The sequence below is a fragment of the Macaca mulatta genome, chromosome 3 (assembly GCF_049350105.2).
Source record: "Macaca mulatta isolate MMU2019108-1 chromosome 3, T2T-MMU8v2.0, whole genome shotgun sequence".
Taxonomy (NCBI): domain Eukaryota; kingdom Metazoa; phylum Chordata; class Mammalia; order Primates; family Cercopithecidae; genus Macaca; species Macaca mulatta.
Window position 1 is genome coordinate 129,874,909 of NC_133408.1, and position 72,089 is coordinate 129,946,997.

The 72,089-nt window shown below is 35.6% G+C and overlaps 1 long non-coding RNA gene across 2 annotated transcripts; it reads right to left on the bottom strand.

Moving 5' to 3' along the window:
- Window positions 1-7,787: 7,787 nt before the first annotated feature.
- On the bottom strand, window positions 7,788-56,547 carry LOC144340088 (uncharacterized). Of its 2 annotated transcripts, XR_013415813.1 has the most exons (6): window positions 56,421-56,547; window positions 35,464-35,520; window positions 30,120-30,268; window positions 13,017-13,092; window positions 9,989-10,484; window positions 7,788-8,074 (listed from the first exon to the last, which is right to left on the bottom strand). It is a non-coding gene; the product is annotated as an uncharacterized LOC144340088 (long non-coding RNA). The 2 variants fall into 2 exon arrangements; XR_013415814.1 differs by lacking the exon at window positions 30,120-30,268 and having other exon boundaries at window positions 9,989-10,607.
- Between the last annotated feature and the right edge of the window lie 15,542 nt (window positions 56,548-72,089).

Sequence of the window (72,089 nt, forward strand, 5' to 3'; positions counted from 1 at the left end):
TGTTAGGAAGCCATATTTTGAAATGTGAGGATGTGAGATTTGAGAGGGGTTGGGGTGGAATGATATGGTTTGGCTGTGTCCCTACCCAAATCTCGTGTTGAGTCGTAGCTCCAATAATTCCCATGTGTGTGGGAGAGACCTGGTGGAAGGTAATTGAATCATGGAGATTGGTTTTTCCCATGCTCTTCTCATGATAGTGAATAAGTCTCACAAGATCTGATGGATTTATAAAGGGGAGCTCCCCTGCACTTCTCCTTCTGTACACCATGTAAGACATGACTTTGCTCCTTCTTTGCCTTCTGCCATGATAGTGAGGCCTCCCCAGCCATGTGGAACTATGAGCCAATTAAACCTCTTTTCTTTATAAATAAATTTTAAAAAGAAGAAGATATATTAATAAAAATATTAGAAAAATGGATAAAAATATTTCATAAGAAATATTTGAATTAATTTCTCATTGTTGAAGAAAATAAAAAATCATTAGGTTGTATAGTCCTCCAACGGCCTATAGAAAAAAAAAATGAAGAAAGGTCCATATATTGATAAAGTCTTCTAAACTTTCAGTGGAAAAAGTTTAAAAAAATTCCAAGACATTGTAAAAAGTTTCCAGAGAAAAGTGACCTGTCACTAATAAATGTACAACTATTCAAGTGGCTAGACTTTGATCACTAATGTAGTATGAGTGAGGACAAACAAGCAACATCTTCTAAGTTTTAATAGAAAATAATTGGATACCAGTATTTCCAGCCACTCAGCATTAAAGGTTCACAGCACACAAAATTTATTTTCAGACAAGAACACAGAAATGTTATCTGAGTCATTCTTTCTAAGAAATTTATTTGTGGCTGTACTCCAGCAAACATGATGGGAGAAACTAAGAGGAACACATGCAATAGTGCAGTTGTTCTAGGAATGCCAAGAAAAGTATTCAAGAATGATGGTTCTGGAATGGGCCTAGAATGAGAGAGACACAAATAACAACAACAAATAAAAATAATATATAACACTAATTACAGCATCGTTTGTGGAAGTCACTGATCTAAGTACATTAGAAGTCACTGTTCTAAGTATACTCATGTAAACTGAATCCCTCTCATCAGTCCCAAGAGTAGGATTACTATTATTACCATTGTACAATGGGGAAATCAAGACACACGCATAATTCAGATGACTTTCCCAAGTTGTGGCACTGAATTCAAGCCCAGATAATCTGGTTTCTGTGTCTGTAGGCAGTCAGTGGTTCTGAAAAAAAAGAAAGCCTTTAACGAGATTGAAATAAAATCTATTCAACCCGAAAAATTTTGGCGACGTGATTAAGAAGATGAATGCTGCTTCTTTCACAGAAAAAAGATACTTCTGTCACACAGGGGAAGAAAACAGTCATGGTATTTGAATGAAGGAGAATATAATTTGACATATTGTTGGTATGTTCACAGCCTTCAAAGGAAATTGATTATTGGTTTCTGAGTCGACTTGAGAAATTAACAACAGTTTATCTCAATCCTTTCCTATCTCTTCTGGCTTTCAAAAAACCAAGTTAAGCCTTCTTTGCACAAATGATTTAAAATTGAAACAAGTCTTACTTATTTGGGTGTTTTAGACATAAAGCTAAAAATAAAATGTCCCAAATGTCACATTAAATCTTCATCCTTACTCTCAAGGTAAGAACTTTTCTTGAGGATTTTTATCTCAGCCTGAATGTGTTGGGAAATAAAATTAATAGTCATTCCTCCTGGACCGTAGTTAGTCAGATTCTGGCCACTGTTTTGACTGAGTAGCTTGTTCTTGAGTGAGAAGTTGTAAGGGATAGGGATGGGTCTCCTTGAACCAATTTAATGGGGCAAGCTGTGCCTCCAGAGCCAAGCTTCCTACTTCCCTTTCTTAGAGTGCGCTAAGGTGCCTAATTCCTCAACAAACCACAGTCCTCTCCAATGCTGCAGAAACAAGCCGGTTCCTGATTTCCCTTCTTCCAGTACTACCATACCAGAAAGGGAAGACAAGATCAGAAGCATGGATGAGGCGCTTATAGTTTATGTTTTTTTTCTTTCACTCCCAGAACCCAGTCTGAGGAAGGAGCACACCATTTTTCTTTTTTTCTTTTTCTTTTTTTTTTTTTTGAGACGGAGTCTGGCTCTGTCGCCCAGGCTGGAATGCAGTGGCGCGATCTCGGCTCACTGCAAGCTCCGCCTCCCGGGTTCACGCCATTCTCCTGCCTCAGCCTCCCGAGTAGCTGGGACTACAGGCGCCCACAACTGCGCCCGGCTAATTTTTTTGTATTTTTAGTAGAGACGGGGTTTCACCGTGGTCTCGATCTCCTGACCTTGTGATCCTCCCGCCTCGACCTCCCAAAGTGCTGGGATTACAGGCGTGAGCCACCGCGCCCGGCCCACACCATTTTTCTTAATTGCCTTTTCTGTTTTATGGAGACAAGTGTAGTTGTAGCAAAAGTCAAAACAGTATATCTGGATTTGATTATTTCACGGCAATTTTGTGTAATTTTATATAAAATACATAATATAAATACTAAAGAGAGTACTGAGTCTTGGTTGTAACAGTATTATCATTTTAAAAAATTTATCTGGTTCACGTTGGTGTTTGAATAAAAAATAAATAAAATAAAAAAATTAGTCTTGATAATTTTATTTAACTTCATGGTCTTAATCCCTTTGTCTTTAAAATGGTGATAATACGTGTTCCACCAACTCAAAACATAGTTATAAGGATGACATAATTTGGTTGCAAATGCTTTTTATAATGCTAAGCACTATATAAAAATAAGTTTCAATATTTTGTCAGTATATTGGGGTGTAGTATTTCTTTTGAAATTTTGATCTTTAGATGTGAGGTCTTTTGATGCCACTAAGATAGACTGGGAGCTATGGGACTTTGGAGGGAAAACAAAGTGTTTTGAAATGGTGTTAATTATCTATATTCTGTACTATTAAAAGTTTGATTTTTGTATAACAATTTAAGTGAAAACGGTTAACTTCCATTGTTATCGGCTTACTTTTACATCTGTAGTCCCCAGTCTGTTTGCAATGGATTTGGTAAATTGAGTGAGTAGAGATCTGATTCTTTGTTGAGTACTGGAATAATTCCAGGCCCTAAGATAACTTGAGTGCTCTCTTTTTCTATGAAGTATCTTTCTACATTATTCCGGGGGCAATTTAGAGCACATATTGGATTCAGAAAGTGATCCGGGTTAAGTTGTTCAGTGAATGGTGAACACTGTTCTTTTCCTTGCTTTAAAAGCTTGAAATATCCTAGTTCCTGCATACAGGTAGCAGCCTTCTTTACTTAAGCCTGATGGCCAGTTTCTCTTGTTGTAGTTTCTAGTCTCTAAAGACCCAATAATACTTGTATTGCTTTCATTGAAAATGTTAACCCAGTTCCTCTAAGTATTATCCTAGACACTGCTCTTTTCTCCACATTTTCTATTTTTATTCACTGGAAGGAACAAACACTATCTGTGTTTCAACATACATTCCTATGGCTTTTTGATTATGAGTTGATGAAAGTTTCAGATAGATTCTTTTTTATTCAATATACTACTCTGTCATCAGAACTTAATTTCATTATAGTAGTAGTGAGGGGCAACTGAACATTTTTCCTTGTATATCTACTATACAAATGTAATGCAGAATTCAGTAGAAGACTGAATAGAATAGATAAATAAACTCATATATTTAAGAGTAATCAGAATAAGGTTTTCCTATTATAGATTGTCCACATCTATAAATATATTTGCATATAAATGATTTTCAATAAGACTCTATAATTGCACTATATAATTTCCCCAATTAACTTACACTATTTTTCAATTGTTTCTTATGTTTCAGCATGACTAAGGTGGGGTATGGGTGTGTGTATGTGTATGTAAGCACCCTTTGAAAGTGTTATTATTTAGCCTCTGCCATCAAATACAAGAACAGGACTGTGATATTATTTTCAGCTAAAATAATTGTATGTTAGCGTTACATTATTTTCACAAATGGATAAATGTGTCACATTCAAAAGCCTCCATTATTATACATTCAAGAAAGGAAGCAGTGGTCACAACGGGAAGTTATTGTGCAGCGTTGTCGGCCATTTATTTTATCAGATGTCTGTAAAATGCCTATCGGTTCCATTTGCTTGTCTGCATGCAGAGCTCATGCATATAGTTGTGCCTCTCTGGTGGTCAATTTTGTTTGAAGGTTATACATTTCCTTTGTCAGTCTACTGTCCTTACCTGTTTCCTATTATCTTTGTGTGACTGATAAAGTCTGTTACATTTTTATCCCTAATACCATTAGAAATAAATGATTTAATTCACATTAATGAATTTCTTATTGGAATACATTAGATAAGCAACTCTCTAAAGGAATGTGACTTGTACATTTAATTGAATCTGATAAAGAAGTTGAAAAATACATTTGCCAAGTTAATTTCTTTCTCTATTATTAATTCCCTACTTCCTCACAAATATATCTGTTGCAAGTTAAAACAAAGGACACAAAATCAAAGAGACATTAATACAAGGGTTAAATAATAAGCCAATATCATGTCCTCTTCCTAAGTTGCATAGGTATATTATAGAAAAATAGCTCAGAGAGAATACATTATAACATTAACAACAGTTATTTCTGTCCGGGCGCAGTGGCTCATGCCTGTAATCCCAGTACTTTGGGAGGCCGAGGCAGGCGGATCACAAGGTCAGGAGATGGAGACCATCTTGGCTAACACTGTGAAACCCCTTCTTTGCTAAAAATACAAAAAATTAGCTGGGCACGGTGGCAGGCGCCTGTAGTCCCAGCTACTCCGTAGGCTGTGACAGGAGAATGGCAGGAACCCGGGAGGTGGAGCTTGCAGTGAGCCCAGATCGCGCCACTGCACTCCAGCCTGGGCGATGAGCAAGACTCCATCTCAAAAAAACCAAAAAAAACAAAAACAAAAACAAACAAAAAAAAATGGTTGTTTCTGTACCATAGTTATGTTGACAATTCTAATTTTATTCTCCATAAATTCTACTTTAAAAACACTCAGCAACAAGTACTGATCAAGATAATATTTTTAAAAATTAATACTTTCTTAAATTTAAATTTTTAATAAAAAAGTATTTGAAAATAAAAGCTTACATAAATGCTACAAAAACAAACAAACAAACAAAAACATGGCTGCATAAAATCTCTGGTGTCTCCAACTACATATATCACAGAAATCATAGCATATCTATTTTTAAATTTTGTTTTACTATCATTTCATTTTAAGTTCAGGGGTACAAGTGCAGGTTTGTTACATAGATAAACTGCTGTCATGGTGGTTTGTTGTACAGATTGTTTCATTACCCAGGTATTAAGCCTAGAACCCATCAATTATGTTTCCTGATCCCCTCCCTTCTGCACCCTCCATGCTCAGACAGGTCCCCAGTGTGTGCTGTTTCCCTCTGTGTGTCCATGAGTTCTCATCATTTAGCTCCTATTTATAAGAGAGAACATGCAGTATTTGGTTTTCTGTTCCTTTGTTAGTTTGCTAAGAATAATTTTCTCCAGCTCCATCCATGTCCCTGCTCAGACAATGCAACTACTTTTTCTTTTAACACACGAATAGATGGGTTCCCAAAATGTTAAATTATTTTTTCTGTTGTTTTATTGGTTAAATCTAGGATTTCTAACCTCTCTACAAAATGTTTTAAACACTAAAATCTTCCTCTTTTCAGGAAGAGATACTTTTGGAAATACCACTACACCTTAAATAAAGTTAAGAAAAAAATTTGTAATTTATATCTTAACTGTAATTTCTTTCTTTTCCTTCTTGATTTTCATGCTCAAATAAAAATATGCATATTTGTCTCCACCATAACAGAGAAAAGAGAGAAATCGCACTGAATGAATTACCAATTCTTCGACTATTCTTATCCACTTACCCCTCTAGTTAAACAGCTTTCCAAGTTGTTTCCAGCTGTGTGAAGTAACTGGCAATAATTAAGTAACGCTGGTAATATGGGAGGTAAAACCTATGTTGCTATGAACCTTAGAAAGAAGAGGTTGTTTAACTTTCTCTAATTGCTGGTTGAGCTTTCTTAAAGCTGGAATTGTTAAGTCCCATCTTATTTTCATTTGAAGAGCGCTCGCCAGGGTAAAAAGCCAACCCAGAAGCAAGGTAGCACCGAGAGCCAGAGTTAGAGTTAAACTCCTGATAGTATCATTTAACCACCTGAATCAAAATATGTCCGGAACATGTACACTCCTGAGAGTTTCATTTACTGATCCTACACATTTCACATTTAGAGTTCAGTTCATAAAAGGGATTTTGTTTTGTTTTCATCATTTATTTTTTTAAAAATCTTAACTAATACAGGGATTTTATTATCAGCTTCTGTGTTAGTTTTCTTAGGGTTACTGAAACATTGTGCCACAAACTGGGTGGCATACAACATAAATTTATTGTCTCACAGTTCTGGAGGCTAGAATTAAACAATCAGGGTATCAGCAGGATTAGGTCCTTTGGAGCGTCGTGAGGAAGAATCTGTTCCCTGCCTGTCACCTAGCCTCTGGAGGTTTCCTGGCAATCTTTGTGTTCCTGGGCTAGTAGAAGCATCACTTCAATCTCTGCCTCTCTCTTCACATGCATTGTCTCTTTGGGTGAATCTGTCTCCAAATTTCCCCTTTTTATTGGCTTAAAGTCCACCCCAATGGCCTCATTTTAACTTGCTTATCTCTATAAATACCCTGCCTCTGAATAAGGTCACATTTTGAGATACTGGGAGTTAGGACTTCAACATGTGAATTTCGGAGGGGTGCGATTCAACCCATAATAGCTCCAATCTGAGATCCAACTGAGCTATTGATATTTGTAACCTTCAAAGAAGTACGGTCCAGAGCCTAGAAATGGAATTTCAGTATCCAGATATAAGAGGTATAACCTTCTACTCTGTCACATATTCAAGAGTGACTGATTCTGTTACCCTGAAGGTTCCTCTCTTGTTTTCTTTTTGTTTATAACTCTTTTTCATTTCCATGTTGGCTCCTCTCTGTTCACTGTCCCTTGCCATGGAAATGTGGTTCTCCTGGCATCATGGGATGCAGGTAGGCATAGTGTCTATGTGAGTTTTGGGCCACATTGCTTGGTGAACTTTAGCCACTTGCCCACCTGAGGCAGCTACTCTGCCTTGGGGCCCACAAACTGTCTTTGTATCGCATGAGTATGTACTTTCTTAGAAATCAGTCCTGTCTACCAAAAGTACTATTTCCAACTCTAATTCTTCCTCTAATGTCATCACCTTTTGGTAATTAGAGTAAGTTTGATGATCTCTTTCTTCTCTGAACTTTCATCAAGGGTGACTTTGTGCTTCCCATGTGAACCATCCCTCATTCTGGCCCCCCAAGCAAATGAGTCTGCCATTTAGCAGTCAGACTTAGCAATTGCACTGCTTGCTTGCCACACCAGCAACTTCTCAGCCATCTGTCGGATGGCAAAATAGGTCCACTGGACTTCACTGTCACTCACAATCTGATTACAGGAACTAATATTTATTTTATTAGTGGAACATACACTTTCCTCCCTTCACTGTTCCGCTTTGAATTTCTCGTCTTTCCAAAGCTCATACAAACTAACCTTGTGTACATACAATCAATTAAAACCTTGAGTAAGAGTAATAGTGTAGTTTTGTCAGAGACTGCAAAACACTTTAAAGACACTGCCTTTTAGTCCACAAGAAGTACTCATGAAGGATATACTATTGTGTGTATGTTTTGGATGGAGAAATAAGTAACTTTTTTTAGTAATTACTATAAACTAGGCACAGCTTCATGTATTAAATATGCATTGATTTATTTAAACCTTACAAATAGCTTATGAGGTAGGTATTATCTCATTCAGTTAGGATCTTTGCAGGAAAAGAATGGCTCAAAATAAGATAATACAGAGACTATGACAAAGAAACAATGCTGAGGCACCTAGGTCAGCAATTTTGTTAAGCTATTTCACCCTGAGAGCCGAAGGGACTAAGAGAGAAGATATGTGATGAAGCCAGCGTTGGAGCCATGATGTGGGGTCAGTTGGCAGGTGCTGTAGTCCAGAAAGGTTGAAGATGCTATCAAAAACAAGAAAGAGAAAAGAAAGATAAATTATCTCTCTGAAAAACTGATTCTTAACGTTACGCACATCATTTCTACTTACATCCCATTGACTGGAACTTAGCCTTGGTCCCATGCCTAGATGCGAGAGCTCCTGGGGAATTTAAATTCCATTGTTAATTATCAGTAGTCACGTACCTAAATAAAATATGGGGAAAAATTATATTGGAGGACCAAGGGGAGTTGTTAACATACTACTCATTCAAGGAAACTGAAAATAGGATGTGGTAGAATCTGGCACTAATTAGCTTTATCAATTTGGGAATCTATTAAATCTCTCGCTTTTAAAGTTTATTATTTAAAACAAAACAATTTTAATTCATTTACGATGATGCTTGATACAAACTATTTGCTGATTTAATATGCTTTGAGAAAAGTGAGTAGAGTTTAGTATTGAAATCTAATTTCTATATACCAAAATGAGCTACTTAAGTGTCTGTCCTTAAGGATTAGAGGCAAATGTCTTTTATAAAAATGCCTTTAGGATTCCTGTCTGTCATGGTACATGAATAATTTAGTTTGATGTGATTTGGATTCAGCATCAATCAATATCTACTGAATGAACATCACAAAACGTATGTTTTGTAACTCTAAATGTGTTGATTAAAGTCTCAGAACTCAGACAATTGCTAACACCATTAGGAGAGCAGTAGTTTTCAAAGTGTGGTCGTCTGACCAGAAGCATAAGCAAATTATTGGGCTGAATTAGATCATCTGGTGTTGAAATCAGGGAATCTTTTAATAACTTTTTAAGGTGTTTCATAAGCATGTTAAAAATAGAACTACTGGCCTAGATCAAGTGACTTGACCTTATAGAGCCTCAGTTCCATCCTCTCTCAGAAACAATAACTGTAACTATATTGTAGAGTTATTTGGAGAGTTAAACAGTGTAACACAGGTAAAGCCTTTAATAAAGCCTGGCAAAGAGTAAAGGCACAATAAATATTAGCAGCTTGCTTTTTTTTTTTTTTTAACAATTAGAAGTCTTTGATCTATTATTTTTTATAGGAAATATGCAAATAAAAATATTGGGTAAAATATTTATGAATAATGATTTAGAATTCAGAAACTATGCCTTCTAAGTATACTCCTGTATAATTTTTTTTAACTCTTACTTTAGGTTTTGGGTACATGTGCAGGTTTGTTATATAGGTCAATTTTTGTCATGAGGTTTTGTTGTACAGATTATTTCCTCACCCAGGTACTAAGCTGATATGCTTTGATTCCTCACTTAAATTTCATGTTGAATTGTAATCCTCAGTGTTGGGGGAGGGACCTGGTGGGAGGTGATTGGATCATGGAAACAGTTTCCCCTTGTTGTTCTTATGAATTATCATGAGATCTGGTTGTTTGAAATTATGTAGCACTTGCCCCCCACACACACTTTTTTTTTCTCTCTCTCTCTCTCTTTCTTCTACTGTCACGTGAAGACTTGCTTGCTTCCCCTAGCCCTTCTGCCATGATGTAAGATTCCTGAGGGCTACCCAGCCATGCCTCCTGTACATGTACAGCCTGCAGAAGTGTGAGTCGATTAAACCTCTTTTCTCCATAAATTACCCAGTCTCAGGCATGTCTTTATAGCAGTATGACAAGGGACTCACACATAAGCCAAGTACCCAACAGTTATTTTTTCTAATCCTATCCCTCCTCCTACCTTCTACCCTCAAGTAGGTCCAGTGTCTGTTGTTACTTTGTGTTCATAAATCCTCATCATTTACTTCCCACTTATAAGTGAAAACATGCACTATTTGGTTTTGTGTTCCTTCGTTAGTTTGCTAAGGATAATGGTCTCCAGCTCCATCCATGTTCCCACAGAATATATGATCTCATTCTTTTTTATGGCTGCACAGTATTGCATGGTGTATACGTACCACATTTTCTTTATCCAGTCTGTCATTGATGAGAATTTAGGCTGATTCCATGTTTTTGCTATTGTAAATAGTGCTACAATGAAAATCTGTGTGCATGTGTGTTTATAGTAGAATGATTTATATTCCTCTGAGTATATCCCCAGTAATGGGATTGCTGGGTCCAATGGTAGTTCCTTTTTAGCTCTTTGAGGAGTTCACATATTACTTTACACCATGGTTGAACTAATTTACACTCCCACCAACAGTGTATAAGTGTTCCCTTTTCTCTGCAACCTCAACAGCATCTATTATTTTTTGACTTTTTAATAATAGCCAATCTGACTAGTGTGAGATGGCATCTCGTTGTGGTTTTTATTTGCATTTCTTTTGATCAGTGATATAGAGCTTTTTTTCATATGCTTGTTGGTCATGTGTATATCTTCTTTGGAAAAGTGTCTGTTCATGTCCAGGTCCAGACCTCCAAGGTCTATTCTTATTAAATAAGAAAAGGAAGCATCTGTTTAGGAGACAATAAAATGTAGTTGTTAAAGCCCCAAAAGTAACATTGCCTTGACTCAAACCTCAGCTCAACTCAGATCTGGGAAAGTTGCTAATCCTCTTCCTTTCTCTGTTTCTGCATCTGCATAGTAAGCATAATAAACAAAGTTCCTTCTATCATAGAGCTGTCGTTAGCACAGATAGTTAAGATAGTTGCTTCCACAAAAAAATTTTAATTTAAATGTTATCCTTCACAAAATAAAATTTGAATTTAAATGTTATCTACTATTATTCCCAGGCAATTATGCTTGAAGAAAAAGTGTTTGTTGCATTTATTCCAGTACATTATTGCTCATACAGTGAATTCATTTCTTTCTTCTAATATTTATTTCAGTAATTCTATTTTGTTCTTTCCCTTAAGAAAAACTCTCCCTGCCCCCCAACTTCATAAAAAATTCTTCAAAACATACATTTTTTGTAATTGTTTACTTTCATTTAGCTCCTAATCACCTCTCCTGGGTGAATTAAAGTTGAGGAACAATAAAATAGAGATACTTTAAATAATTATAAATAAAAATGTATGTCTAGTCATGTTAAGGGCTCAGAATAATCCTTAAATATTTCTTTAAAGTCTACTTAATTTTTTTCCCACAGGTAACATGTCCTTTTCTATAAATATAAGCTTTCTGTGCTGAAGAAAATCAGGGTGTATACCTACATAAAATACTTTTCTGAACCCTAAAGCCAATTTAACATTTCATGTCACTTTTAAAGTTTTTCTCACTTCAAGTGGAGTCACTCATGTTGTCTGGGATGTTTGGTAATTGAGTTTCTCAAGGAATATGTGACACATTGTGATGTACTGTAAAAGGATTTCAGAGTTATCCATTCCCAGACCCTTCATAATCCACTAAAAATACATTTCAGTGTCCCCTGACTGTGCCTCAGGAGGCCCTACCAACCTCATATTTCTTAATCTGATCTTATTTTCTGGTCATCAATTTGATTTCTCAGCAACTGGCAGCACTAGGTCTTCTTTGAATAGCCTCATGTCTATAAATCTTTATCTCTATTTTTTCAGTTTTCCTCCCAGTCTATGTTGATCTTAACCCCTAAATTTTTATCACTTGTAGCCTGAATTACAGGTGACCTTTTCAATGCTATCGGTCAAGTTTCCACTTAATAAGCCTGGAATGGCCCTTGTCATTTAAAAAAAGAAAAATGAACAGTTCTGAACGAAAAGTGTGGGATAGAAGGAACAGAAATCCACAGAGGGAAGGAGAGGGAGAGAAAAAGAGGACAGACCGAAACAGTGCTGAAAAAGTTGAGGGCCTCACTGCTTGTATATTTTCCCTTCATGTTTAATCTATTCTGCTCCCTGTTTTAAATGAAAGATTGTTCACCATTTCTGGAAAAATAGGCAATTAGAATCTCATAATAAGCCACTGTGAATAAATTATATATTTTATATGGTGAATTAACCATTAGGAGAAAGAAACTCAACAATTTTACTACTGGCCTAAGTGTATCTTTTTATAATAATAAAAAATGAATCACATAATTTTGTATTTTCTCTGTAATTTTTAAAAATACTTTTGGAAAGAATTTATGTTTAATAGTGCTTCAAAGACGGTGGATATTTCCTTTTACAAAACATTTTCTGTCTAGTCCCCAACCCTAATTGAACAGAACAAATGTAACTGTGATGCTGGAGAGCACCTGATCAACATCCATCTTATACAAACTAGGCTTTTCTTTTTAAGTGATCACCTTCTCTCCTCCTGATTCTCTGATGAATATGTCAGTTATGAAGTTCATTGTCCAACATGCATGTATATAGCAGGCATTTCAGTGAGTCTTTGGCAACAATTAAAAGAATAAACCACAGATTTCACTGTCTAAAATTGGGGTCCAAAAGAAATAGACACATGGCTAAAAGGGATGTTCAGGCTGGGCAGAGTGATACTTCGACTTGTTTCTTAAACTGTTTGTTATTGTATAAACCTCCTATATAATTCAGAATATTCCAATAACTTGAAACAAAATGCTAGATTAAAATAATGACAACAAATACAATTTGGAAAGAAAACAGATTGTTGTCTGTGTGAATCAAATAGAACAAGCAATCGGATCACATATGCATCTAAAGAATTCAATTTGAATTCTTGGTCATTTTAGATAGGAAGGTTGATTTTGAACAGACTTAATGGAGTGATAAATATAGAAAAGTGATACATAGTATGATGTTCGTGTAAGAGCCCTAGCAATGATTCTATCCTGCCCCACCCCCACCAGTCATTACTAGATTGACTCTTTTGTGCAGTTTGGAAATGAAGTTAGTTTATGATTCTATTTATTGAGCAACTACTGTATAATCTAGGTGTAGTTAAGCCTTCTAGATTAATACAAATATATTATAAAATAGCTTTCTAACTTAAGTGCCAATTTGTAGCAGTTGTAGAGGAAAATGACATACATTCGTAAAACAATTAAATAATATGATATCTTTTCCTTTGTTAAATAGTGCAGTGTATAAAATATTAAAAAATACATTAGAGCTTCATGACGTGAAAGAAGTTAGAGCAATATTATTCAAACCATGTTCCAAGATATCTCAGTAAGATAATCTGCAAGAAAAAATGTTCATGGTGAAATATGGATCATGGAAAATGCTGAGTACTATAATGTCATCTGGGAAATTCTGCATGTGCATTCACATAGTAAAGGCTTTGAGAATTGCTCCAGATAGTTAATCTTTTTATATTTGTTACTTAAACTCCTGGTAGCTACCTGCTTTATATGAACTGCAAAGCAATTTTTCAATTCCAAACAAAAGTATCAATTGCTTTCTGTGATGCCTGGAATAATTAATCAAGACTACATAAGCACAAGATAGGACATATATACATACACATACACACATCAAAGAAAATGCCTATTATTAAGAACTATGAATAAAAAATACACTGCCAATTCAACCACGGTCATGCTTGCTTATCACAGGTATTTTACTTTATACTTACTGAAAGATACATTTTCAGGGAATTGTATCACATATTACTTCTGTGCTGTTATTTTATTTTATGTTATTTTTTTGAGATGGAGTCCCGCTCTGTCGCCCAGGCTGGAGTGCAGTGGCGCCATCTCGGCTCACTGCAAGCTCCGCCTCCCGGGTTCACGCCATTCTCCTGCCTCAGCCTCCCGAGTTGCTGGGACTACAGGCACCGCCACCATGCCTGGCTAGTTTTTTTTTTTTTTTTTTTTTTTTTTTTTTTGTATTTTCAGTAAAGATGGGGTTTCACCATGTTAGCCATGATGGTCTCGATTTGACCTCGTGATCCGCCCACCTCAGCCTCCCAAAGCTGTGCATTTATAAAACTACAAACTATACATGAAATAAATTGGTTAAGATATTCCTGAATAATTATTTATATTTTGGGTTTGAACATTGATACCCCTTTTTACCAGGTTCACAGGGGGAAAACTGGAGAATGGAAGCTACATGTGAAGGAAGGCTAGGCAGAAAGCTTGAAGGAAATTGAATTTTGATAGTTCCTTGAGACCAATCATGGTTTGCCAACTTATGTACAAGAATAAAATAAACTGATTAGTAATTTAGGCCACCATTTGCCAGGTTGTCTGTTACTTGTAGAAAAATACAATCCTAGTGAATATACTTGCCATTCTATGTTTCATGCCCTTGCAGGAGTGTGACTTGTTCAGTGTTTCTTTCAGCTATCAAATTAAGGCAGTAAGTTAGATTTGAATGTGATGCAGGTATTCAGATACGCAAGGAAACAGTAAGCACAAGCTTTCTAGTGTGACCACCATTTTTCACACATGGATGAATATGGAGTGCAGTTAAATCAAAAGTGAGATGAGACCCTGAATCTTGAGGCCATTTTAGAAGAGTGATATGGTGCACGTAAACTTGACATTCCAAAAGAAACAATTCCATGATAACTTAGGCTCTATCTCTTGATGTCAGAGAGAGACTTAACCATCTGTCATCTCAACAAACCAGAGTGTTCAGAGAGGTAGACTTTGTATGGCCTATTTCTCTGTGCTTCTTAGCCGCCCGTTGACAGCAGCATAAGAGTGAAGGATCTTAGGGTTTCTTAAAGTTAAAATATGAAGCATCATTGCGGGAGTGTCCATCAGATTAGAGACGCCTTAAAAAATAAAGGAAAGTGTAACTTATTTTATTGTGAGTTTAAAATGTTGAAATATTTTATATTCTCCTTCAGATGATTGCAGTCATAAAATAGCCATAATTCCTTAGAAAATTCTTATTTTTTTAGGAAATATCCTTAGAAAATGAAGAGTAATGACATACTACTTCATATTTGCACTTTTCTTTCGTAAAGGAATCTTTGGGTCCCTCATTTTTTAGGTACTACTGGGTTCAGTAACTCACATTCTGTAATGTCATGTGCCCGTTTTTCTTATGGTATTTATCATATTCTAAACTCATCAGGTATATTTCTATACTTGTTTAATGTTTGTTTCTGACAACTAGAATGCTCATTTTATAAGAGCAGAAAATTCATCTAACTTGTTCATCACTGATTTCCCAAATCTTAACGTGTAGTAGGTTGAGAATGTGTTTGTTGAATAAATGAAGGTATGAATTATTAAGGAAAAATAAAAGTCAGGATTATAGTAATTTCAAGACTAAATGTACAGCTTTAAAAGTATTGTGAAATGACTTGAAACATTACCTGATATCCTGACCTGCCTGGTATTTTAAAAGCTCATAGAATCATACTGGCAAAATCAATGAAATTTTCCTGCTGAGTGACCACTGAAATCTTTGAATATGCTTTTTTTTAAAGATGTTGTAAATGTTTTAATAATACTTTCAATTCTTCTATGTAGTTTCAAGAAACTTATTAAGTTACCTGGGTTTAGTGAAGAAAAGAATATTGTTACAATGGCCAAATATATCTCAGCTGCAATGCTACATGCACAAAGAAACTTAAAGAACTACAAATGACAGTATAGCAGAAAATACTGGTTAACTGATTTTTTTTTTCCAAAAATGATCTGAAACCATGGACCTGTCCTTTGTAGAAGAGTCTTCAAATTCATCATACAACTTTTTAATAAAATAGTCGTATTTGAAAACCCATGCTTTTCTGACAGGTTCCAAAGTTAACGCATCTATTCAAGCTAGAATTGCAAAAATAAATGTAATTTTACTGTCTACATATAGCCCCAGATACAGAAACATTAACCAAGAAAGAATTGCTCCTTTGTTAGAAAGAAAATTGCAATTATTCATTGAAGTTAGTTAACAGAAAGTTATTTTTGTGTTCCTCTATCTAACTGAGACTTGTGACTTATATATTGATTTCTATGTGGATATTTTAGGGAAGATAATTTCTCCACTCATGCAACTTGGACTTTACATGTCCACATTAGACAATCATTTTGCAAAACAATGAGACTTTTTAAAAATGGGAATCCAAATAATTTAGCAAACTCTAATATCTGATCACTACATACTTTCTGTTATTTTTAAAGTTTCCCAACTACCACAATCATCAGCTGACAATGCTTGGAAAGATTAATATCAATTATTATTCTTTTATGAATTGCTTTTTTTGAACTTCAGTGAGTGTTAGACTTTTATATAGTGATTATAGTAAATATAAACTGTTTTTTCATGAGGTACATTTCATTGGCATCTCCTGTTTAATTATCCAATTTGCTGGATGCTGAATGGCTTAAAAATGTATTACTAACAACGGTTCTACCAATGAACCTGAAACTGTCACCATTAAAATACACCTTTGACATTGAGTTATAGTGTTTCCCTGAGTCATGTGTTAAAATCCCAGCATACAGCTTTGGGAAGCATAACCTTTTAAACTAATGTTCAGAAAATTATGGCCCACAAGCCAAACATAACCCATTGACTATTTTTGTACATAAAGCTTTAATGGAACACAGTCATGCTTATTTACTTACATATTGCTTATGGCTGCTTTAGTGTCACAAGGCAGAATTGAGTAGGTGCAAGAGAAACTGTAAGACCTAAGAGCTGAAAATACTTACTATCTGGCCCCTTACAGGAAAAAAGTTGCTGACCCTATATCCCTGCATTAAACCATTATTGCACACTATTCACAAACTTATCTCTGCTTATTAGATTCACTGTATACAATTTTGAGGAAAACAAACAGAATAGAAAAAGACAATACCTGCTTACTGTGGCACTGGATGCCACAACTGGGTATCTTGGAGAGGCACATGAGGCACTAGCTGTCTCAAAGGTAAAAGTGAGGAAGAAGAGTTGAAATCAGTAAGAGTAGACCAAAAATTAACTTCAACTACTAAATCATTTTGCCATTCACAGCCAAAAACAGAGGGGTAAAATTTGAAAAAAAAAAAAAAAAAAGTGAATTTTTAAATGAGTTTCTATGTGAGTCACTATAAATTTCCATGGCTGTTTAATGATTCCCTAGTTAAGCACACACTGTCTTCAAATTCAAAAACAACAGCAACAAAATATCAAACAAATTACATAATCTGGTTCTCTGCTGAATAAAATAAGATACAAAGAAACCAAAACAATTTTAAAAGAGAAATTAAACTACAGTTGTTTTACATTTAAGCCATCGTACACTTTATTAGTGTGCCCATATTTATAAATATTTTAAGTTAAAGAACAGCTTTACTCCTACAGCATCTTAATAAGCAGTCCAAAGCATTTTAATGAGCTTATCATAAAATTCAACAATATGCAAGAGTAGCATTTTCTGATGTCATTAATATTTCTGGTATCATTTTCATGTGTAAAAACACAAGAAAAGCAAGTTCATATATGGGGTCTCATTGCAAACTCCCAAACTGAAATCCAGATATGTTAGGAATTACGTCTTTATCAGTTAATTTTTTAATTAAGAAGTTTTTTTTTAAATCAAATATGTAAAGGGAAAAAACAATTTCTTGTCTACCTCCTAGAAAAAGAAAGAAAACACTAAAACACACACACACACAACAAACCAATTATGTACGGTTTAAACATCTTTCAGATTATAGGCAAAATTTCTTGGAATTGAGTCAGACATCACACCAGATGTGTACCACTAGGACAAGTGCAGCTCCATGTGCTATGACCCAGCAGGAAGATGAAATGGCCCCGTGGTTAGCCAACAAAAGCTTCCATACAACATTTGCTTTCAGCTGAGATGGATGATTAATACAAATCAGTTTAACCTTCTACTTTAAACAACTAAAAAGCAGTTAAATATTTAACACAATGACTTTAAGGTAGTAGACAACAAGCATTGCAGAACAGTTATTCCTGAAGGGAAGAGAGGACCAATGAGATAAGCCTGTAACTGCCTTAGCTTGCTGCATTGAATGAATTTCCTTCACATAAAGCTGGCATCCTCAAAGATCTCTTTAGTGTGGCTGAGATAGCCAGGTCATAGGATTACACATATTTTGAGCTTTAGTTGATCCTGCAAAAACAGTCTTGCAAAGAACAAATTCACACTGCAAACAGCAGTATGTGAGAGTGTTTTTCATCTTTTTCATTTTAACATTTTTAGGGTATAATAGGTATGCTACCATGGTTTTGATTTGCATTTCCCTAATGACTAATATCTTCTAGGACCATTTTCAATGTGCATTGATTATTTGGATATCATTTTGGGGTGGGGGGTGTAAAAGATCATTTATATTTTTTTATTTGGTTTGACTTTTGTTTCTGATTGATTTGCAAGAATATTTGTGTGTTTTGTTTTTTCTTTGTCCTGCAAATATCTTCTCTCACTCAGAGTTGCCTTTTCACTCTTTTAATGGTGTCTTTTGATTGACAGAAGTTTGTAATTTTAATTACATTTCATTTGTTCCATGTTTATGCTGGATACTTTTTACATTCTTTTCAAGAAATATTTACTCCATAGTGATGGAGTTTTAAATAATCAACTAGACTGAAGTTAATAAGGATATATAAGATTTCAAAAACAAGTAGTAAGTTAATCTGACTCAGTGATATAGAACCCTATACCAAATGAAGAGATAACACATACTTTTTAAAAGCAGATATTCTTTGGGTCTCTTTCATAATAGCTAGGTAAGCACAGTCAATACAGATCAATATGTGCCAATATTGTTTGTACTTTCAAATACTTCTTGTAGTGCTACAAGTTTATTAGATACATATTTAAGCAAGTTATAGCACATAACATCTTCATTAAGTGTTTTGCTCATATGCAACATGGACTGTCACCTTTCTCACTGCTAGGCCTCTAATATCACCCCACATCCACCACATTAACATTGGCTGATAATCCTGCAGTTATAAAAACACCCAAACTCTCGCTGGGTTAGTGAAAATATATTTCAAGCTACTGCTACATGCCAATGCAATTAAGCATTGAGTCACAGTCATTATGAGACAGGGGATACAGGCAATATAAGCTTCATCACAACTGAGAAGATCTAGAAACACTTGTTAAATAGCATTGCTGACTACTGTGTACGTGTGACGCTTGGAAAACTTTACCAAGTAATAGGTTACGTGACATATCATAAGAAATATTCAAGAAACTGGATCACATAGAATTATATGCCTAGGGGTAGTTTTTTTGGGGTTGCATCTGTTTGGTGATCTCTGACCTGCCTGTACCTGGATATGTATATCATTCTCTAGGTTTAGAAAGATTTTTGTTATTATTTCCTTGAATAAGCTTTCTAACCCTTGTTCTTTCTCAACTCCCTCTTGAAAGACAATGGCTCAGATTTGTTCTACTGGGATTATTTTCTTTTTTTTTTTTAATTTTTATTTATTTATTTTTTATTATACTTTAAGTTCTAGGGTACATGTGCATAACGTGCAGGTTTGTTACATATGTATACTTGTGCCATGTTGGTGTGCTGCACCCATCAACTCGTCAGCACCCATCAACTCGTCATTTACATCAGGTATAACTCCCAATGCAATCCCTCCCCCCTCCCTGCCCCCCATCCCCATGATAGGCCCTGGTGTGTGATGTTCCCCTTCCTGAGTCCAAGTGATCTCATTGTTCAGTTCCCACCTATGAGTGAGAACATGTGGTGTTTGGTTTTCTGTTCTTGTGATAGTTTGCTAAGAATGATGGTTTCCAGCTGCATCCATGTCCCTACAAAGGACACAAACTCATCCTTTTTTATGGTGGCATAGTATTCCATGGGATATATTTTCTAGGTCTCAGAGGCATTCTTCATTCCTTTTCATTCTTTTTTTTTTTTCTCCTCTGTGTGTTTTCAAATAGTCTGTCTTCAAACTCACTGTTTATGTTTGATCAATTCTGCTGTTGAGACCTTCTGATGAGTTTTTCATTTCAGCTAATGTTTTCCTCATTTCCAAGATTCCGTTTGTTTGTTTGTTTTAATTATTTCAACCCCTTTGTTAAATCTTTCTGATAAATTGCTTTTGTGCTTTATCTTGGAATTTTCTGAGTTTCCTCAAAACTGTTATTTTGAATTATTGATCTAAGAGTTCTTATATTGCTGTCTCATTGGGTTGGTCACTGGCTCCTGCCTTTGTCCATTTGGGAGGGTTATAATTCCTTGTATACTGTTGTTTCTAATGGACACCTGTTGATGTCTTTGCACTGAAGGATTAGTTGTTTATTCCTGTTTTTCCAGTCTGGGTTAGTTTGGCCTTTCTAGTGTATGTATGTTTAGAGTATCTATGCAGTTTGACTATTGATTTCCCTTATTCCTAAGTTGCTGCCTCCTTGTTGGCACTACATGGTGCCCTAATTTCAAGTTTGCCTCAGCTTTTACCAAAGTTTGATGTGCCATTTGTGCTGAATTGGGGTTAGGGGGAGGAACCCAAAGGGGATTCCCTGGCTGTGTAGAGAGGCTGGTTAGGGGTTCATGCTGAGTGCTGCATTACCTCTTTGATTTGTCATCTCCTTTGTGTGAGCTGGAGAGCAGTGCCCATGTTTTGTGCACTGGGACTGCTAACCCCACCTCCACTGTCTATTTCCAGCAACCCTTTAGGGGTTCCTCTCCCTAAAGGCACTCAAGTTGTTTTCAGTGGGTTGAAGGAAAAACAGCTTTTCTGTGTAGGAACCCAAGATGATGGGGAAACCAGCTGTCTGCTGCAATATCACATTTCCCAGAGACAGTAACTCCAGGGGAACTTTTCTGTGAAGTGCCTGACAGTTTGTAGGAAGCATGTAACACATGGAAAAGTCCATTTCTTCTACCCTCCCCATGCAGTTTACTTCTCTGTGGCTCAGGGATTATCACAGCCTCAGTTTTGAGTTCTGGAGTACTGGTGGTGATAATTTTGACACTGGACAGGATTTCGTTTTGTTTTGTTTTCTGCGGGGAGGGTGAACCCAGATTGCTTCTATTCCACCATTTTGTTGTTTTGTTGCTGTCATTCTTGGTTTGAGACACAGTCTCGCTCTATCACTCTGGCTGGAGTGCAGTGGTGCGGCCTTAGCTCACTGCAACCTCTGCCTCCCATGATCAAGTGATTCTTGTCCCTCAGCTTCCCAAGTAGATGGGATTACAGGCATGCACCACCATGGGCAAGCTAACTTTTTTTCTTTCTGTATTTTTAGTAGAGACAGGGTTTTACCATGTTGGCCAGGCTGGTCTCGAACTCCTGGCCTCAAGTGATCTGCTGGCCTCAGTCTCTCAAAGTGCTGGCATTACAGGTGTGAGCCACCACACCGGACCCAACTCCACCATTTTGGTGACATCACTCTCTTGAGTCACATAGAAGTAATCAAAGTTTAGAAATTAATAGAAATTGAACACACACTTCCCAATACATTTGGGTTAAAATATAATCAGGTACAATCTTCCAAAAAATTCACAGACCAAATAAGGAGTTATATTGATAATAGAGATTAAAATACATTTTGAACTAATAACAGTGAAAATACAATGTGTCCAAACTTGTTAAATGTGTATAAAGCAATAGTTTCAAAAAACTGGCATGAAATGCTTACATTAGAAAAAAGTAAATATTGAAGATTTTTTGAAGTTTTCCAACTCAAGAAATTAGAAGAAAATAGAGAAGGTAAAGAAGGTAAACAAATAACATTAAAGAGCAAGAGGTAATTAAATAGAAACTTTAAAATAGAGATTAAAAACACCAAAATATTTTATTTTAAAATAACTCAAAATGTTGGCAAAATTGAGCAAGTAACAAGGTTAATTAGTAACTGAATAATTATAAGTAATTTCATAAGTGTGAAAAGCAAAATTGAAAATTTGTAGAAAAAACAGAGGTGAAGAATATTCATTTGATGTTAGGGTAGATAAATAATTTTTAAACAAATAACAGGAAAAACAAACCAAATTTAAAAAGATTTACAACTAAGACTACATTAAAATGAAAACTTTTATATGATGTAATGCACAATTAAAGTGAAAAGAAAAACTGAAAAGCACAATACTAAAAAAGAATTAGTTTTAATAATTTACAGATCCCTTTGGAATCAGTAAGAAAAATAAAAACAACCCAAGGAAAAACTGGGCAAAATTATGAAAATGTGATGCACATAGGAGAAAACTAAATTCCCTAATACTCAAAAAGATGTTAAACCTCAGCAGTAATCATGTAAATGTAATTAAAAACTAAAATGGAATACAATTTCATATTATCTCGAAGGCAAGGTGTACTAGATCCAATAACACTAAGGGAGATTATGGGTAAAGAAGAACCAAGCAATTACATTAAGTATGAATCATGAAGAACCTCCTGTACAAATGCTCAAGCTTACAAATAGAAACAAGATCATTACCAAATTAGTTTGTAATAGAATAAAATCAAAAAGACATATGCATGAAAATGGGTAAATATGTTATGAAATACTCTATGAAAATGGACAAATAAACATGCAACAAACTACTACATAATAATTAAAATAGATTAATTATAACCACTGGAACAAACATGAATAGAACTCAAAAAAATTTATGTAAAAATAAAAAAGAAGAACGTGATACTAATATGTTAAAATATATGCATAAACTCTTTAAACCATACTCTATATTGTTTATGGATACATACAAATCTGGTAAAACACAAAAGCATGCCTGGGAATGATAGTACCATTTTTAGGGTGGAACTTAAGTTGAAGGCAATCATATGAAGGGTTGGAAAGCTGACCCTAGCATTTCTAAGATTTTATTTTAAAAGAAAAATAGAGATATGAATCAAATATGGCAGTGTTATAATTTATTCACTCTCAGTGGTATTTACTAGATGTTAGTTTTATTATTTTCATATTGTATATATTTTATAGTTAAAAATATTAAATATTAGTTCATGATAAAAATCAGAATTAATGATAAAATACATGTCAAAAATTTTCATCCTATTATTCAATCTCATTCTTGGTGACTTATATTCTAAAAATATTTATCAGAAAAAAAGAAGCAAAGCATGAAGAGAATATATATGTATTTCTTGAAAGTTCAAATGTAGCAGCATAAATTTTAAGCCACCTATTTGTTCCACAGAAGAGAAACAATTAACTAAATTATGATACAGGTATATAAATATAATGGATCATTGTACACTCTGTTTTGTTAAAGCAATGTGAAAATAGAAAATATTTAACACATAATCCTTTTAGCTTGAATTTTATTTTTTTCTATGGATATATGATACTTGTACATGTTTATGGGGGTACATGTGATATTGTGTTACATGTGTATAATGTATAATGATCAAGTCAGGGTACCTAGGATAACAGTCATCTTGAGCATTTATCATTTCTATGTGTTGGGAACATTTAAAATCTCTTCTAGCTATTTTGAAATGTGTAATATGTTGTAATTATAGTTATCCTGTTGTACTATTGAACATTAGAACTTATTCCTTCTATTTAACTGTATGTCTGCATCCATTTTCCTACATTTTTTCATCCCCCCCATCACCACACCCCTTCTATCCGCAGGTAAATGTCACTCTACACTTTACCTCCATGAGAACAAACTTTTTTAGTTCTCACATATGAGTGAGAACAAGCAATATTTGTCTTCTATGCCTGGAATGTTTTACTAAACACAATGACCTCCAGTTCTATTCCTATTACTGCAAATCACTGGATTTCATTCTTTTTATGGCCAAATAATATTCCATTGTAAATATATGCCACATTTTCTTTATTCATTCATCTGATGATGGACACTTAAGTAGATTCCATATCTTTGCTGTTATGAATAGTGCTGCAAGAAACATGGGAGTGCCTGTAGCTCTTTGATGCACTGACTTCACTTCCTTTGGATAAACACCCAGTAGTGGGATTGTTGGATCATATGGTAGTTTCATTTGTAGTTTTTTGAGAAATCTCTGTACTGTTTTCCATAATAGTTGTGTTTACATTCCCATCAACAGTGCATAAGAGTTCCTTTTTCTCTGTATTCTTGCTGGCATCTGTTTTTTTTAATTTTTCTGATAATAGCCATTCTAACTGCAGTGAAATGCTATCTCATTGTGGTTTTGATTTGCATTTCCCTGATGATTAGTGATGCTGATCATTTTTTCATGTACTTGTTGGCCATTTGTATGTCTTCTTTTAAGCAATTCTTATTGAAACCCTTTGCCCGCTTTTTAATGGGATTATTTACTTTTTTTGCTGTTGCGTTGTTTGAGTTCCTTGTATATTCTGGATATAGTCCCTTGTTGGATGAATATAATCTTACTAAAAGTATAAAATGTTGTGATTGCAACTATATGAAGCTATAAATCCATGTAGACAAAATGAAAACCATTGTGTTTTAATTCAGAAGTAATCAGTTAAAAATCATTTGACAATTAATACTTGAGAATGTAGGGAAATTATAAAGCAGATACACATGATACAAAAACAGACAAAAATATCAACATTACAGTGGAATATGGGTCTTTGTTCTGAGTGGCACCAATCAAATTTTGGAAATGGATTCTGATGCTTTGCTTCTCTAAATTTTGATTCTAGCAGAAAAAAAAAAAATGAAGCAAAGTTCTTATCAGCTATTATTTGGTAATTATTTTATGGTTACAGGAAATGTAATGATTACCAGGAAATACCCTGCAACTACAAATGAAGGCAAATGGAATACTCGTTGCAGGGAAATGACAATCCAGTGTTTAGAGATGGAAATGAGGAAGTGTTTGAATTCCAAAGCTGATCTAGTCCCGAGGCGTAATACACATTGAGGTCTGGTGGCAAAATCTGCCATAAAATTTGCTGCCACTCTCTCGCACGGTTTGTTCCACAAACCGTATTGAGGCTTCTTTATCTTAGACTTTCCATTGTAAACATAATTGCCCAATAATATAATAATCTTTACCTTCCTACAGGAAGAACAAGTTATTTGGCTTCCTGCCCACATTCTCATTAAATGCTGAAAATTTGTCAGAGTACTCTCTGGTACAATGATTTCTATTGCTATATTCAGAGTGCCTGAAATGAAAACAAACCTTTTCTTTTAAAAAAAGACACTCAAAGGATAAAAATTAAGTTTAAAGTGGAGTTAAATTTGATACGTCTCACAGATATTTTTGTTATTTCAAATGTACAAAATATAAAAGCTGAAGAAACATCAATAAAATTAAAGAAACTATGAAATTGATTTGATTCTATACAATTCCAAGTGGTAGTTTTAAATAAGCCTTCCTGTTTCGAATAAATTGCCTTGAGCAGAGCTCTTTATGAAATAATGTGCCATTTACTAAAAGCTTGTCTTGGTGTTCTGCTCAGTTAGTGAATACCTTCCATTAAGGTTGGACCAATTACAGAGTACAAATGCTGTTTCAATTTTTTTTTTTTTATTTCCTGCAGACACAAAGGTGAAATGTCTGAGAAACTCTTTCTTAGGTAGGTTGAGTTTTCATTTTGTTCCAAATGAGACTGTATAATTTCTTGGGAGCTCCCAGTTCTTAGAGAAGGGTTCTGAAGCTCATAACGCATTCATCCCTTTTCAGGCTAGAGTTGAACAAGAGATGGATTAGTTATAGGGATTTTTTACATGATATAGCAACTCTTGAACTAGTGTCATATTGTTAGTAACAAAGAAATTTCCCAGTACAAATTGTTGGTTTTGCTTCAATTTGCAAAATTAATTTATAAGTGTAGTAGGTGGCTAATGTCTACCTCTTTGCTTATTACACAGATGACACATTAATTTTTATTGATAGATTTCAGTATTGTTTTATACTAATTGCATTAGATGCTGTTGCTTTTGACGTCTCTTTGGCTACAGTCTTTCTGACCATAATATTTTATAGTATTCTCAGCATATTTTATGGTGATTTCATGCATCCAGTGAATACCAGATTTCTATTTCCTATTTCAATACCAACTTCACCATCTTGAAATGATCAATTTTTATAAATTACATCTGAGGGGAGACAAATAAAATAATGAATAAAAGCGTCAATATGTTTAACATTCTTTAGTAGAGGTTAACATCTCTACTGAGATGTAATAATCCCCAAGAGGTTAACATACAAATATAACTAGCACAGCAAGAGTAGAGCTACATTAAGTGAACTCTGCTACAGTTGGCTATTTTTCTACTACTGGTCTATTTTTTCACTTATTTGTGTACATACAAACTTAATGTTCTTGTCAGCAATGGATAGTTAGATGCTTAATTATTCAATACATTTCACATTTGAGTTCAAGTTAACTTGACTGCCAACTTCTAAAGACAACTTTGCAAAGGCCCTTGAGAAATATGATTTAAAATGCTGTACTGTTCTATAGGTAAAAATGTGATTTCTATTTCTCCACATCCTCTCCAGCACCTGTTGTTTCCTGACTTTTTAATGATTGCCATTCTATGGGGAGTGGGGAGGGGGGAGGGATTGCATTGGGAGTTATACCTGATGTAAATGACGAGTTGATGGGTGCTGACGAGTTGATGGGTGCAGCACACCAACATGGCACGAGTATACATATGTAACAAACCTGCACGTTATGCACATGTACCCTAGAACTTAAAGTATAATAATAAAAAAAAAAAACATGTGATTTCAGTCAACCTTCTCTTCCTGTTCCTAGTTAAGTAGAGTGATGGCAAAATAATCTATAATATCAGGGATATTCCTGTGTCATACAGGTTTGACTTGAAGAACACTGCATTTTCTAAAGCAAATTTATTTTCTGGTTTGGCTTGATTGGAGTTAACATTCAAATGTGTTGGTTTTCCCTTGGAGAGTGAAATCTGAAGTATGTTCCCTTGGAAAGTGGAATTTGAACTATGTTGGGTGCCAGGGTAAATGAGCCTGGAACTGCTGTATAATGTATAATGGTCAAAAAATTGATGGCCTGTATTTACTTATAATGGAAAACAAACTATATGAGTGTGGCTTTTCTAAATCTATTATGTGCAAATAATTTGTATTAATTTCATTATTCTTAATTCATTTTAAAGCACTTTTGAGGTTATCTCACTTGAACTTTTCAATAAATTAGTGAGGCTTTAACATAGATCATTATAAAAACAAATAATTTGAGAAAAATTTTAATATATATAATGGCCATAAAACATCCACTTTTTGTATATAATAATGCCACTTTTTTCTTCTAAAGAGTTATTCCAAAGATGATACTAGTAATGCTTAGCAAATTTACAGCAGTTTTAACATTTCATGTACTCTGAGTTTTATAATTTGCATATATAGTTTGTGCTTAGTCCTACATTTGGTATAAAACTTATTTTAAATAAAAAGTATAATTAATTGATATGTGACCAATCAATTTGTGAGCCTATACATCTTCAGTTCCCCAACTTCAGAATCAATTGTTATTTTCTTGATTCTCTCTTTAAGGGCTGCCTTCAACTTTTCCTTTTTTGAGAAAATAACTTTAAAAAGAATTGAAAAGGTCTTAGAATTTAGATAAGGGCCAGAGCAAAGAAGTATCTAGGACTATGGTAAATAGTGGAATTTCTCCCATGTAATTTATACAAAAATACAAGAGGTTATACACTTGGGTTCTTCTACTTGCCTTTAGACTCTTAGTCTTTTAGGGTTATTCTTTCTTTTTTTATGATTGTCATGTTATATTCTCAGAGTATGTTCTAAACTTTGTTTTCATAGACAATTTACTTTCTCTCTGGTTTAATGATTTCTTTTATTGACATCATCATTGGTATACATCCACCTGGTGGTATTTATTAATAACATTCTGTATCTACATTATTACTTAAGTTTAAGACAGTCTTTATTCTGGGTTTTTCAATCCAGGTGAAATATTATTCTTCATTAAATTACTTCATTTTGTACATTTTAATAGAGACATGGTAGAGACCAACTACCTTGCATCGTTCAGTGCTTTTCATGTTTTGAGACAGGGTCTCATTCTATCACCCACAAGATCATGGCTCACTACAGCCTCAACTCCAGGTTCAAGTAATCCTTCCACCTCAACCTTCCAGGTAGCTGCAACTAGAGGCACATGACACCATGCCAGGTGTTTTTAAAAAATTTTTGTAGAGATGAGGTCTCACTGTGTTGCCCAGGCTGGTCTCGAACTCTTACTCTCAAGCAATCCTTCCCTCTTGGCCTTCCAAATTGCTGGGATTACAAGTATGAGACATCGTGCCAGGCTGCCTTCAATTCTTTCAATAGTGATGCTAATTTCTGCAAGTACTCAAAGTATGCAATATTGCTCCTAATTTACTCTCTGTGACCAGTGAATATATAGGGAGACATTTTAGGATCTTTTATTTGACTATTCCTACCACATTCAAGTCAGCTAACCAATACAAGATACGAGAGTCCTTCCAGATGGTGGTATATGTATTCCAATTATGCATTCAAGGACAAGAGGAATACCACCATGGTTTTCCAGGGACCTACTGGACCAACTGTCAGAATGACTGGAAAAACTCCATTTGTCACCTGTTATTCATAAACTCCATTCTAGCAAGAGAACTGTGAGAGGGATTTTTGTTTGCTGTTGGATTGATTGGTTTTTGTTTGAAGATTTGTTTGGTTCCATTCTATCTTTCTTGGCTCATGACAGTCTCTAGCAATCCTTAAAAACTTCAGTAATCCATTCTTCCCACTTTGCTGTTACCCTGGGAAATGCCTGTAACTCACTTTGGGGAAAACTGGAGAACTATTTCTTTCATAAATACTTATGGTGGCACAGTAGGGTCCTCCCTCAAGTGTAGTAGCCTTCCTTTCAATCACTGGGCTTTGGTCTCTAAACTGACTTAAGTATTCAAAAGAGTGGGAGCCTCTAATTTTTCACTGGAGGACTGTCAACTTTCTTCTTGCCAGACCTTGACTATTTTGTTACACAAATGGAAGGATATCCTTGCCAGATGTCTATCTGTCAAACTCCTAGGAACATCGTGATTGATTAACCATCACCTTATCTCCTGTAGGAAAAAACATTATTGCCTGAAGTAATTATGACTTCCTTGCTTCTCACAGCTATGTTCTGCTCTTCGGGCTATGCCCTCCTGGAATCCCATCATCCCTATTGATATTAAATACCCCAGTTCCGTGGCAGTGTCTTTACTGCCTCTGGACTGCAGAGGTCAGTCATCACTGAAATTCTCAAAGTTCAGATGCTTTCCTCGTCAAAGCATCCCCTACCACCTTAATTTTTTAAAAAGTATCTTCTGAACCTCCTGGACCTACAAATAGAAAGAATGATTGTTCTTAGCTATTACTGAGTAGATTCATTCTGAATTTACTCAACTACTGAAATCTGAGACTTTCTTCAAAATAATATCAAAGAATTTATATCATCTCTACATCATTTGCTCTAGATTGTGATGCCCAGGATTCAAGAAGTGATTCCAGAAAATTATGTCCAGTTACAGATATTTTTGCCAACATTTCAATCCTAAATCATAGGTGAATACCTTCATGTGATGAATTTTTTTGTATTTAATTTCCACGTTTTTGTCTCTTGTTCTAACACCTTCAGGATCCATAACCATGCATTTCAATTTGTGTGTGCTAGTTCATATTTTCCAGGTTTCCTCTTTCTTTGATATTTAGATAATTTTTCAGCCTCTTTGGGATGTGCTAAAACCTGATTCTGGTTAGCCTGGAGACAATAGGTGGTGGTGGAGTGTAGGAGACGAGCAACATTTTATTTGATACCTACTTCAAATGAGGTCTTTGTTTGGTCTACTGGCAAAACGGAGGCTCTGATAAGTGGTAAGGAACAGCCTCTGCCAGCCAGGAGGGGTAAGAGGAACTTGGAGATTCCATGATCTTTGGCTCTTCTACTCAAATATTTCCATTCTAATCAATTTTCCTATTATGATCCTGGCATTGACATCAGACATGCTTCTGATTGCATATCTACTGAGGATCTGACACCGTTATGATCATAATCTGGAGTTAAGTTTAAGCACTGTCTGCTATGCGGCTGCAGCATATCAGAATCTCCTTTAAACTGCAGAAGATCTCTGGCTTTCACAGCATCTTTTATGCAGCTGCATCCATCCTATTATTTTATTTTGCAAGACCTATGATGTCATTAAAATAAGCATCTGAAATTACAATCTTCATAAGTATCATTGTCTCCACAGTGATCAAATGATGCACCCATTTGATTTCCCCAAGCCTTGGTCACAACTAACCACAGGCCAATGTTTAATGATTGTGGTACCACTGCATGCCAAGTTACTATCATCTTCCCTTTGTTATTGTGATCTCACTTACCAACAGACAGGCAAGTAATCCAGTAATAAAATCTCACTCTGAAGATCTTCATTTGTGGGATACTCTTGGAGAAAACTATCTTGGTCCAGATTTCTTAAAATTTACAGCCTGATTAAACACTGTGAGTGACTTTATTTGGAAATGCAGTACTTGGGCTGCAAGAATAAAGGGAGAAAAGGAAATGAAAAAGTGAGGCAAGACAGAGAAGAAGAGAAAATACAAATTGATACATTATCCAACTGGCCACAGCTTCAAAAATATAACACAGCCAGTTTTGAGGTCATAAGGCTCATTTTTCAGACAGGATGTGTAAGCCCACCCCATCCTGAACAGTTTTGCAGGCAGAGAAAATGAAAGGGATTAAATGTTCATTTCTTTTTGTCTATCTCTGGTTCACTACAGTGTGTTATCTTTCCCAGGCTTCTAGGTTCTGTTACCCAGGCCTTTACTTGGGTAAACCAGATTGCATGAGGTGATTTTCACCTGAGTCAGGAAGAGTTAGAGGAGACGAGAGTCTCTGTGAATCTGACCAAGTTGTGCTTTGCGCATCTCACTGAGGCATGTACAAAAGAGAACACAGCAAAGTCCATCCTTCACCCTGGAAGAGACTGAGAAAGAGATGTTAGGAGAAAAAGTGGAGAAAGTAATCACAAGGTCACTTGGTTTGGTCCAAGATTTTGGAGACAGGCAAAACTGTGATATCTTGAGAGGCATATAAACTTGCTTCAGTTCATTATCTATTTTTGAAATCTCCTTACTTTCATTTTTAACCTCTTTTACTGTCTATATTGCTGCAAATCTTTGAATCATTTTTTAATGAAACTGTACATATAACCCAAATTCAAGGTGTCTTGCATTTGTGGGAGTTTTTTTGAGCTAATTAACATATGAACTATTCCCAACTTTTTTTTTTTATGCTGAGAACACTTAAAACCTACTCTCTTAGCAATTTTCAAGACAATACATTGATATTAACCATAGCCACCATATTGTACAATAGATTTCATGAACTTATTCCTCTTGCCTTAAATTTAAGGACTTTAAAGGACTTAAATGTTGTGTTTTTGACCAATATGTCCCTAATTCCCCTCCCCAAGATGTCTTGAATTTGGAGAAAATTAATTATGAAGTACATTTAGAACATCTTAGTTGAAGATACCTGATATATAAGATGAAATTTCAAAGCTTAAGATCAGAGTGAAAAGTATGAATTTAAGAGTTACAAGTTGTAATGTGGATATGCAACTGATAGCATAGAAAGAGATGGGAAAACTGCCAAGGACTGAAAGTCTATATTTTACTGAATACAGATGTATGGATTTGACAAAGGGCTTCTCATCCCACTTTCATCACCTTCCCATTAATGAAATCTAAGAGTAAAGAAGAGGCAATTTTTCAAGCTATGTAGACGTGAAGATTAGAAGTGAAACTAACATTCGACTAGCAGTTAAGGAAACACTTCCACAAAAATTATTTAATTCTTACTATGACCCTAAAAGACAAGTATTAGTGTAGTTGGTAATATGTATTTCCTCTAAAAATTTCCATTCCAACTGCCTTCTAGGTGGAGAGGTTGGAAATTTAAAAACTAACTTTCTAGATTTCCTTAATCTGGACCATTGTATATAAATTAACTTTCATAAATTAGTTATACTGGTGTGAGATTAAAAGGTCACGAATGTGACAGAGCCCATTCTCTTGGTGATATGGTTGCTGGCTAGCACAAACGTAGGGATCTGGAAATTTGGAGATAACTATAGTGACTGGTTTGATCCAGGGCCTGATGAGTAATTGGGGGTGGCAATTTTCTGACCTCAGATTTGTAGCTTTATTGGATATAGCCTAGAAATCAATAATTAAATCAATTCTTACAGATTCTATAATTTTGCTTTTCCAATTTTTCTGTACAGTCTCTATTAAATCCCTTCTGGTTGAATATTGACATAATATCTCATATTTAGTTTAACATTTTCCTATGTGGGGATAATTGTAGACACATGGAATGGTAAGAAACAATACAAAGCAAGCATTTGTACCCTTTAAACAGTCTCCCCCACCATGGTACTATCTTGCAAATTATAGTACAATATCTCGACTGGGATATGAATATTGTAAGAGTCAAGATACAGTACATTTCCATCATCACAAGGATCTCTCATTTTGCTGTTTTACAATTACACCCAATCCCCTTTCACTCTTTTTCTTAATCCCTGACAACCACTAATATGTTCCATATTTCTGTAATTTTTTCACTTCAGGAAGGTTATTGTATTCATTGGCTAGGGCTGCCATAACAAAGTACCACAGACTGGGTGGCTTAAACAAGAGAAATTTATGCCCTCATAGTTCTAGAGGCTAGAAGTCCAAGATCAAGGTGTTGGCAGGGTTGTTTTTTTCCTGAAGCCTTCTCTTTGACTGTTAGATGCCTAGTCTTGCCACTCTGTGTGTGTGTCCTAATCACCTATTATTTTAAAGACACCAGGCATATTAGATTAAGACCCACCTTAATGACCTCTTATTACCTTAATTATCTCTTTAAAGACCTTATATCCAAATATAATCACATTCTGAGGTAGAATTAAGGCTTAAGCATACAAAATTTGCAGAAACATATTCAGCCCATAACAGTTTTTAAATGAAATCATTTAGTATGAAACCTTTGGGGATTAACTGCTTTTGACTCAGCGTAATTCTCTGGAGATTCGTTGAGCTTGTTGTGTGTATCAATAGTTTGTTCTTTTTGGTGTTAAGCAGTATTTCATGATAAGGATATCCAAGTTTCCTTAACAATTCCCTCTTTGAAGATCATCTGGGTCCTTTCTAGTTTTTAACTATTTTGAATAAAACTAATAAACATTCGTGTACATGTTTTTGTATGAATTTAAGTTTTTTTTCCTATGGAAAACTGCTCAAGAATAAAATTGCTGGGTTATATGGTAGTTCTATGTGAGGTTTTAAAAAAAATTTCAAAATGTTTCTTAGAGTAATTGAACCATTTATATTCTTACAAGTAATTTAGGAGTGATCTAGTTTCTCTGTGTCCTAACCAGCGTTTGGTGTTGTCACTTTTTTCTCTTAGGCATTCTGGTAGATGTGTAGTGATATCTACTGTGATTTACATTTGCATTTCCCTAAAGGCTAATGATGTTGAATAGCTTTTCATGTGCTTATTTTCCATTTCTAAATGCCTTTTGGTGAAATGCCTCTGCCTGTGATTACTCATTTTCTAATCAGATTGTTTATTTCTTTGTTGTTCAGTTTGGAGAGTTTTCATAAATTCTAGATACTTGTTCTTTGTTAGATACATTGTTTTCAAATACTTTTGCCTAGTCTATAGCTTGTCTTTTCATCCTCTTGTCAGCTTTTTGCAGACCAAAACTTTTCATTTCAATGAATTCCAACATATCAGTTTTTCCTGTAATTATCATACTTTTGGTTTAAAATATAAGAGTTATTTGCCTAACTCTACATTCTGAAGATGTTCTTCATCCTACTCTTCGAAGAGTCTTATCATTTCGCTTTTTACATTTAAGTTTGTGATCTATTATGTGTTAATTTTTATGTACAGTGTAAGATTTGATTTTTTGGCCTATGGATTTGTTTCCAATTGCTTCACTATTATTGTTGAAAGAGTTATCTTTCCTCAGTGAATTGCTTTTGCATCTTGGTAAAAAATCAGTTGGCTATATTTGTGTGGGTCTATTTCTTGGTTCTCTATTCTGTTCTGTTGATCTATATGATTATTCTTCTACCACAGTCACATACTATTGATTACTATACCTATATGTTAAATCTTGAAACCAGAGAAACAGATTCCTTCCATTTCATTCTTCTTTTTCAAAATAGTTTTAGCTATTCTATAGATCTTGTCTATATCTACAAAAAACATAGAATTTTGGTAAGAAGTTTGTTACACCTGTATATTAACTCGGCAAAAATTCATGCTTGCCATGTTAGCCTTCTAGCCCATAAATATGGTACGTCTTTCCATTTACTTAGATCTTTTTTGACTTTTTTAATAAATGATTTTTAGTTTTCAGGATACAGTTACTATAAATGGTTATTAAATATACCTGTAAGTCATTTTGATTTTTGGAAGTAATAAAATATATTGTAATTTCAATTTTGGTATCCACATGTTTGTTGCTAGTAGATAGGAATATAATTGATTTTTGAATTTTAACTTGTGTCATGTGACCTTGCTAAACTGATTAATTCTAGAATTTTATTAGATTGAATTTAAATTTTTACATTGACAGTCATGTCATCTGCAAATAAAAAGTTTCATTTTTCCTTTCTGATCTGCATGCCCTTAATTTTTATTTTCTTGCCTTAATCCACTAGCTACAATTTCTAATGTTTATTGAATAAAAATTGTGAGAGCATGTATACTTGCCTTGTTACAGATCTTAGGAGGAAATGTTTCAAACTTTCACCACTGAAGGAGAATGCTAGATGTAGGATTTCTGTAGATGCTGCTTATCAAACTGAGGATTTTTCTACATCAATTGATATGTTTTTTAAAATTAGCTAATTAATGTGGTGGACTATATTGATTGTCAAATATTGATCTTGTTTTGCATCCCTGGAATGAACTTCACTTGACTATGGTGTATAACATTTTTATATTGTTAAATTGTATGTGCTAATAGTTATAGTAGTTTGTGTATTTCAAGAAAGGGCCCATTTCATCTATTTTGTCCCATTTATGTGCATAGTTTTTCATATCTTCTTGATGTCTGCAGGAATTATAGTGATATTCCTGTTTCATTCATGATATTGGTACTTTGTTTTCCATGTGTCTCTTTCTGTCTCTCTGTCATGCTACATATTTGTCAGTTTTATTGATGTTTTGCAAAGAACCAAATCTTTGTTGTATTGGTTTTCTCTATTGTTTTTCTGTTTTCTATTTCATTTATTTATGCTCATATCTTTATTATTTCTCCAATTCTACTTGGTTTGGATTTATTTTTCTTTTTCTAGATACTTGAGGTAGGAACTTAGAATATTTCCTTTAATTCATTCATTTAATGCTGTAAATTTTTCACTCAACACTACTTGAGATGTGTTCCACAAATACTGATATATTTTCTTTTATATTCAGTACAATGCATTTTTATATCTGACCTGAAACATAGTCTTTATGAGTTATTTAGCAGTGTATGTTTAGCTAAAATGTTCATTAAATGAATATATTAATCTGCAGCTACTATGCCTTAGATGAAACTATGTACCTGACTATGGAACATCAAATAATTACACAACTAAAGCTGTCACCTTGTGGGTAACAGACCTGCTAATGTGTAAGTTATGAATAGGTGTTCTACACTCCTTTGACACTTACCTCTTTTGTCCTGATGCTTCTATCTTGCTTCTTACCTGTAGTTTCACGGGGGTTTCCCTACAACCTAATTAGATGAAGAAAAATGCTCAGGCCTGGTTTACAGAAATTTAAGAATGATATGATGATACTAACTGGAGTTAATCTGTTACTCATTATAGTTCCACTAAAGGGTGATTTTATAAAAATAAGGATAAAGAAAAATCCTTCCAGTGACTAGATCTATGAGTGGTGCACTTTAACATCCACTTTATATGAAAAGAGAAACAGTCATACATAAAGATATGGACTTACTTATTCCTGGAAAATAATATCTTGGCTATTTGGTCAGGCATCTGAAAAAAGAAATCTGATATATTAAAGGAAAGGGGGCCATGATACTAGCATCCCAAGAGCAAACTTATTTTACTGAGTGGGGAAATTGACTTTGACCAGGGATACCTACAGTTACAACTGCACCATGGGGGAACATAAGAGTAGACCTGGAACCTAAGTAATTCACTAGACTGTCTTTTGGCATTTCCATGGCCAATGAAAATTGTGAATATATATTAGCACAACAAGAAATCACACTTCTCTGAGTTTGAATTTAATATCTAGGTCACTCCAGAAAGCAAGCATACCAGATGAGGGAAGATGATGGCTTAGGATGAAGGAAATCTTGACTCCATGGTACTAGATCTTGGGGTTAGCTGCTGCACTGCAGACTACAGTTTCAGTTTGTTAAAGTTTGTTAAGATTTTTAAAGCGGTGGAACCTGCATATTCCCTTTTATGGAAGATATGATACCATCCTGTTCTTATATAAGATCCAGATACCATAAAAGGATGCAAGCAGAAAGGCACAAGGGATGAACTCAGTTTAACTATCTGCCTCTTTAAGCCTCTGCCTTTATTTTCCCTTCTGACACTATTTACTACTACAGCTTGTTTGGAGGTAAGAAGTGGAATGTATCAGAGTCCCTCTTGATGTCACCATAGTGGGCCACTGCAACTCTAGCACTAAAGCCTCACCCAGCGGGACACACACAAGTTCTGTTCCTGTCCAAAGCTTTCTGACCTAGAGGAAGACATCCAGCCTCAGGGATTGACATCCAGCTTTTCCAGCAATTGCCTGGACAGGGAAAGGAGGACAATCCAAGAAAGCAAGAATTTTAACGCCCATGGGGAGAATAAAAACGAGGGACTGGGGACTTTAAGAATCTGGAAAGTGAATGTCTTTTCCGTCCTCCTCCTGATGGACTATACTGAAGCAACACGATTCTACATGTCTTTTCCGAAAGACGTTTCTTATGGCAAACAGTCAGCTGTGTATTTTTTTTTTATACTTAAAGTTCTAGGGTACATGTGCACAACGTGCAGGTTTGTTACATACGTATATATGTGCCATGTTGGTGTGCTGCACCCATCAACTCATCAGCACCCATCAACTCGTCATTTACATCAGGTATATCTCCCAATGCAATCCCTCCCCCCTCACCCCTCCCCACAATAGGTCCCAGTGTGTGATGTTCCCCTTCGGGTGTCCAAGTGATCTCATTGTTCAATTCCCACCTATAAGTGAGAACATGCTGTATTTGGTTTTCTGTTCTTGCGATAGTTTGCTGAGAATGATGGTTTCCAGCTGCATCCATGTCCCTACAAAGGACACAAACTCATCCTTTTTTATGGTTGAATAGTATTCCATGGTGTATATGTGCCACATTTTCTTAATCCAGTCTGTCACTGATGGACATTTGGGTTGATTTCAAGCCTTTGCTATTGTGAATAGTGCCGCAATGAACATACGTGTGCATGTGTCTCTATAGCAGCATGATTTATAATCCTTTGGGTATATACCCAGTAATAGGATGGCTGGGTCAAATGGTTTTTCTAGTTCTAGATCCTTGAGGAATCGCCACACTGTTTTCCACAATGGTTGAACTAGTTTACAATCCCACCAACAGTGTAAAAGTGTTCCTATTTCTCCACAGCCTCTCCAGCATCTGTTGTTTCCTGACTTTTTAATGATCGCCATTGTAACTGGTGTGAGATGGTATCTCATTGTGGTTTTGATTTGCATTTCTCTGATGGCCAGTGATGATGAGCATGTTTTCATATGTCTGTTGGCTGTATGAATGTCTTCTTTTGAGAAATATCTGTTCATATCCTTTGCCCACTTTTTCATGGGGTTGTTTGTTTTTTTCTTGTAAATTTGTTTGAGTTCTTTGTAGGTTCTGGATATTAGCCCTTTGTCAGATGAGTAGATTGCAAAAATTTTCTCCCATTCTGTAGGTTGCCTGTTCACTCTGATGGTAGTTTCTTTTGCTGTGCAGAAGCTCTTTAGTTTAATGAGATCTCATTTGTCAATTTTGGCTTTTGTTGCCATTGCTTTTGGTGTTTTAGACGTGAAGTCCTTGCCCATGCCTATGTCCTGAATGGTGTTACCTAAGTTTTCTTCTAGGGATTTTTATGGTATTAGGTCTAACATTTAAGTCTCTAATCCATCTTGAATTAATTTTCATATAAGGAGAAAGGAAAGGATCCAGTTTCAGCTTTCTACTTATGGCTAGCCAATTTTCCCAGCACCATTTATTAAATAGGGAATCCTTTCCTCATTTCTTGTTTCTCTCAGGTTTGTCAAAGATCAGATGGCCGTAGATGTGTGGTATTATTTCTGAGGGCTCTGTTCTGTTCTATTGGTCTACATCTCTGTTTTGGTACCAGTACCATGCTGTTTTGATTACTGTAGCCTTGTAGTATAGTTTGAAGTCAGGTAGCGTGATGCCTCCAGCTTTGTTCTTTGGACTTAGGATTGTCTTGGAGATGCGGGCTCTTTTTTGGTTCCATATGAACTTTAAAGCAGTGTTTCCAATTCTGTGAAGAAAGTCTTTGGTAGCTTAATGGGGATGGCATTGAATCTATCAATTACCTTGGGCAGTATGGCCATTTTCACGATATTGATTCTTCCTATCCATGAGCATGGTATGTTCTTCCATTTGTTTGTGTCCTCTTTTATTTCACTGAGCAGTGGTTTGTAGTTCTCCCTGAAGAGGTCCTTTACATCCCTTATAAGTTGGATTCCTAGGTATTTTATTCTCTTGGAAGCTATTGTGAATGGGAGTTCCTTCATGATTTGGCTCTCTGTTTGTCTCTTACTGGTGTATAAGAATGCTTGTGATTTTTGCACATTGATTTTGTATCCTGAGATTTTGCTGAAGTTGCTTATCAGCTTAAGGAGATTTTGGGCTGAGATGATGGGGTTTTCTAAATATACAATCATGTCATCTACAAACAGGGACGATTTGATTTCTTCTTTTCCTAACTGAATACTCTTTATTTCTTTCTCTTGCCTTATTGCCCTAGCCAGAACTTCCAACACTGTGTTGAATAGGAGTGGTGAGAGAGGGAATCCCTATCTTGAGCCAGTTTTCAAAGGGAATGCTTCCAGTTTTTGCCCATTCGGTATGATTTTGGCTGTGGGTTTGTCATAAATAGCTCTTATTATTTTGAGAAACATTCCATCAATACCGAATTTATTGAGAGTTTTTAGCATGAAGGCTGTTGAATTTTGTCAAAGGCCTTTTCTGCATCTATTGAGATAATCATGTGGTTTTTGTCTTTGGTTCTTAACAAAATTGATAGACCGCTAGCAAGACTAATAAAGAGGAAAAGAGAGAAGAATCAAATAGATGCAATAAAAAATGATAAAGGGGATATCACCACCGACTCCACAGAAATACAAACTACCATCAGAGAATACTATAAACACCTCTATGCAAATAAACTAGAAAATCTAGAAGAAATGGATAATTTCCTGGACACTTACAGTCTCCCAAGACTAAACCAGGAAGAACTTGCATCCCTGAATAGACCAATAGCAGGCTCTGAAATTGAGGCAATAATTAATAGCCTAGCAACCAAAAAAAGTCCAGGACCAGATGGATTCACAGCCGAATTCTACCAGAGGTACACGGAGGAGCTGGTACCATTCCTTCTGAATCTCTTCCAATCAATAGAAAAAGAGGGAATCCTCCCTAACTCATTTTATGAGGTGAACATCATCCTGATACCAAAGCCTGGCAGAGACACAACAAAAAAAGAGAATTTTAGACCAATATCCCTGATGAACATCGATGCAAAAATCCTCAGTAAAATACTGGCAAACCAAATCCAGCAGCACATCAAAAAGCTTATCCACCATGATCAAGTGGGCTTCATCCCTGCAATGCAAGGCTCATTCAACATATGCAAATCAATAAATGTAATCCAGCATATAAACAACTGTGTTTTCTTCTAACTCTATGGCCAAGTTTGTATCACACTCCCAAATACCTACTTTGCCTTCTCGCCTCCCTTCCTTTTCTTTCCTAATTCTTCTGGTCTGTAATGTTACCACTCGATAAACCCTTTGCATATAAGCTTTTCCTCATGTTCCATTTTCCAAGCTAACACTGGGTAAAAAGTAAAATATGGTAACAAAATTAGTATGAAGTAAAATAGGAAATGTAAAATAAGGATAGTGAATTTATGAAACAAAATACATATCTTATTTATTTTACATATAAATATTGGAGGTATACATTCTGGAAGCCAGCATAAAGAAGGAAACACAATTCTTGAATAATTCACAAGTCTAGTAACAAAAAGAATGATCAGAATTAAATTACTCTGCAAATTGACAACAATTTTGACAATTCTGGACTTCTTAAATGACAGAAAATACCATGTCTTAACAAATTTGCCTATATTTATGAGGTCCTAGTACTACTAAGTAATCCTGAAATGTTTCCAATTATTGTCATGGAGATTGGAATATAATCCAGGTAATATGCCAGGTGCTTTAGTACATGCTAGGTTCTGCCGAAACAAAGCTTGCTATCAAAAATGCATATAAACAAACGTGTGTGTGTGTGTGTGTGTGTGTGTGTGTGTGTGTATAAGATAGAATAGCACAGTTTCTAACATAGGTAAACTGGGAATTTAGAGGAGGCACAGATAATAAATTAGTTACTTCTACAAGAGAACAGCAGGGGAAAAAAAAGCATGTAAGTATAGTGTATATGGAAACTTAAAGTGTAACTACCATGTGAGGTGTGCAACCATGAAAACTTATGCAAGATTTGAGCAACTCAAAGTTAGACCTTTGGGGTCTAGAATATGATTGAATATGAGTAGTGAGTGATGATGTTTAGCAGGTAAACATAAGGCAGATTGGTAGACTGCACAGAACCATTCATAGCATGTAAAAGTTTTAGCTCTCCTGTTGAGAAATGAGAGTGCTAAGATATAACATTTAATAGGAAAAGGGAGGGTACATGACATAAGACCATTTATACCACGAAAGGGTCTGTGCCTTCCTATTAGAAATCATTGAGGGACCTTAAACAGTAATCTAACATAGATCTCATTTTAGAAAAATCATGGTGATACTAACATTAAAGATGTAAATGGTTTTGGAAAAAAGAGGCAAAATGAGAGATGAGAAATCACTTTGTACTTTATTATGACAGTCAAGTCAGGAGGCAACAGAAGCTTGAGTTAAGGAAGGCATAGCAAGAACTGTAAAAAGGAACTGCTAAGAGAGATAGCAGGTAGAAATTATGAAGGGAAGTGTAGCACTACTTGGATGCAAAAGAGAATCCTAATATGATGATGATTATCATCATAAAAAATTATAGAAACTCACTTTTTCTGGGGGTTGCACTAAGCACTTTTCATGAGTTCATATATTTATGTTTGATTTATGTTTGTTGATCGGTGAGATAGCAGTACCACTCATAGTAATACAGTAAACTTAGGAAAAACAAGTTTATACAACAAACGCACGTCTTGTACTTAGAGGCAAAGTCAGACAGCTTCTCTGAATCTGTTTTCATCCACTGGGGATGTTAACTTTCCAAAATCACTGTGGTGTTTAAAAGAGTTAAAATATAGAATGTACCATGACACACAGTGGGTACTCTTCTACCTTTTGATTTGAAAAATACAATTCACAACAGAAAGCCCCCTATTTTTTGTAAAATAAAGGTACTATAATCAAAATATTATAATGTGAGGCTATGCTAATATTGGCCTAAGGTGTTCAAATTTGGGTTCATGATGGCAATTCCAATCATTGCAACTGAATATTTTCAATTTGTTTTTTGCTAAAATTCTATTAAAACAATAATTTAAAAACTTAATCTTACGCATTTTGAATTTGAAGCTATAGCAAAACTACTGCAACATTCTATCCCAACAGACATGGAAGACATTTATTGCAGGTACTGTGCAGGTTTTTCCCCTTTTCATAAATCGAAGCATAGCTTTGTATTAGAATAAACTGCTATGTAGCTGCTGTGTTTTATTAGACTTGCGATTTTTGCTTAAATGAGCTATCCTTTTTTTCTTACTTTCCTTATTTCCTTTTTTTTTTTCTTTCCTTATTTCTTTGGTTTAACAACTCATTAGCAGGTCACTCACTGTTGAACCCACTAAACTTTTCATTTAAATTTACCAAACAGTTTGTTATGAAAATATGAGATACTATAAAGCATCCTCACTCAGTGGGTAGCACTGCTTAATTGTGCAAAGCATGGATTTAATCTCCTTGAAAGTACTTCTGCTCTATTTATGATCGGTTGCTATTTTTGCCTGGTAAATTATATTTGTATCTTTAACACATGAATATGTTGAGTGCAGTGCATCCATTTTCTGAATTTATTCTGAAATTCTCATGACCTTGACTGAGGACAAACAGAGAGTTTTTACAAATAATACTCTGCCTTCATCTATAAAACTCTGGAGAGTAGAGAAAGTGTCCTATGGAGTCCTTGGGAATTATAAACTCACCGCTGAAATCTTAGCCATTCCCTTGCTGGCTGTTAGCTTTCATAGATGACCAGACTCTCCTAATATGGCAAGTAGTCACTGGGATTATAATATCCATGTGGAAGTCTGTGCTAGTGTTCTAAGCACCAAGTGACCGGTTAGCACACATTGTTATTTTACCTGACTAAATCACACAAGCATTACATTGCTTTTCTAATAACAACTAGATCACGGAATTTACTGAAAGCAAATTGTGAGTTAGCCACTCCATGTTCCTCCAGGCAGACAGTCCAGAGAAATATGAGTTTTCCAAGGAAAAGCTCATATTGTAAATTGTCAGGTATTAAAAAGAAAAATAAAAGTTTGAAGTCAATTACCCCTGAAAACTTCTGACGAGCAACATTTTGGCTTCATACTGACTAGACAGTGTCTAATGCAAATTACCCTGTTTATATTTTAAAACTACAGACAGCTTGTCTGTTGGATTACCACACTTATGCAGCTAAAATATTTACAGCCATAGAAATTATATTTCTGATCAAAAAACTATTATCTCTCTTGAGCAACCTAATCCCATTTTTTAACCTATTTTGAGGAGGCAATTAGCTACCTCTTTACTCCCAAATTGAAAATAGTTAATCAGATTTTCTTCATCAAATGATTCTCACAAACTTTTTGAATAAAACCCCACAATTCCATATATACTTTAGCTTTTATTTTTATTGAGCCATACTAAACATTTCATCAAAATTTTTGTTTTAATCAAAAATGTCTGACTTATTAAAAATACTTTTTCTGAAGAACTATTAATCTTTCTCTGGATTTATAAAAATAGATTGAAAAAGACAGGTAAATAAATGATCTTCTTTTGCTTGCACTACTGTGTAAAAATTGCCTTATGTAGACACAGCTTAGATAACTACTTGCAGCTGCTGTCTTATGCAGCCTGAGTTTTTGTTTTAATCAATGAGAATTTGGTTACAATAACAAGAAGCATTGTGCTCCTGACAAGGAAAAATTTATGTCTTTGGAAGTGGCATGTCATGGAGCACCGTCTTGTACTCTGTGTTGGGATTCTGTTTTCATAAGTCTACAGGAATAATCCTGCTACACATCAGCAAGAAACATTAGAGATCATACTCACAAGGTACTTTCCAGACCCAAATTGAGTGAGAAGAAAATACTGAAATAAGTAAATCAACCTGCTTTTTCCTTAAGTGAACAATAGGGTGGAAAAAATCTGGGGAGAGGAGAGAATCAATATACATTTGTTAATAATGACACCTTATAAAATATTTACTTGTTTTGACTTTTTAGCTTAAGATAATAATAACTCCTGATAAATCTACCCAGCATAGAGATTAGTTTTCCTCGTTATGAGGAAGAGTTTCTGGTTTTGTTGGGAAGTCAATTACATTTTCTATAATGTGTGCATTAAAATAATAGACTCTCATATTGTAGCTCTAGAGTAAGTACATTTTAATTATATTTTATTCAGGTTTATAAAAGTATAATTAAAATATATACTATAGTATACAGAGTCTTAATTCTCAATATATCATTATTGGGTTAAGATACAATAGAAGCTGAGTCAGCAGCAGAGTTTTATTCTGTATGCATCTTTTGGAATGTTTCATAATATTGTAATATCTAAAAATAGGCTACAAGGATACTTAGAAGCAGGAGTAGGAATTTTAGAGGCCAGTCAAAATAGTCACATCTATTGGCTAAATGCAGCTAGACTTTTTACATCACATTGGCCAGTGATATTGAGGTATCATTTTCTATTAAACCTGTATAATTTATTTTAAAGATATATTGTTTGCTTTTCAAGCTATACCATTATGTCACCAGTACTCTTATTTTAACAAGTATTCCTATCTTGGGACTCCATATATCTTTGAAATAGCCCCAAACAGGTACTTTTTCAATAGTCCAAGAAAATACTCTTTAAATTTCTTAAATTATAAGGTTCCAATACAAAATCCATTAAGAACTGAGCCGTAAAAACTTACAGGACAATATGAGTCATCTAAATCAAGTAGTCATACATGGAGGGACAGAAAAACCATATTATAGCTTTTTTAGTGGTGGAAGGGAGTAACATATGCTGCTGTTTTACAAAATCCTTGTTTTACAATAATCTAGAAAGCCACTTCTTCATTCATCAGTAGGCCCCTTCTCTTGGATTCTGTATGAAAATCAATGTTTCTGAAATCCCAACCAATTATTTTACTCTTTGCAAGTTTCTACAGTATTTTTTAATGCCTATAGACCCAGGTTCTTGGTGTTCATAGCAAAGAAAGGGCGGGGGGTGGCAGGCTACAGATAAGACAAAGTTATTTGCAACTTGTTGGTATTCTATTTATCTATTTATCCATCTGTCTGTGTATCTATGATCAGGTCACTGAGTAAGAGGCAGAAGAAAGTACTGAACATTATTTACAGACATTTTGTGAAGGATTTGGCTGGCTTTTTACATAAAAAATATTTTGTGCTTGAGGTGTTGATATATGATATAAATGTAACAAGAGATTTGTAAACAGATCTGGTGACAACTGTATGAGCTTACATGAAATACCTTGAATTTGAGATAGAGCAAAGGGAATTGTGCCAACATGACCCATTATCATAGCTCATAATCCATGTACTTTTGTAAAAATATAAGCATTTTCAATAAAAATAATGCTTCAAATATTTTGTAGTAATCAAATCCAATTATGTTTATGGTAGTGATTTGTAAATTATAAAGTCATTTATACATTTTGGTTGTTATTAAGCCTATAACATGATGAGGAGGCAGTGGTTTGACAACCTGACTATTTGCCTCACCTAGGGAGCTGTAACAACATACTGACTTGGGGCCAGCCTCCAAATTTAGATGGGAATGGCTTGGGATGCAGCTGGACATCAGATCTCTAGGTAATTCTAATGTGCACTTAGGATGAGAAACCTATTTTGAGTATGTAATATGTCTAAGTAATTTACCTATATTATATCTAATCCTTTTAATGACTAGGAGTGATTATTAATATCATGTGGGACCTGAAAATCGAGAAGTTAAAAATAGTTTTCAAGTTCGTAAATGATTAAATACGATACCAGGATTTGAGCCCAAGTATATTCGCCTTCATACATACCCCTGGCGTTTTGACTGTATCATACAACATATGTGATAATAAAACAGTGTACATAGGAGAACTTATGTTTTCTGGATGAAAATAAATGTCAAAGATTTCTAAAGGCAGGCTTCTGTTATACATTTTAGGATGGTGTGAAATGCTCAATTATAGAAAGTTGTTTGTAAAAATTCTATAAAAAGATTATCTTATAATAACAACAATTGCATGCTTACCTTCTGATGATCCACTCCCAGGCACTGCATTTGTGCTATTTCACTTACTTCTCACAGCAACTTTAAGAGACAGATGCTACTATTATTATTTTGCAAAATGAAAATATTTTACAAAAAAATGTTTGGAGGATTACTCAACGACCTGAAGAATACAGACAATCAATGGTAGAACTTGATTCAAACCCATCAGCTGGAGTCTGACCCTATTCTTTTTTAACCAAGTATTTTGTATTTGTGGACATGTCCTAAGGAAATAATACTGAATACAAAATAAGCTATATACATAAATATGTTTACTGCAATTGCTTTCTTAATGGTAAAAAACTGGAAAGAAACCATTTAACAACAGTGCAATAGTCAAGTAAATTATGGTAGATATTTGCAGTGGAATATTATGTACCTGTTGTGAACAATGTTTACAACAATTAAAAATACAGACAAATGTTTATTAGGTCACCTCTAGTTCTGCATAGTATGTAGGAATCTATTAAAATAGTGTCTTCTTCCCTTGCAACAAGAAAACTCCAGATAATCGGTGGGATCATAACTTTTTTTGAGCCCATCAGAGAGCTGAGGCTAGTAAACTTGGATCATGTTTAAAGATTCCCAAGATGGACAAACCCCTCTAAGGAGAGACAAGACATGCCATATATCTGACCTTTGACAAAGCATGGGAGGTGGTGTTGGCTGCCTTCCTAGACGCTAAAAAGATACTCACCCAAGGTTTTAATGGATTTTGACAGGCCAAATGGGTGCCAATTTGTCGATCTGATGTTCTAGAGCCCCAAAAGAAGGGCAGTTCAAACTCACTTGAAAGCATTTCTTTATGTATGAGTACCACATACTCATTTAGTGCAATGCATGCAATGCCTGACACTTGTAAAAGCTTACTAATTTGGGTTTTGCTGCAATTGGATTGATGGGTGACAAGAGAAGGGAATCTGTTTAAATGAATTAGGCACACATTTTACCTATCATTAACATTATTGTCTATTATAATATGTGAATTATAATGTTTTTGGATTTTGGCATTGGCTGTTAATATATATTATGCCAACTTCATGTAGCAGAATTAGGGTACCTGCCTTGTCAAAGAAAGAATATTGACTTTTGTTTAAACTATTTTTATTCAAATTTACCTGGAATAGAATTTGAAGTTCCATAAATACCTGTAAATATGTACATACTAAGTTCCCTGATTTCATACTTTGTAATAAAATTTTTCAGTTCACAAGGAAAAAACTCATACAGTAAGTGAAATGATTATTTACTATTTTAATTGCAACATGCAAGTTGTGATTTGGCTCCATAACCAGCTAATTATCCATTGAATTAATTCTGGAACTCTTTAGTGAATTTCAAAGAACTGCTGTATCATTTTTCAAATATGTCACTTCTTTAGTGGTGAGTGAAATCATTTTACATAGCATTTAACACTAAGGCCTTTCTTTCAGGAAGGCTAAAATGAGCCCCTCTCCCCTTCCCTGGTTTTATTACATGTATATGATACAAAGGAGAGGTACATATACAGAAGTAGATCCTAGAAAAGGAAAATCTCTCTTTCTCTCTGGTTCTCTGTCTTTCTTTCTCTTTCTCACACACACACAAAGACACACACACACACATGCTCACACACTGTTGTATCAGCATGTGTTTTTTTGAACTAAAGCTTCCTTAACACAGATTTCAAATAAAAGTCTATTTCTGCCATCCATATTCAATATTTAGAGATGGTGAGACACAGCAAAATCCGATGACAGTAAGTTTAGTTCTTCACACTCATTGCATCTGGGAGACAGGTTTGAATTAATTTTGACTGGTATGAAATAAATCTTCAGAATAAAATGGAATTGACTGCCTGTGTTTTCACAAAAGTCTTTTTAGGATGAAATTTGACATTTTTCCCTCTCCTGGGGGTGGCAGTTTACTTACTGCTGGTTATTATTGCTGTTTAATGAAACTTAGAGTTTTCAAACAGAGAAACTAATTACTATATTATTTCAAGAGATTTTCATTTCCCCCTCCATTTCCCTCCCACTCTCCACCCTCCATCCCTTATATGCAATGTGGGAGAATAGAGTCACATTCATTTGCATTGAATAGCAGGCTCTGGCCATAAGTTATTTCATAAAGTACAAAGTAATTGAAAAGAGTGCTAAGTTTTCCATTTTTCAGGAACCTAGGACCCCTTTCTAACCTAAAAAACTAGGGTCAAGCTCAGAGAAATACATGAATGACATAGGAGTCTTCCCCTCTAGGTTCTCAGATGACTCTTTAAGTAGCAGAAACTAAATACACCCTGTGTTTCTTTGAGCTGACAATTTAAATTCTAAATTCTGGCTACTCATCTTTGAAGAAACAGGAGGCACCCAGCTAGAGCCCTGCATGTAATTGGACCTAAGTCAGTTTCTGCTGTAATTATGTCCCTGAAGTCAGAAGGTTTAAACCGGAGCAGGGCCATGTTTTTGGCTTCTTTGCTGGATGCTTTTATTTTTGGAATAAAAAATGTTGTCAAATTTCTGGTGTGTGTATATATGTGTGTATACACACACACACACACACACACATACATACACACGCATACATATATAATGTTATATATGCTATATATAACAAACATATTTAAAATATAAACACATTTAATATTTAGAACTTGGCTGTTAAACTGTAATAATTGGTAAATTGGAATCAGAGGTAAGAGATGTAATGATAAACATAGAAAAATATAAATTAAACCAATAAAAACAATTCCTATGATTGGAAATAAGCTATCATTGGAAAAAGATGACCACAGGACTTAATTAATATCTACATAATATAGACTAGAAAACCATGTTGAAAATATATACTTGGAACAGTAGGCTGAAGACTTTTGATGTGAGCTGGAGGGTACTCAAGCCTAGCAATTAATTTTGTTAATATTAGATTACACTGTTAAACATGGGGAGCCAATCCCCACCAGCAGGGATGCCACACGCCTGCTTTAATTTATTCTTAGTCTTAGAGAAGAATTTTGATGAACCTCCAGAAAAACCTTTTCTCCATATCATTTGGAAAATTCCACAAATGGGAATAAATCATATAATAAAATAAGGGAACGTGTGTCGAGCTGGAGAGATGAAGGGAGGGAGGCAAGACAGGTAATGAGTGGCATTGAGTTTAAGGGAGAGAGGAAGAGAGAGAGAGAGAATGAAGGTGGTATATTGTCTTAAAATGCTAGCAAGATGGATTGGCATGTTTTCCTGTTAGTTTTTGCTCTAGTCATTGCCCTTACTTTAACACCCACTGAGTACTCATTAAGACATGTTTTCCTCTCTGTGGAATTCGGATATGGTTCTTTAATTTTAGTTAAAGAGAATCTAAGGATCTAATCTCTTCTAAATAATGGGGACTGAGAGTATTTCAACTCCAATATACATTATGTCACAGTCTATCTCAGTATGCAGTATATCAGTGCAATACCCTGAAGGGAAATAGATCTATATCTATCTATCTATATCTATCCATCTATCAATCTATATCTATCTATATCTATCCATCTATCTATCTATCAATCATCTATCTATCTATATATCTATAAACCGGGGGCAGGGCCATGTTTTTGGCTTCATAACCAGCTAATTATCCGTTGAATTAATTCTGGAACTCCTTAGTGTGCATATATGTGTATGTGTATATATGTGTGTGTGTGTGTGTGTGTATATGTGTGTGTGTGTGTGTTTTCTTTTTTTAAATCAACTTTTAAGTTCCAGGGTACATATGCAGGATGTGCATGTTTATTACATAGGTAAACATGTGCCACAGTTATTTACTACACAGACCATCCCATCACCCAGGTATTAAGCCCCACATCCATTAGCTGTTCTTCCCTGTACCATCCCTCCCCCTACTTCCTCCAACAGGCCCCAGTGTGTGTTGTTCTGCCCCATCTGTCCATGTGTTCACATCATTCAGCTCCCACTAGAGTCTTATTTTTATCTTTAAAAAAATATTATCCAAGGGGCCAGGCATGGTGGCTCATACATGTAATCCCAGCAACTTGGGAAGCCGAGGTGGGCAGATCACTTGAGCTCAGCCTGGGCAACATGTCAAAACCCTATCTCTACAAAAAGAAAAAAGAACAGAAAACTTTTCCAAGGGCATTCTGGTTACCTTAAAAATACTGAATCTCTTCTATATCCTATTTCTCCTCAAAAAGAAATATAAGAGAAATCATTGTTGTCATATTCTAAATTAAGCAATGGATATCAATAACCACTTAGCCTGTTTTGACTTATTGCCTATTTATGTTTTTAGCCATGCAATCTAAGCCATATTAAGTCTAAGTCACGTAAAGTCTTTCCATTTCAAACTTAAAATTTATGAGACACTACTCTTGATGTTTCATATTTTTACGTGACTAACTTTACATGAATAAGGAAAATGTCTTTTTCAACAACTTGAATTTTATATAGGACTTTGCACTTAATGTGTTTATATTGAACTTTGAGGTAAACAAGAAGGATTAAAGTTTTCTGGAAGGAAGAATTTATCAGACACTGAGTCGTAAACACTTTGGACTGATAACTCTAAAGGTCCAACATAAGAGATGAAATAAGGCTTGTGAGCCAAAATTTTTCTTGGAATTTAACCATTTATTAAAGATATAACTATTTACCAAAATATAAAAAAATATTAGTGCGGCAAATGTGTGTATTTAGGTTTTCAAACGAGGCTATATTATCCATCAAAACTCAGACCCAAGGTAATTCTTTTACTTCCTTATTTTCCAGATTTACTCATCAAAAAAAAAAAAATGGTTTTAATAAAAGTTTTGTCATTTGTATAGAGGTACAGGTTGGTGAAACAGTATTTGGAAGCTTTTCAAATTTAATAAATGTGAAAAAGAGAGGGAAGTTGTGATGTAAATCTCAACAGAATGGTTTTGAAGAGGCTGAAAAAATAAATACAATACAGGTGAAATTAGTTGTTCTGAAATCTGCTAACAAATGAACAGTACTTGAGGCTTTGACCTTTGAACTGACCCTGTAGCCAAACCATAAGCCATTTTCATATTGTGCCCTCACTCAATCAGTACTATCTCATAAAAACAAGCATATTATCCTTTTGTAGGTACCTTGGACGTAGGGCTGGCATAAATCAAATTTCCTCTGGTTTCTGATCCTATTTTCAAATCAAATTCTTAGGTGGTAAATATAAAATGACCTCTTTGTCCATTTGAGCTGGGCTGGAGAGAAAAGATTAGGAGAGAAGTGAGGTGCTAAACTTGACATTAGAGCCTGCACAGATTCTAAGCTATACTATCCAGGTAGCATGGCATCGGAGGAGAGCAATGTTGCAACTAAAACCTCACATACCAGAAGATATTTACTTTTGTTTTATAAAATTTGCAGTTGGAATAATTATGGTTCAGGATATGTGATAATTTCCTACCTCTCATTGGCTGAAAGGTTACTTAGGCCATGATAAGCCTTCTACATTTCAGAGGAGGAAAAAACTCTAAACACTGAAAATATCTGATGGTCATTCTGCAAGAGGTGTATTATACAAAGCAATGCATAACATGTTTACATCTATGGTAATACACAAGGTTCCTTTTAATGTATTTGAGATTTTTCAAGAGTACCAGGCCATCCCATTTACGACAGCCAACATCAGCATTGTCCTTACCTGAATGGATCATTCAAGTCTGCAGAAGTTTTGTGGATTTTTTTTTGTTTGTTTATAATTGTCTCTTCATACATACCTGTAGTGGATACTGTGGGTTTAACCCAACTCTCCTTTCAAGGAAAGATTTGGTATCCCAGTTTCTGGAGTGCTGACAGTAGACAGCTTTCAGATGTCAGCACTTCAGGGAATTGTCTCAGCTTCAGAAAGCCACCTTCCGCAAAGTTATGTCCTTCCTGGGATGGCTCATGTGCAATCAGGACAACTCTGGATGGCCATTCTAACTCCAGAACTGCCCAGGCTGACACTGATATTGGGACTGCAGGTAGCTTCACTTCTTACTCTGCTCAATCCTGCTTTCTTCCCTTCCCTTCCACAAGTGTTAGTGGATGCTCAACTGTGTGCTCAACTGTCTTCAAATATGTTTGCTCAAAAAAACCCAATCTAGAAATGGATAATTTCCTGGACAATTACACTCTCCCAAGACTAAGCCAGGAAGAAGTTGAATCCCTGAATAGACCAGTAGCAGGCTCTGAAATTGAGGCAATAATTAATAGCCTACCAACCAAAAGAAGTCCAGGACCAGAGGGATTCAGAGCCGAATTCTACCAGAGGTACAAGGAGGAGTTGGTACCATTCCTTCTGAAACTCTTCCAATCAATAGAAAGAGAGGGAATCCCCCCTAACTCATTTTACAGCACCAACATCATCCTGATACCAAAGCCTGACAGAGATACAACAAAAAAGAGAATTTTAGACCAATATCCCTGACGAACATCGATGCAAAAATCCTCAATAAAATACTGGCAAACCGAATCCAGCAGCACATCAAAAAACTTATCCACCATGATCAAGTGGGCTTCATCCCTGGGATGCAAGGTTGGTTCAACATATGCAAATCAATAAATGTAATCCAGCATATAAACAGAACCAAAGACAAAAACCACATGATTATCTCAATAGATGCAGAAAAGGCCTTTGACAAAATTCAACAGCCCTTCATGCTAAAAATGCTCAATAAATTCGGTATTGATGGAATGTTTCTCAAAATAATAAGAGCTATTTATGACAAACCCACAGCCAATATCATACTGAATGGGCAAAAACTGGAAAAATTCCCTTTGAAAACTGGCAGAAGACAGGGATGCCCTCTCTCACCACTCCTATTCAACATAGTGTTGGAAGTTCTGGCTAGGACAATTAGGCAAGAGAAAGAAATCAAGGGTATTCAGTTAGGAAAAGAAGAAGTCAAATTGTCCCTCTTTGCAGATGACATGATTGTATATTTAGAAAACCCCATCATCTAAGCCTAAAATCTCCTTAAGCTGATAAGCAACTTCAGCAAAGTCTCAGGATACAAAATGTGCAAAAATCACAAGCATTCTTATACACCAGTAAGAGACAAACAGAGAGCCAAATCATGAATGAACTCCCATTCACAACTGCTTCAAAGAGAATAAAATACCTAGGAATCCAACTTACAAGGGATGTAAAGGACCTCTTCAGGGAGAACTACAAACCACTGCTCAGTGAAATAAAAGAGGACACAAACAAATGGAAGAACATACCATGCTCATGGATAGGAAGAATCAATATCGTGAAAATGGCCATACTGCCCAAGGTAATTGATAGATTCAATGCCATCCCCATTAAGCTACCAAAGACTTTCTTCACAGAATTGGAAAAAACTGCTTTAAAGTTCATATGGAACCAAAAAAGACCCTGCATTGCCAAGACAGTCCTAAGCCAAAAGAACAAAGCTGGAGTCATCATGCTACCTGACTTCAAACTATATTACAAGGCTACAGTAACCAAAACAGCATTGTACTGGTACCAAAACAGAGATGTAGACCAATGGAACAGAACAGAGCCCTCAGAAATAATACAACACATCTACGGCCATCTGATCTTTGACAAACCTGACAAGAACAAGAAATGGGGAAAGATTCCCTATTTAATAAATGGTGCTGGGAAAATTGGCTAGCCATAAGCAGAAAGCTGAAACTGGATCCTTTCCTTACTCCTTATATGAAAATTAATTCAAGATGGATTAGAGACTTAAATGTTAGACCTAATACCATAAAAACTCTAGAAGAAAACCTAGGTAATACCATTCAGGACATAGGCATGTGCAAGGACTTCATGTCTAAAACACCAAAAGCAACGGCAACAGAAGCCAAAATTGACAAATGGGATCTAATTAAACTAAAGAGCTTCTTCACAGCAAAAGAAACTACCATCAGAGTGAACAGGCAACCTACAGAATGGGAGAAAATGTTTGCAATATACTCATCTGACAAACGGCTAATATCCAGAACCTATAAAGAACTCAATCAAATTTACAAGAAAAAAACAATGCCATCAAAAAGTAGGCAAAGGATATGAACAGACACTTCTCAAAAGAAGTCATTCATAGAGCCAACAGACACATGAAAACATGCTCATCATCACTGGCCATCAGAGAAATGCAAATCAAAACCACAATGAGATACCATCTCACACCAGTTAGAATGGCAATCACTAAAAAATCAGGAAACAACAGGTGCTGGAGAGGATGTGGAGAAATAGGAACACTTTTACACTGTTGGTGGGACTGTAAACTAGTTCAACCATTGTGGAAAACAGTGTGGCGATTCCTCAAGGATCTAGAACTAGAAATACCATTTGACCCAGCCATCCCATTACTGGGTATATACCCAAAGGATTACAAGTCATGCTGCTATAAAGACACATGCACACGTATGTTTATTGTAGCACTATTCACAATAGCAAAGGCTTGAAATTAACCCAAATGTCCATCAGTGACACACTGGATTAAGAAAATGTGGCACATATACACCATGGAATACTATGCAACCATAAAAAAGGATGAGTTCGTGACTTTGGAGGGACATGGATGCAGCTGGAAACCATCATTCTCAGCAAACTATCGCAAGAACAGAAAACTAAATACTGCATGTTCTCACTCATAGGTGGGAATTGAACAATGAGATCACTTGGACACAGGAAGGGGAGCATCACACACCGGGTCCTATTGTAGGGAGGGAGGAGGGTGGAGGGATAGCATTAGGAGATATACCTGATGTAAATGACGAGTTAATGGGTGCAGCACACCAACATGGCACATGTATACATATGTAACAAACCTGCACGTTGTGCACATGTATCCTAGAACTTTATCAACACTAAAGAAAAAAAAAAAACCCCAACCTATGACAGCATCTTGCTACAGTTTTTATTTACTTCAAGGCCCTTGGGCAAAGATAAACTTCAACAAGAAAATAGTTACAACTTCTGGATGGGATATCAACCTGAGCATACGTGTCTAAGTACCTCTGCCCAGTGCCTTAAGATGATTCAAATAATGTCCAATAAGATATAAAACTAAGAGAAAACATGCATCATAGTTAGATTCTAGAGATAAGTGATGAGTACATATTATTAGCTTAACATAGAATAGAAATGTAATCATGATCCAGAAATGCAGGGCAGATTTGGTATTACAAAATGAAACACTACTAATATCCAGAGTAACATATTCAAAGAGAAATATGATATGATATTACAGATGTAGAAAAGCATTAAACATAATTCTACATTGATTTTTAATTTAAATAATCATAAATGAGAAACAGAAACAATGTTTCTTAATTTGATAAAATACATTTACTAGAATCCTAAAGCAAACATCTGACATAATTGTAGAGCTTTGGACTTATTCTCATTAAAGTTAGAAGCAAGTCAATTGTATTAGTTTTCTATTGCTGCATAACAAATTATCACAAACTTAATAGCTTAAAACAGTATATATTTGTTAGCTCACATTTCTATGGCCAAATACATTGGATTGAAGATTTACATCTAAAAAAACTCATTCTTCTTATCCATCAGAAATAACCAAGTTACACTTTAGTAGATGGAAAATATACAATAATTAAAAAATATTAACTAGGAAATAACTAGAACAAAATGTCATTTATGAACAAGTAAATCTGTATGATTTGGAATGTATTATTTTTAATGAGGAGAACATTCAATATTGAAAAGATAGCTACAAAGTATTTATATATTTATGAAAGAAAAATGAAATCTTCAGTTATTCATGGAATGTGAATCAATAATTTTAAAATTTATATAGAGAATTTAAGTTCAAACATCATGAAAGAATGGACCCAAACCAACATAATTCTCTTCTCTTTTGGGAAGAACATAGTATAAACCATATCTTTAAAAAATTAAATGCATTGCTGAGCTAGAAAGAAAAAAAATGAAACATTTCAGGTGCCAGTAATAAAGCTTCAGTACAACCAGATGCTACTGCAACCCAATGGGATGTTCATCCTGGCTGTAACCATTAATGCCTGTAGAAAAGGTCAACATACAACTATAATAATTTTCTACATATATTACAGACAATTAAAATTTTAATTTCAGTATAAACTTACTTTAAATAGCAAAAGAAACCTAAGAGAATATTTTTAACAATGTATATACAAAGTTTTTATGGGAAAAATTAAACAACTTTTTGAAGGTCATCAAAATGAACTAAAGATGAACGAATATCCTATGGTGAGGAATACTGATATCATAAATATCTTTTTACAAATTCATGTCATTACAAAACTCAAACTGATGCAATGCTAATAAGCAGAATTATAAGGATTAAGTAGCCAAAACAATTTTTAGACAAAAAAATCTTAAGAGCACAGAAAAATTTGCTGAACAGAACTTCAAGGCTTGCTGTAGTTTATGCTAAATAAAATAACATGGTATTGGCACAAAAATAGAGAACGCAATGGAACAGAAAAGAATATCTAGAATTATATAGACAAACCTCAGGATGAAAAAATATATACATTGTTCAATGAAGGATGTTTGGTCATTTGGATATACATGTGAAAGATGATAGAACACATTCATCATCATGTAATATATGTATAGTGACCAACCAAAAAAAGAAAACACGGCTAAACATTTAGAATGATAATAGCTAACATAGCATGCTGAATGTTGTACTAACTCTTTCATTTTGTTAACAGGTGTAAAACTCAGAACAATTCTGTGAGGAAAGTATTATTATTAATAGTGTCATTTCTATCTTTTGTCATTACAGACAAAGGCACTGAGACACCGAGTTGACTAACTACCTGATTCTTCAAAAGCAATGAGGTAATTTTGAAAGAAACAGACTGGCTTCAGAACCTGTGTGCTTAATCACTGTATACACAGAACTATCCCACTAGTGTATCTTCCCAGTAAACCTAGCAAAATACATTTGTGACATCATAATAGGAAATGGTTCCTTAGGAAAGGCATTAATACTTGAAACAGTGAGGGAAAATATTGATACATTTCAACAATTTAAGCAACTATGTAACAAAAGACTACAAAGTTCAAGTGAATGAGAAATCTCAGACTTTTAAGTATGACCATTTTATCAAGTAAAATGACAAGTTTATGAAGAATTCCCACAATGAAAAAAGGTAAATCTTCCAAAGGAAAAATAAGTAGATAATTTCAAAGGGAGGAAATAAGAGTCCTTGATAGATGTGTAAGTATTACAGCACCACACAGGGAATTACAAATCAACCGTTAATGAGATACTCTTTTATACTCATAAAATTATCTAAAAAATGTATAAAGTAATAAAACTAAGTATATAGCCAAGGAGATGGGGCAATAGATCATTGCATGTTATAGCTAGTTGAAAACAAGACATTGGAGTCTACTCTGGAGAGCAATTCTACATTAGCTAGTAATGCTTAAATATGCATACGTGATTATCTAATAATTCTGTTCCTTGGAATAGACCTGTACTCTCTAAATACAGTAGCCACATGTAGCTATTTAAATTGTTTATTTAAAATTAATAGAATTAAAAATGTTGTTCTTCAATCTCACTAGCCATATTTCAAGTGCTCAGAAACCACCTGTTCCTAATACAGACCATATTGAGCAGCACAGATCATAGAACAGTCCCATTATCACAGAAAATTCCTATTAGACTGGTATGGACCCTGAAGAAACTCTAATACATGTGTTTCAGAAAATTCATAAAATGTTGCATATTGTAGCTCCAAGAAAGGAAAGAAAGAAAATTATCTAAATGTGTATCATATATAATTGATAAATTAAAATGTATTTATCATAGAGTATAATATATGTTAAAATGAATTAATTAGATCTATATATGAACATAAATCTTGAAAAGTATTTTTGAAAACATAGAGTGATTTGCACACTGTGATACTATTTAGTGGAATTTTAGAAGTAATATTCGTTTTCATTGTTTTATACCTGTGGTTAAAGTGTGAGGTGAATACACAGTAAATTTATGGCAATGAAATCTCTTGGAATAAGAGGACAAAGGGAGGGTGGAGTGAGGACAGGTTTGTGGTTCTTTGATTTTATTTAAAATGCTTTAATCTTACAAAAATTATGGCATAATGAGGATTTATTTTTTAAATTTTTGATGGCGGGACCATGAGTATAAAATTAATTATTCTTTGTATTTGTACAAACTTTTTAAATAATAAACATAAAATTGATTTTATAATTACAAAGAACCACAATATAAATAGGATTTCTGCTTCCTCTTAGGCTGGAGAAATTTTCAAATGAGAATTTTTCCTACCCTAATAATGAGACTAAGCCAACTAAAAAAAAACCTTGTTTTTTCTTCTAAGGTCATCAGAGAGCAGAGTTTGCAAAGAAAACGAATGAACTAAATACTAAAAATGACTATCTCTACTCTCTAAAAGAATAGACACAGGATGGCTTTCGTGCTTGACTGGTTAGCTGACAGAGAATTAAGTTGCAATAGATAACAAGAAAAATGTAGATGATATAATTGTCTGTGTAGACTATCCTAAATAATTTACCAAAAAAATCATAATTACTAGGTGAATTTAGCAGTCTTAAAATACCAAATAAATATAAAAATCTATTGTTTTTCTATATAGTAACAGTGAATAATTGGAAAATGTAATAAAACTACAATATTATTTAAAATAGTTTCTAAAACCATAATATAATTAGACATTTAGCAAATGTCTACTTGTCTGCCAAATGTCTGTCTTCTTTTATACCGCAAAGTGGGAAACATTGCTGAGAGAAATTACAGAAGACCTAAATAAATACAGATATATATCACACTCATGTATTGTAAGGCACCATATTATTAAATCTAACTCTCCTCAAATTGGGGTGTAGATTTAGTACAATCCATATCAAAATCATAGCTTGCTTGTTTTTTTGTAAAAATGGACAAGATGGTCTGTAAAACATACAGAAATGTAAAAAGACTAGAATAGCCAAAAATCTTGAAATGGAGGAACTGAGTTCTAGTACTCACTACATCTGAATTTCATTATTACATTAAAGCCACAGGAATGAAGACTTATAGGCTTATAATTGTTAGGATGAAAAAGAGACAGAGACAAGGGGTGGGAGCCACAGTCCACAGCTACACAGGTTTGTTGGAGGAAGATACCTGCAGAGGGGGACACCAGTGAGTGCCAGAGCCCAAGCCCAGCTTATAGACGAGGGCAGTTATAGGTCCGGATGGGAGTAGGGGAGTGTTGCAAAACAGGATGGGGTGGTGTGGGTAGCTACTGACAAGGGAGAAATTTCCAGTGGTCAAGCCATTAGGCCTGAGACCTGCCCAACAGGATGTTTCTCATGGCCCAGGCCCCAGTGGAATTTTTCACTCCATCCAGGGTATGTAAAATGGTGGGGGTCTACAAGATGGCGAAGCTTGGGCTAACATTCCTGTCCTTTACTTTGGTATAAAAGGAAGGGGACATGGCTGCTTCCTTCCAAATAAGGGTATTGGTATTGTAATCAGGATTCAGGTTTGGAAGTGGTAAGTGTCCGACTTCAGAGTCACTTTCCTGAAGGCACTGACAATGGACTTGGAGGAGGAGGACGGTATCAATATGTTTCTGGGTAGTTGCCTGGATAAGAGAGTTCAGCCTTGGGAGATGAAGTGAGATATAATGTTAAGTATGCACTGGCCAATTGTTAGTAACAGAAGGAAAAAGGTTAGGGGCCCAAAGACAAGGGCAACCCACAGCATCCATTTTAGAAGGGATGACCCTTGCCACTAGGAGTTTGTGGCTTGACATTGGATTTCTGTGGCCCTATCAAAGAGCCTGCGGGCTACGTCATGAACAATGGCAGATTCATTAACATAGAAACAGCATTCTTCTCAGGGATATATACATGTGCCGTGCCCCCTTTCTCAGCGGCTAGTAGGTCTAGGACTCACCAGTGAATTGCCAATTCCACATGTAGCCTTCAGTCAACTGGTGTCCCCACAAGGCGGGCACCTTGGCCAGCTCCCTAATCAAACCAAATAGCTCTATACTGCCACCTGTCTGCAAGTAGTCCTTGAGCTGGAGCAGCTGGGCAGGACTGGGTGGAGCAGCATCGTCCTGCCCTCCTTTGAGCATTTTCTGGAATTGCTGCTTCGGGAACAATTGCCTCCACAAAGTTAACAGCACTTCATTGGCTTGTCTATCAGTTTTCCCTCTGGCAACCCCAGCCAAAATCAAATCAGTCCACATCTGCATGTGGGTAACCTGCTGGGACCCCTTCTTGTCCCACGAGGTGGCCCCCTGCAAAAAGCATGCCTTTCCCTTTTTTATGGCACATATCCCCAGTCCCACCAATGGCCCTCTGCTTCCCCTAGGGCTGCCATGGCAGTAGTCACCTCATGTATGTGGCATCCCACACGGAGTGAGGACAGCAGTCCCTAATTTGCATTCCACGCTGTGTATCTGGGTCTCCAGGTATTCTGCTTGTACCTGAAAATCTCTTACCTGTGCTGCATCCCACAGGGACTGAGTGTGCACTTCCTGTAGTGCAGTCAAAAATGCCCATCCAACTCTGCTGGCAAAGGCATGCTCCTTCTCAGTGCTCTGTGCTTCCAGGTGCTTCAGTGCCTTCTCCATACTCAGAGGGGACCCATCCACCACCACCTATGTTTTCTTCAGAGCCCATCCTAGCAGCACAGTTCTGTATCCTGATAACTACACCAATTGTCAGGTTCCAACTGGAGCTGGGGCCTGAGGGGAGCTGGTTGATGGGTGGCAGGTAGCTGAAAGAACACTAGAGGGACTGTAAGCAGTTGGAACATGGCTTTATTCTGTCTCTCTCCTACAGAGTCAGCAGTGCAGGTATATATCTCACAGACAAAAGAGGCTCAAAGCCAGATATGAGCTCACACAAACAGGTTACATTAAATGGCTACATAAATGTGATTACATAGTGCAGGGGTTTGTGCGCCTGCACTCCAAACCTGCTGTGACATGCTGTACCAGATATCTGCCTCAGTCTACTCCTGACTGAAGCACAGCCATTTTCCTTACACCCTCTTGGACATTGTTCTTATTCTCCCATATTGAAAAGTTATCTTCAAGGACAGCTCTGGTGAGTGGCTGATAAGGTATGTTAGTGGGGGGAAGCAGTGAAGGAAGTGTGATTTTGTAAAAAAATGAAATAATGGATTTTGTTCACTAACAGTCACTGTGAGTTGGAATAAGGGCTAGGCAAGAGGAAGCATGAGAGAGAGGAGTTATTGCATTCCCTCCAATGGAGTTCTGAGTACATGTGAGTGTTGCTTATACAGAGAGGTGGGGAGGAGATAGAAGAAGTGGGTGCTGAGATGGAAGGGGGGCAGAAAAATCACAGTAGATTTTTGAAGGCTGAGGAAGAGCCTGTTCAGTGATTTATTTGGTGATTTGATGATCCTGAGATGGGTTGAAAGTGAGGATAGAGTTGTACAGGGATGGAGGTAGACTGCCCACCAGAGTCCCATGGTTGGGGTTGGAGAAAGATCTGCAAAAGCAGAGGAGGACCTGAGCTATGAGTGATGTCTGGGTGGAAATGAGACTTCCAATGGGTGGTCTGGGGACATTTGCCTGTATTAGGGATAGACCAGGAGTAAGGAGTCATGGGAGGGTAACAACCCTGCATTTGTAGTTTTGAAAAGAACAAAATGTCTGTGGTGGGAAGGTGTTTAGATGACTGAAGATATATAAAGTTTCTGAAAATGGAACAGCCTTATAAATGAGGTATAGGGTCATGCTAGACCGGGTCCAGTTGCATAAGTCTGTGGGGATGGCAGGAAACTGTTGGGTTTGTGTGGATAGGCATATTCAGCAACTAGAGGAGAGGGGCGACTGGGCTTGGTTAAGGAGGTAGTGCATTAGGTTGGCAAAGGGTGCCCAACTATCAAAGGTTGGGGGTAGGGACTTAGAGCATCTCAAAAACAAAGAAGACAAAAGGAGAAAAGGAAGATTTGAGTAGGAGTGAAATTTTGGAAGGTGACTTGCAATCATAACTCCTGGATTAGTGTGAGAAATTGAAGTGGACTGTTTAGGGACATGGGAAAGGGATACCAGGAAAGATCTGAAACAAGGTACAGAATGAAAGATTTAAAATTGGAGATGGAAAGTGTTATGGGCCAGAACCTTTAGGGCTGGCAACCTCTGGAATTCTTGTTAAGTGCAGTGATTTGAGGGAGGAAGAATATCTTTGGGGTAAGGAAATTTTTGGATGTGGGTCTGATGCTCTGTTTAGTTTGGAATGGTGTATCCATTGTGGAAAAGTTGCTAGCTTTGCCACAGTGGGAATAGCTAGGATAACTTGGTGAGGACACATTTACTCAGGTTGGAGAGGGAGGAGGAGTCTGCAATCCAGACCCAGTCTCCACGTTGCAGGGACTGGGAGGAGTATTCAGAAGATCAGCCTTCAGGCTTGGGCAAGTAAGCATTAGTGTACTGTTTTATTAGATGTTTAATAAAGTGTAATGCTGGCCAAGTACCCCATATAGACAGGAGGGGAATAGAGAGAGATTCTGGAGGATAAAGGGGTGCCTGTACATGAGTTCAAATGGGCTTAGGCTGAGGGGCTTGCAGGGAATGGCTTGTAAATACATGAGGATCAATGGGAGAAGTGAAGTCCAGGCCATCTTAACCTCTAGGGAGAGTTTGGTCAGTTGTTGCTTTAAGAGGGCATTGGCCAGTACAACTTTACCTGAAGATTGGAGGTGGTAAGGGATATGGAAGACCCATTTGATGTTTAGAGCCTCTGCCAGCTGTTGGTTAACCTATGAAACAAATGCTGGCCTATCATCTGGCTGGATGGAAGAGGGGAGTTCAAACTGGGGACTAATGAGTGAAGAGAATAGAAGCGACAGTGTGTGCCTCTTTGGTGGTAGTAGGAGAAGATTTTGTTTATACAAAGGATGTATCTACTATTGTCAGAAGATACTGGACCAGTTTTACAGGGGGCATGTGGGTGAAGTTGATTGGCCAGTCCTGTTCTGACAGGTGTACTTGGGCCTGGTGAGTTGTGAAAGGAGGGGCCTCATGGTTCCCTGAGGGGAAGTTTGAGTGCAAATGGAACAGGCCTTAGTAATACCTTTGAGATTGGCAACCATGATGGGAAAATGTATATAAGTTTTTAAGAGCTGGAGTAGCAGGCAGTAAGTGGCATAGAAATGGTTGTGTACATATGAAAGAACAGAGGGTTCCTGGGACTTAGGCGGGAGAATTTTGTTATTGAGGTAGAACCATTCCCCTTCCTGAATGGTGCCAGCCTGGGCGAGTGAGGTTTGTTCCTCCTGGGGATATACAGGGTGTATGCTGGGAAAAAATGGATAGTAGTCAGGGATTATAAGAGCTGCCTGCTAGGCTACTGAATCCACCAAGGTGTTCCTCTTAGCAATAGTGTTTGTAGCCTTTTAATGTTCTTTGTAATGGATAATGGCAATCTCTAGTGGTAGTTTAGCTGCCTCCAGCAGCTTACCTATTAACCTGCCATTTACTTTGGGGGTTTCTTTGGTGGTCAGAAAACCTCTTTCCTGCCAGATTAGGACATGAGAACATAGGATATAGTATGCAAACTTAGAGTCAGTGTACATATCAACCCTCTTTCCTTTTGCTAGGGTGAGGGCCCTGATTAGGGCAACTAGTTCCACTTATTGGGAGGTGGTATGGGATGGGAGGAGGTTGGACTCCAAGAATCCATTTTTTATCAGTGGTGGTGTAGTCCACTGCAGGATGTGGTTCCTTAAAACCACTTCCATTAATAAACCAGGTAGGCGTCCCAGGTTAGGGGTTTCTGCTATATGCTGGAAAGGTGAAGGAAGGGAATCTAAAAGGTCCAAGTAGGAGTGAGAGAGTTCGGAGTTGGAGGTACTCATAGGAAGGAGGGTGGCCAGGTTGAGAGCTTTGAATCTTTGGAAGGTGACTAAAGGTTGATTATGAGTAAGGCATGTATTTGCTGTAGGCAGGATGGCAGTAGGCTGTAGGCAGGATGGCAGTAGGGAAAGGAGGGAGCAATGGCTCATGTGTTCCTGTAGGTTACGAGAAGATGCAACAGTAATGTGTTAGCAGATGCTTAGTTTTTGTGCTTCTGAAGCCAGCAGCATGGCCACATCCAAAATCCTTAAACAGGCTAACCTTGGAGGACAGAGTCCAGTTGTGTGGAGAGGTAGGTAGTGGCTTGTGGGGCATTGCCGTATGTCAGACAGAGTAGCCCAAGAGCAAGGCCTTGGTCAGAATAAACATACAGAGTAAAGTGCTTGTTGGGGTTGAGTAGTCCCAGTGCTGGGGCCATTAAAAGAGCATTTTTCAGTTTTTTTGAAATGGGAGTTAAAGGGAGAAGCTGGGTCCAGAGTTTTTAGGATGGACCCACATGATGCCATGTAGAGCGGCTTGGTCAGTAAACTGAAGATGGGAATTCACAGCTGGAAGTATCCTAGAAGACCCAAGAAGAAGAAGAGGTTTTTCTTTGTATAAGGAAGGGACATGTCCCGAATTAGCTTTTTGTCAGAATGGTATGGCCTGAGAATTAGGGGTGTAAACCAAAAATAAAATTCTAAGGCCCCCCAACCATCTAAATGGACTTCCTCCTCACTCAGGGCTCTTAAAATTTAACTGGAAAGACTAGTTCAAGCCATGAAGGGAAGTAGGGGTCAGACATGCCTCATTATAACTCTCTGGCATTAACATCAACACAGACTTTAAGTCTGATAAGAAACATTTTACAGCCTGTTCTCTCTGAAGCCTGCTAGCTAAAAGCTTCACCAGCATAATAAAACTGTTCTCCATAGCCTCTTATTGCAACACAAACATTTCTTTCTACTGATCCCAGGTCTTTAGATATAACCAATTGTCAACCAGAAAACTTTTAAATTTACCTATAGCCTGGAAGCCCCCTCTTTGAGTTGTCCCACCTTTCTGGACCAAACCAATGTATTTCTTAAATGTACTTGATGTGTCATGTCTCCCTAAAATGTATAAAAGCAAGCTGCACCCCAACCACTTTGGGCATATGTCATCAGGACTTCCTGAGACTGTGTCATGGAATGTCCTCAACCTTGGCAAAATAAACTTCCTAAATTAATAAGACCTGTCTCACATTTTCTGGGTCTACATTTGGTAACCACAGAGGGATTCTGAGTGAAGATGCCCCTGACCTTTTACGAATCTCCTATTGGTACTGGTACCAGCATGAGCTAACTTTATGGCTCAAACCAATACTACAATTTGCTGAGGTCTGAGAGCACCCCCTCGAGAGAATCCGTGATCTCCAGAAATTTGGTAGCAATCTAAAGATTATTTTATTGTGTAGCTCCTCTTTTTTTTTTTTTTTTTTGGAGTTTTACTTGCTTCCAACAAGGAAGCCAAGTTTTCCTGCTTCCATGAGTTTGTAAGGCAAATAACCTCTTTATGGAGTTTACGCTCACTTCCAACAAGGAAGAGGAGTTTTGTTTTGTTTTGTTTTCATGCTTCTATGATGGTAAAGAGCAGTCTATAGCCTGAAACCCATCCCTAGGTAAGTAAGTGAACTGGGGTTTGTCTTGGCTAATGTTGGCTAACCACCAGTCGGTCTTAATTTCTCCTTACCATTAGAGTGTTCAGTAATCATTAAAGTTGTGTGATTATTTGTTTTGCTGAACAGTTTTTTTTTTTTTTTTTTTTTTTTTTTTGGTGGTGTTATTTGTTTCTGTTTTTGTTGCTGTTTTGGTCTTTTTCCCATTGGGCTTGAAAACTCTATTCAAGACTTGATTAATATAGATAGATAGATGTCTATATCTATATCTACATATATATATATGTAAAAGAAGCCCAATGGTTATAAGTCAGCTTAATTAAAGCTTACATCCAAGATATGTGTGTGTATATGTGTATGTGTCTATGTTTGTATTTAATAGGCTTTCAGGTTTTTGTTTTTGTTTTTATTTTCCTAGGACCTTGTCTTATTTTTTTTCAGCAAATTTTATTTTTCTTCTCAGTTAACTCAATTCTGTTTTCTTCATTAATATCTATTGCAACAGAGGCTACTCTGGGGATTTTTAAGGAAGAGTGCAGTTTAGACACTTAGAAACGTCTCTGTTAAAAGAAAAAAAATTAAGTCCACTGTAAAAGTATCATGTGGTCTAACTTCAAAGTAATTTTCCCTTTTTGGAAACCCAGGATTCAGTGTGGGCTCTGCGCAGAGCTCAGAGATCATTTACAAGATAGGTAGTCCCTATCTAAATAAAATTAGTCTCCTTATACAATCCTGTGATTGATTTCTATAATTTTATGTTTAATTTGGCTAAAAACAATAAAAATCATCTCTAACACCACCAGACTTTTTCCCTCTGTAACTTATGATATAAATTTTGCTACTTGATTTTCACCTGAGTCGTTTCCTTTAATATGCAAATTTAAGGTTATTTAGCTGACAACTGCCTAGGGTTGTGAAAATGGTTATCAAGAATTTGAAAGTCTAAGGAAAAAAATGTGGTCTTTATTAATTTATAAAAGGTACTTCTATCAGCATGCCGAAATACATCTATGTATTTATGTGTTGTGTACACAGTTTCATTACTAAAAATATATAAAAGATCTCTAATTGTCTTAAAAAATAAAAGTGCTTAACAAAAGATTAGTCAAATGCTTTTTCAAGTTCACATGACTTAATTCTTTAATAAATAAGATGGCTCAAAAATTATTGCTAAAATAATATTAGCAATGTCTTAATAATTGTTAACATTTAGTTAGCATTTTTTTAATCAAATGATTTCCTGTTTATTCCTGCAGAATACTATAAGATTTGCCATAAGGATTATAAAAATATAAAACCCAGCCCAAGGCAGAATGATTTTTGCTTGTGTATGCTTATAAAATATTGTTTGCTTCATGAAAACAGCCAAATCCTGAGATACTGGAATAAATACCCCTACATTTAACCATAAGTTTTTTTACTTAAGTAAAATACCTGAAATTCACAGCCATAAAAATGTTTAATAGGAAAATAACTTTAAATATTGGCTATCACAGTTTTATGTAAATAAAACTAGGTAAACTATTAAATAATTGAATCAGGTAAATGTAATTGACTAAATACTTGTAATCAAACTTTTCATGATTTAGGATCTAAGGTTATTAATTGATTGCAGGTATTTGGGTATTTTCCAATTTAAAACATTTTTAAAATTTGAAAATGTTCTTATTAAAAGGTAAATATCTTTGTCTAATTCAAATCTTATTTAAAGGTTATACGTAAAGCAAGGTAAAGGAATCAGGAAATAAAATATAAAGTTTAAAATATAAAGAGGTATTTTTGGTAAAGAAGGTAAAAGGAGAGTAATTTTATGTAAGAAAGAATGTTATGTGGTGAATTTTTACCCTAAAATAAAATGACTAGGTTGTTCAAGAAAAAGGTATATTTAGGTCAAAACAGAAATCCTAAGCATGTTGTGAATGGTCTATATAAGTCATAGTAAGGTTAATAAAAAAGGAAATTTTAAAGGGGTTATATAATTCAGTTGGCTATGATTAAAAATGAAATTATAATAGTCTTTCTAGAGATGTATTTCTGATATTTAAAAATGCACTAATACTAAACTAAATAATTGGTTAAAACAAGATTTTATTACAAATATCAACTTATTTTAATGCAAGAAGTTTTAAACTTTTTAAATTCTAAAATTCTGCCTCTAATATTCTTCAGCTTGATATCTTAAAAGTGCCACTCTTTCTCTTTTCAAAAAGCTTTGACCCAGCTCCTGTAACTTTTACTAATTACCTAAAGTAAGGGAGAAAAATCTTTTGAAAACAGGCAAATAAAGTATCTTTTGGACATTCCTTACACTCTGCATGCCTGTTATATCTCTGTTTTTATGTGTCATGTGGAAGTGATATTTCACTGCCAAACTACATGAAAGAACTCTAATAGAATAACTTAAAAAATGTAAGTGCTTATCAGATAGGTAGAAGCTAGCCCAGGTGCCTTTTAATTCACATGACGTTGGCAATCTTTGGCAAAATTAATTTGGTAAATCTAATGTCAAACTCTCCAGTAATTTAAAATCATAAAGTCATGTTAAACACTTGCAGTGGTTTTTCCACTGTAAATTTGAGTTACTAAAGAATTAAAATAGTAGAAGCATAAAATATGCTTTTGGTAAAATTCTATAAAACACAAGGATGTCGATTTTCAAAAAATGTAAGTTTTTTGGGGATAAGAAACTATTTAAGAGTTGCTTTATAATAAAGTAAATTATACAAATAAAACTACATGATTTTTTTTTTTAAAGCCAGGGAAACAAAAGTTAACTTTGCGCTCTGTAGTTACCAAGAAAATAGTCAATATGTGGGAAGGATAAAACCAAGTAACTATTTAAAAACCAAAGGATATAATGTAAAGTAATTGTTCCATTTTATAGATTGGCATCATTCAGCTTCTTTAAAAAAAAAACTTTGCTATAGTGGATTGTAAAATAACCACTTTAAGGTGATAAACCACTTTAAAGTTATGTAAATAACCATTTAATTTCAAATGCTACGGAATTTAAGACCTTGTTTGGATGAATACAGAATCCACAGCTCATTACTGAACAATCACTGATGAGTATATGTGATCCGAATGCACAGGGCGTTATTCCTGAAAACTGAATCACCCTAGTGGGTCACATAAATGTCACTGTAAGGTCCGTTTTCTCTGAAAAGAGGACTACCCAACTCTCCCTATAAATACCAAGTAAAGCACCCCAGATGAAGTAGTTAATATGCTTCATATGCAAGCCATGTTGGACTAACTTTATAACTGGGATACCCTCCCATCAAATATGCCCATTACCCAGATCATGGTAAATGTGGGGGTTAAGCAGGCCCCTTTTTACATAGGTGCCCTCCCACAGGAATCATAGGACTGTTTAAGGAGCCTTATAATTACTGTCCCTCATGGGTCTTATAAATGCAACTCCCTGCTAAGAAACTAAATCCTTTGTTTTTCACCAGAAAAGATAAAATAGTCTGGAGATTTAAAAAACAATCCTGGGACCAGAAAATAATAACATACAGGTTAATAGCATTATGAAATTTAAGATGTTTAGATAAGCTTTATGTAAGGTAATTATAATCCCTTTACTTAAAAGTCTTATGGAAATGGGTACTACATCTAACTGAGGGATGTTTCCCCAGTCTCATTCTACAAAATGAAGGCATATAAATCTGTTCTTTCAAGAAATGTTAATTGCACATGCTAAATAGGAACTAGTAAATTGCCTAAGCCCACAAAATATAGGGTAAAGCTGGAGTGCTAGTTGAGACAAATCCTCCATTGCATAGCCCTTTATGTGGAGCTTTTATTGGGGCTCATGGCAAAATCTGTGAGTATTTTTCAATGACAAAGACTGAACTAGAGAATTTCTGTTTGGGGCATTTACTGCCTTGCTATGGAATATTAAATGAAACTACCCCTATGCTAATGGAAATCATGTTTCCCAAAAGAGTGTTCCATAATAAAATAAAAATGGTTTACATAAAATCTTGCTGCCTAATGAACAGAAAGCCTCTTTCCTAGTTCTAATTATGAGGAGCTACTAAATTCTACAATGCCTAGCAGACAGGTCTCATGAGCTCTTTGGTTTGTAAATGGCTTTTCCAAGGCAAACAAACATCTTGCTTTAAAAGTTGCTGCTCTGGTTAAAGAAGAGTCAAAAAAAATACTTTAAAAAAAAGTTATTTGGGCAAACTACGTTTTTGTAAGCAAATTTACCTTTCTCTCTGAGTTCTAAAATTCAGATTGTAATTGTATAACAATATAGTTATCTGCATAAGTTCAATAAGAGTCTTTTGGAACACTTGGAGACATTGGTTATTTTACCAAGACTTTAACTAAAATAGCATATTTTTAGGTAAAGTTCAGGCAAGGCCAACTTAAACAAAGCCTATATGGCCAATCAATTCTTGCTGCATTCAATGCAAAATAACCAGGCCAAATATAATAAGCCTGAAACTTATTTTGCACACAAATTGGTCTTGCTATAATTTCTCCCTTAAAAAAGAAAAAAAGCCGCTTGAGAAATTGTTTCAAGGGAAAAGCATAACACTTAATACTAAATTTCAGCCCTAACTTTTCTGGGTGCAGATTAAATCATTATTTATTGGCTACAATAATCCTCTAGAGAGTACAAGATTATAATTTTTCTTCATATTTTTAATGGGTGACCTAGTGAAATACGTCCTTTTTCCATTCTTACAAACAAATTACTCTTATAATTGTCAAATTACAAATTTTGTTTATGTCTCCTTGTTTTACTTTCAAAGAAATAAAAATCATGGAACCATATATATGAATCTCCTTCATTTGACCTCCCACTGGGCCTGGATCTGTTTCAGTGAGAGTGTTCTGCTGTTAAAACCATAAAGCATCCTTTCTCCAGGCTCAGAAGAGGTGGGCATGTAAGATTGTAAGGACCAGTTTTGAGGGATGAAATTAGGTCAAAGTCAAACCCTCCAAATCAAGAAGGGGTTGAAAAATGCCTAAACCGCTGGTAAGACAAATTTAGCTGCCTTCTACACTATTATGTGTCACCTTTGCATCCACCTCAACCATAATTTTTCTGCTTACTATAGAATTAAAGTAATAAATTTTATATTTTAAAGTAAAATATTTACTTACAGGGTAAAAATACCCTGTAACAAAGCCTCCTGGGTACAATAATCCAGTTATAAGTTATGAAAATAAATCTATCTATATATGGATATTTTCCTTTTTTCAGAACAATGCTTGTGTCTGTATATAGCTAATTGCTGTATCTGTAATAAAAGCCAAGCTTACAGTGGCTCAAGACATAGAAGTTAGAAATAAGTCAGTATTATAATTTTGCCTTTTGGTTTTGTTCATTGGCTTTTTACTTAAAATAATACTTTTAAAAGATAATGAATGCCTGTCCACATTCATTCCTATCTGGCCTAGGACAATTAATTGGCTGTAAATCTTTTGACTCTTAAGGCCCTTGGCTATAGGGAGTCCCACTGAAGGACAAGATGGACCCGGGGCAGGCAGTCATGCCACCCTGGCAATGCTATTCATAAAAATAAAAATTGCTGGCCTTTGAAGTTGCCTCTGGCAAATCTTGTCCAGAAGAGGGGGGAATGTAAACCAAAAATATAATTCTAAGGCTCCCCAACCATCTAAACAGACTTCCTCCTCACTCAGGGCTCTTAAAATTTAACCGGAAAGACTGCTTCAGGCCATGAAGGTAAGTGGGGGTCGGACATGCCTCATTATACCTCTCTGGCATTAACATCAACATAGACTTTAAGTCTGATAAGAAACATTTTACAGCCTGTTCTCGCTGAAGCCTGCTAGCTAAAAGCTTCATCTGCAATTTAAACCTTTGGTCTCCACAACCTCTTATTGCAACCCAAACATTTCTTTCTACTGATCCCAGGTCTTTAGACATACTCAACCAATTGTCAACGAGAAAATGTTAAAAGTTTAACTATAGCCTGGAAGCTCCTGCTTTGAGTTGTCCCGCCTTTCTGGACCAAACCAATGTATTTCTTAAATGTACTTGATTGATGTCTCATGTATCCCTAAAATGCAAAAAAGCAAACTGTACTCCAACTACCTTGGACACATGTCATCAGGACTTCCTGAGACTCTGTCATTGGTATGTGTCCTCAATCTTGGCAAAATAAACTTCCTAAATTAACTGAGACCTGTCTCAGATTTTCTGAATCTACAGGGGTTAGGATGAGCCCAAGGTAGGTGACCTGGGTTTAGGCCACCTGAGCCTTTGTATGTGAGAGCTAATATCCATGAGTATGTTGAAAGTTTAGAAGCTGAATGGTGTGTTGGATAGATAGGTGAAGTGAGGGGCTACAGAGAAGGGGGTTATTGATGTATTGGAGGAAGTTTTAGGAGAATATTTTATGCATATATGTGAAAAATAATTTTTATTCAGACTACTAACAACTACTATAAAAGAGGTAATATATAGACCAAGAAGCCACTAAATATATGGGAAAAAAATAAGTAGATATTTTACAAAAGAAGTTATCCAAATGGTCAATAAGCACACAGAAGAGTGCTTAACATTAATTATCGGAGAAAGGCAAATTAAAACTACACTGAACCACTAAGCACACTTACTAAAATGATTCCAGTTAAAAAGTCTGACATTAGATGTTGGAAAGGATGTGAAACAGCCAGAACTCATACTTTGTTGATGAAAAAGTAAAGCAATGCAATTTGGGAAACTCTTAGGCAGTTTCTTCACAGCTTAACTTACATTTTCTCTTATGACCCAATTCTATTCCTAAGGATTCATCTCCCAAAAATAAAAATGTAAGTTTCAAAACAAAAGCCTTATATAGGAATGTTTCCAGCAGCTTCATGCATAATAACCCCCAACTGGAGAAACCACAGCTATCTATCAACCAACAGACACAGTCACACCATGGCATACTACTCACTAATACAAAGGCATGAACTATTGGTATAAATAGCAGCATGAATAA